Below are 72,089 nucleotides of genomic sequence, written 5' to 3'. Positions count from 1 at the left end.
TACAATTATAAAATGCTATTAATCTTAAAGTAGGCTAGAATTGCAATTATATGCAATTTAGTCTTTTAAGTACCAAATAAATTTGTAAAAATGTACAAAAATTATATTATCTATATTTTGGTATAAATATAGGAATAAAATAAATTATTCACCAAAATTGATGATTTGGAAATAATTATGGATTTTTTACTGCTAAAATGGATAGTAAATTGATTTTAAAAACTCTTTAAAAGATCGAAAAAATACTAAAACGCTTGGGTATGATTATGTATGCATATATATGCTATAAAAATACATAGGAAAAAATTAGGCATCAACAGCTGCCCCTCTTTACCCGGGAAGGATGAAAGAGTTGTCGGGTAAAGATATGATGACCAATTTTGACAGAATGAAACGATTTGAAGAATTTTGACCGAGCCCTGGCTCCGGAGCTGCCTACGTATCCCTGGTCTTACAAGAATCAGGTCATATGTAGTTCAGGATCCATTGGCGGAATATGCCGATGGAGACTTCGAAAAGAGGACGCGATGTTAGGGTTGAGAAGGATGGTCAGAGTCTGATAGGCTGCGGGAACTGGAGCGAGATTGCCCCTACTGAGATGGTCGTTGCTAGCCGATTTACCTGCAAGTGAGCATACATTGTGCATAAATTTAAACGTGATGCAAGTTCCCATTGGACCATGAATGTTGTCCTCGTACGGTTAGGATGACGTCCTCGGACTATGACGTCCTGGGCCATGAAGCGTATGATAAAGGATTCGTAGGCTATGAAATGATGTTCTCGGGCTATGAGAATGATGCCTCCGAACTATGATGCCTTTGAATGATGATATGCAAGAGATAAAATGAGGTCCTCATGCCATGTCATGGCGTTCTCGGGCTATGCAAATGGTGCCTCCGAACAATGACGCCTTTGGACAATTTGGCGATCTTTCAGCCCATGAAATACAGAAGGTGGTGATATTTCAGCCGATGCAAGACGTAAATAAAAGGTGGCGATATTTTAGCCGATGCAAAAGTGATAAAGTAGCGATATTTTAGCCATGCAGGATGGAGACAGTGCTTAGTCTTGGAAGGCAGAACAGTAGCCTTATGCAATACAGAGCAATGCAGGATGGAGACAATGCTTAGTCTCGGAAGGCAGAAAGGGTAGCCTTATGCAATGCAGGAAATGCAGATGGAGGTAGAACTTAACCTCGGAAGGCATAAAGGTAGCCTTATGCAATGTAGGGAAATGAAGATGGAGACAATGCTTAGTCTCGGAAGGCATAAAGGTAGCCTTATGAAATGCCGGGAAATGCAGATGGAGGTAGAGCTTAACCTCGGAAGGCAGAAAGGTAGCCTTATGCAATGCAGGGAAATGCAGATGGAGACAATGCTTAGTATCGGAAGGCAAAAAGGTAGCCTTATGCAATGTAGGGAAATGCAGATGGAGGTAGAGCTTAACCTCGAAAGGCAGAAAGGTAGCCTTATACAATACAGGAATGCAGAGGGAGATAATGCTTAGTCTCAGAAGGCAGAAAGGGTAGCCTTATGCAATGCAGGGAATGCAGATGGAGGTAGAGCTTAACCTCGGAAGGTAGAAAGGTAGCCTTATGCAATGCAAGAATGCATATGGAGGTAGAGCTTAACCTCGGAAGCATAAAGGTGGCCTTATGAAATGCCGGGAAATGCAGATGGAGGTAGAGCTTAACCTCGGAAGGCAGAAAGGTAGCCTTATGCAATGCAGGGAAATGCAGATGGAGACAATGCTTAGTATTGGAAGGCAGAAAGGTAGCCTTATGCAATGTAGGGAAATGCAGATGGAGGTAGAGCTTAACCTCGGAAGGCAGAAAGGTAGCCTTATACAATACAGGAATGCAAAGGGAGACAATGCTTAGTCTCAGAAGGCAGAAACGGTAGCCTTATGCAATGCAGGGAATGCAGATGGAGGTAGAGCTTAACCTAGGAAGGTAGAAAGGTAGCCTTATGCAATGCAGGAATGCAGATGGAGGTAGAGCTTAACCTCGGAAGGCATAAAGGTAGACTTATGCAATGCAGGAATGTAGATGGAGACAATGCTTAGTCTCGAAAGGCAGAAAGGTAGCCTTATGCAATGCAGGAATGTAGATGGAGACAATGCTTAGTCTCAGAAGGCAGAAAGGTAGCCTTATGCAATGCAGGGAAATGCAGATGGAGATAATGCTTAGTCTCGGAAGGCAGAAAGGTAGCCTTATGCAAAGAGTAAAAAGGCAAAATGATGATAGAATTTTCTTAGCTGATAGCGGATCAAAATATTGTGACTGCTGGGGATACTGTGTCTGCTGGGAGCACTGTGTGCGGATAGCAGCTATGAGTAAGTGCAACGGTCCTGAGAGTTATATCCCTGAGCAATGTGAGTCTCGTGAGTGTATAGTATGTTTGATGATTTTGCAACTCAAGTGCCTGCATTCAAAGAAAAATCGTGAGTTTTGTAAAAGGGGGAGGTTAGTTCGTATTCCGCTGGCTCTACTTGACCTGCTCGGCTCCGCTCCGATGATATTGGGCGTATCATTGGGGTAGCGTTGCTAAACGAAGCAACTTTGGTAACATGCATGCATGATTTAGTAAAGAAATGTGACAGTAAATACATAATTAAGAATAGTTTTCTTAGATAAACTGACGACGGCGATGCGGTCCAAGATACTGCAACTTCTCTCACTCCAGAATTTTGAGGGTCCTCCTCAAAATTCTGCCCCAGTTTACTGGGCTGCTGCTTCTGATGGCTGCTTACGTCAAATGGCTGAAATCACTTCGGAATTTTGAGGGTCCTACTTAAAATTCTGCCCTAGTTTCCAGTAACGGGGGGAAATGAAAATTTTATTGAATTATGACCGAACCCATAGGGCTGCCTACGTATCCCCTCTTAAACAGGAATCAGGTCAGGCGTAGTTCAAATTACATTATATGAGGAAAACATAAAAGTTACACATAGTATCGCTTCACTGCATCTGAATTGATCGGCTTCGGTCAAACTTCACCGTCCATTTCTGCAAGTATGAAGGCTCCTCCGGTGAGGACCCGGTGAACCATGTATGGACCCTGCCAGTTGGGAGAGAACTTTCCTTTGGCCTCCTCTTGATGTGGGAAAATCTTCTTTAATACCAACTGCCCCGGTGTAAACTGTCTCGGCTTGACTCTTTTGTTGAAGGATCTGGCCATTCTGTTCTGATAGAGATGACCGTGATAAACTGCATTCATTCTCTTTTCGTCTATAAGAGCTAGTTGCTCGTAGCGACTCTCTACCCATTCTGCATCGTCAAGTTCGGCTTCCTGTATGATTCTTAAGGAGGGAATTTCTACCTCAATGGAAATGACTGCTTCTGTACCATAAACTAACATATAGGGAGTTGCCCCGGTTGATGTGCGGACTGTGGTGCGGTATCCCAATAAGGCAAATGATAACTTCTCATGCCACTGCTTATGCTTTTCTATCATCTTTCTCAGTATCTTCTTGATATTCTTATTGGCGGCTTCTACAGCTCCGTTCATCTGAGGTCTGTAAGCTGTAGAATTCTTATATTTGATCTTGAAGGTTTCACACATGGCTTTCATCAGGTCGCTGTTGAGATTGGAACCATTATCAGTGATGATTGACTCCGGGATTCCGAACCGACAAACAATACGGTCGCGGACAAAATCTGCTACTATTTTCTTAGTCACTGCTTTGTACGATGCTGCTTCAGCCCATTTGGTGAAATAATCAATTGCCACTAGAATGAACCTGTGCCCGTTTGATGCGGCAGGCTCGATAGGTCCGATAATATCCATTCCCCAAGCGGCGAACGACCATGGCGAGCTTGTTACAGTAAGCTTGTTTGGAGGCACCTTTATCATGTCTGCATGTATCTGAAAACGATGGCATTTTTAGACATACTGGATGCAGTTCATTTCCATAGTCATCCAAAAATAACCAGCTCAGAGTATTTTCTTGGCTAAGACAAAGCTGTTCATATGCGGACCGCAGGTCCCTGCGTGAATTTTCTCCAATAGCCTGGATGCTTCCTTTGCATTGACACACCTTAATAACACCAAATCAGGAGTCCTCCTATACAGGATTCCTCCGCTATGAAAGAAGTTGTTAGATAATCTCTGAAGTGTGCGTTTCTGGGTAGGATTTGCGAGTTCTGCATATTCTCCTTTCGTCAAATATTCCTTGATATCATGAAACCAATGTTTTCCGTCCGCTTCTTCTTCTACATGAGTATAGTAAGCTGGACGATCATAGATCTTTACTGGAATAGGATTAATGAAGTTCTGGTCTGGGTGCTGTATCATGGATGATAGGGTAGCCAATGCAACGGCAAATTCATTCTGAACTCTGGGGACATGTTGGAACTCTGTCTTTGTGAACCTTTTCCTCAATTCCTGTACATGATGCAGATAAGGGAGTATCTTGGAGTTCTTGGTTGCCCATTCTTCTCGGACCTGATGTATAAGTAGGTTTGAATCTCCGATCACTAGCAATTCATGAATGTTCATGTCAATGGCCATCTTGAGCCCTAAGATGCAGGCTTCGTACTCGGCCATGTTGTTGGTGTACAGGAACCTGAGCTTGGCAGACACCGGATAATGTTGGCCGGTCTCTGATACTAGGACCGCTCCTCTGCTATTCCTTTGAAGTTTGTTGCTCCGTCGAAAAACATTCTCCAACCATCATAGGATTCTGCAATATCTTCCCCTATGAAAGATACCTCTTTATCGGGAAAATACGTCTTTAGAGGCTCGTATTCTCCATCCACGGGATTTTCAGCAAGATGATCTGCCAGTGCTTGTCCTTTGATTGCCTTCTGAGTCACGTAAACAATGTCGAATTCACTCGGCTGGATTTGCCACTTGGCTAGCTTGCCAATGGGCATGGGCTTCTGAAAGATATACTTCAAAGGATTCATTCTTGATATGAGATAAGTAGTATAGGCACAGAAATAGTGCCTCAACTTCTGAGCTACCCAAGTCAGGGCACAACAGGTGCGTTCCAATAGAGAATACCGAGCCTCGTATGGGGTGAACTTCTTGCTGAGATAATAGATGGCCTGCTCCTTTATTCCCGTTTCATCATGCTGCCCCAGAACACAACCGAAAGCTCCATCCAATACTGCAAGGTAGAGTAATAGAGGTCTATCCGGCTCGGGCGGGACCAAACCTGGCGGCGTTAACAGGTATTCCTTGATTCTATCAAAGGCTTTTTGACAATCATCGGTCCATTTGGTAGCGGCGTCCTTCTTCAACATATTAAAGATTGGCTCACAAATGACAGTTGATTGAGCTATGAACCGGCTGATGTAGTTAAGTCTTCCTAAGAAACTTATAACCTCTTTCTTGTTCTTCGGTGGTGGCAATTCTTGGATAGATTTGACCTTTGACGGATCCAGTTCTATTCCTCGACGACTCACAATGAACCCAAGTAGTTTTCCGGCAGGAACCCTGAATGCACATTTGGTGGGATTCAGCTTCAAGTTGTACCTTCTTAGTCTGTTGAAGAACTTCCTCAGATCTTCCATGTGGTCATTGGCTCTCTTGGATTTGATGATGACGTCGTCTACATATACCTCGATCTCTTTGTGTATCATGTAGTGGAAAATAGCAGTCATGGCCCTCATGTAGGTAGCCCTAGCATTCTTTAACCCGAACGACATCATCTTGTAACAACACATCCCCCACGGCGTAATGAAAGCCGTTTTCTCTGCGTCTTCTTCATCCATCCATATCTGATGATACCCAACAAAATAATCAACGAACGACTGCAGTTCATGCTTGGAGCAATTGTCAATTAGAATGTGTATGTTCGGCAAGGGGAAGTCATCTTTCGGACTGGCCCGGTTGAGATCCCGGTAGTCGACACAGACTCTAACCTTCCTATCCTTCTTCGGCACTGGAACAATATTGGCTAACCATGTTGTATACTCTACTACCTTGAGAACCTCGGCTTTGACTTGCTTTGTGACTTCTTCCTTGATTTTCAAACTCATGTCAGGTTTGAACTTCCTGAGCTTCTATTTTACTGGTGGACATGTCGGATCGGTTGGCAGTTTGTGAGCTACAATAGATGTACTGAGACCAGTCATGTCATCATAAGACCAGGCGAATATGTCCTCATATTCCCTTAGAAATTTTATGTACTCTTTCTTTTCTGATGGTGATAGATGAACGCTGATTCGTGTTTCTTTGACATTTTTTGTGTCCCCCAGGTTGACAATCTCAGTTTCATCCAGGTTAGACTTAGGTCTGTTCTCAAAATCCTCAACCTCTTTAACAACCTCTTCTAGTATATCATCTTCTTCTGAGTCCATATCCATTTGTTGCATTGCCTCGTCGCACGTCACAATCGTCGGTTCATCAAGATAAGTAATAGTAATGCTGTGTGAATAAAGTAAACGATAAAAAGTAATAAGAGCAAGATTTATAAGAAACTGAAATGCTTTGATAAGTTTTTATAACTGTTTTGAACATTGGAGCTCTTATTTCAATATTAAAAATGCGGAAAGAAAGACAATTAGCGAAAAAATAAAGATAATGCATGGTGCTTTGTTCAGCCTTGCTACCCAGAAGCTTTCCGGGCCCTGGTGGTTCTGATGGACCAATTGTTGAGGCGTGCTCCTCGGCTCACATCTTGTATAGAAGGGCTTTCCTCCCCCTCCTCCTCGAAAATGACACAATAGTCCATATCATTATCTTCCAAAAAAAAAATTCCTCATCGCCGCCAGTGCTTCCTCTTCTCCCGACCCATATATGACATTGGCGGGCTGGAAAGTCTGTTCCAAGCGAGGTATTGGATGCTCCAGTGGGTAGTAGGGACTGCGCCATGGTGGCGACCAGTGGTTAAATTCCTCCCAAGTGTATTCATATCCTAAATCGAAAGTGGTACCATGTTTCTTCAACTTGATAGGCTTAGCGATTCCTTGGAGATTCTTGCCAAGTCCCTTGCCAGGATCGTATCCACACCAATTCAGTATACTTTCAATTTTGCTATCCCACCATTTGTCCTTGTCCACGGCGTTGACTCGCTCAATGTGATGGTAGGTTTCTCCGCCTATCTTCCTTCTTCCTCCGATTGCTGGGATGGTCTGGCGACTGTATATGGGATTGCTACCATCACGTGAATAATTACCTCTTGGTGATTCCACTCGAATTTTACTGCTTGATGCAGGGTTGATGCCACAGCCCCATCGGCATGGATCCAGGGCCGTCTCAATAGCAAGTTGTAAGATGTCGGGACGTCTATCACTTGAAAATCAACGTCGAACCAAGTCGGTCCCATTTGCAAACATAAACTGATTTCCCCAATAGTGGACCTTTGGGATCTATCGAAAGCTTTGACATTGATGGCTCCATCCTTGATCTCATGCAGGCTCTTTCCCAATGTTCTGAGAGTCACCAATGGGCAAATATTGAGGATGGACCCTCCGTCAATCAGGACTCTGGTGATGAAATGATCTTCGCACTGCAAAGTGATGTGCAGGGCCTTGTTGTGGCTTAGCCTTTTAGGTGGTAGCTCTTCTTCGTGGAAAGTGATCTGGTGACTCTCCAATACTTGCCCCACCATGTTTGCCATTTCTCCTCTAGTTATGTTGCTGGGTACATATGCCTCTCGCAGCACTTTCAATAAGGCATTCTTATGTGCGTCAGAGCTTTGTAGCAGAGCCAAGATAGAGATCTGGGCTGGCGTTTTGTTCAACTGATCAATGACCGAATACTCTTTCGCTTGTATCTTCCTCCAGAGATCATCAGGCCCAGTTTCAGTGATAGTTGGTCGTCCAGAGGCCTGCTTACTAGACTTGGCTAGGTGTTCTGGGGTATAAACCCTACCGGTTCTTGTCATACCCTATGCTGCAATTGCTTCTCCAGATTTGGTTTTCCCTTTCCTTCTCGCCTCGGCGGTGTAATCTCATGGTATGGCCTTTGGGTGGAACGGTGGAACGGCTGTCATAACCACCGGGATAGGTACCTTTGCCTTGGATGGTAACACAGCCACTTCGAAGGGTACAAGTGTCTTTAGAGACCCAAACTCGACCTCAATAGGTCCTGGAGTCTTTGCAGAAGAAGGTGCTTCGAATTCAAGTGGTATGGACATGTCTACTTCAACGTTTTCAGAAGGCTGGATCTGGACCACAATCGGATTGAGTTCGACCGTTGGTTCCTTTGGCTTGTCACCTTCAGCGATCAATCCTATCGACCTTTTGGGGTCCTAGTCGTCCTATATCTCAATCATATGAATGCCCCCACCCTTGTGGTCAGGCAGAGGGTTGTTGCGGACATTCATAGCTAGCTCCTTTTCTATGATGATCCTGTTGTCAATCAAAGCTTGGATCTTATCCTTCAGAGAGCGGCACTCATCAATGGTATGCCCATTCATGCCAGAATGGTATACATAAGCTTTGTTTGGGTTGACCCATTGGGAGGGGTTTTCGGGGTTTATGGCAGGGATGCAGGTGATGTAACCAACAGCTTTGAGCCTTTCATACAGCTGGTCGATAGATTCAGCAATGGCGGTATACTGTTTGGGGGGTCTGCGGTCGAAGTTTGGTCGGGGTCTAGGAAAGTTTTGGCGGGTGGGAGGTGGTTGATAGTGAAAGGGTTGAGTATTGTAGGCCTGATAGACATGTGTGGGTTGGGAATATCTGGGCGAAGTGGGTTGATATATGGGAGGTAGAGGTGATTGGTAAGTAGGTGGTGGAGTTTGGTAAGAGGACGAGGGTGCTTGGTAATTTGGGGTAGGTTGATATGTGAGTGGAGGTATTGGGTAGGTTTGGTATTCAATTGGGGATTTTGTTCTTTGTGCAACCATCACGGCGCTCACGTCCCTTTTCTTGGACGTGCCACCAGACTGTAAAGCCTTGTTGTTGGCCTGCAAAGCTTCAAAGTTAGTGACCATACCACTTTTGATACCTTCCTCGATCCTTTCCCCTAGCTTGATGATGTCGGAAAATTTCTGGCTTTCAATCAGCATTAACCTTTCATAGTACTGTGGGTCTTGAGCTCGGACAAAAAACTTGTTCATTTGTTCTTCTTCTAAAGCCAATCTGACCTTAGCAGCTTCTAATCTCCAATGAGTAGCATACTCGCGGAATGTCTCCGAGGGTTTCTTCTTTAAGTTCTGGATGTAGAACACGTTTGGTGCATTTTCCGCGTTGAACCTGAACCTGTCCATGAAATCGGATGCCATACTTACCCAATTTGACCACTTCTTAGGGTATTGGTTGATTTACCAAGACAAAACATCTCCTTTCAGACTTCTCATAAAGAGTTTCATGCGAATCTTTTCATCCCTTCCTACTCCAACCAACTTTTCGCAGTACGTCCTCAAATGGACTCTGGGATCCCCTGTGCCATCAAACATCTCGAACTTGGGAGGTTTGTACCCCTCAGGAAGTTCTACATCTGGCTAAATGCAAAGGTCCTCGTAATTCAGTCCCTCAATCCCCTTGTTTCCTTCGACACCCTGAACTCCGCTAGTCAGCTTCTTGAGTTCCACGGCCAGATTCCTGATAAGAGAGTCAGACTCCGATGTGCTTGAAATAGGTTGAGTATAGTATGGTGTGGTTTCCACATAGATGGGGGTGTTGTGGGGATGATCATTTGTGGAGTTTAGTGGTTCAGGAATGAGCAGTGGGGTGATGTCTGAAGTGTGGCATTTGTTGCAGTGGTGATGGGGAGCGGGTTGGTTTTGTGGTTTCGGGATGCTTTGTGGAGGTGTGGGGTTTTGAGTGTTGGCAAAGTTGACATTTGGAGTAGTAAGGGAAAATGACAAATTTGCCAAGTTTCGAACTTGGTCCAGTTCTTCCTGAAACTTCAATAACTTCTGTTCGAGCTGGGAGGCACTTTCCTTGGAAACCTGAATACCCTGAGGAACCTCTACCCTTTCAAATGGGTTCTCCTTTCTGATGTTGCTCAAATCTTCCATCTTTCCCTTGTTCTTGTTTCTGATAGGACTCGGGGGAGGAGGAGGTGGAGGGCTCTTAAATCTTGTGGAGTATGATGACGATGCCAGAGTTCATGAACTAACCTTTGGGAGGGTAATAAACAAAGGTAAAAACAAAAAGGTAGCAAGTTAGTGCAGATTATGAGAAGAAAATATTGCAATATTTAAACACATAGTGCAAGAATATAAATCGTGTCCTAATTTGGGAGCCTCGTTGTGCCCAAGGTAGGCCTAGCAACAAGTTGATTTGGAGAACTTATAATGCTAAATGCCTCATTTTATTGATAAAAATAAGGCGAATCCCAAAACGACACTAATAGCGGAAAATAAAATGTTACTAATGGCCGTTGGCCTTATTACATTTTTAAAGTAAAAGAGAAGACTCCTAACTACTCGGTCCCAGAAGGACCTTCCCCAGACTCGACATCTTTAGCTCCATCGAACAGCTTCACTAGCTCATGCAGTCCCAGCAGCAAATAGGCTCTAGCCAAGTGTCCTCCTTCGTTTTCCCCAGCGTTCTGGTAGTTTTCAATCCTCTGGATGAACTTCCTCTCCAACTCTACTAAACCCTGCTCCAAATACCCAGTTGTTTGTTGGCGCTGACAACCATATCCTTTCATTTTTTGATCAACTTTTGATGGGCTTCTTGAATCTCCCGGTGCTCACTTTCGCATTCCCGTATCCTCTTGCGCAATTGGTTGTACTTTACCTATGTTTCAGCCTTTTCATCGATGATCCTGTGACCTCGAACAAACCCAGGTTGGCCCAAACCATTGTGATTATCCTCCAGCCATCCTGAATAGTATGGGGTGCAGCTAACATGGTATCTATCTGGCTCGATAGTATCTCTTCCCATAATGATCTTGCAATGCCACATATGCTGAGCTTGGCACTTATAAGGACTGTCATCATCTTGGAAATCAGCCCAGAAGTGACTCATCTTGTCGACCCTTGGTATAACCTACTTCCTACCAGCCTGTCTCATGACTCGGAGGGGGACATAAGGGTAGGTTCCTCTTAAACCGATCAGTATCATAAACGGTGCATCCCTGGATCGGGCGATGAACTCGTCAGTAGGGAACCATTCGAACATCCATTGTATTTGATCCTCAGTCAGATTTTCAAACAGCTCCACCCATCCTTTGGCATCTTCTGGCTGAGCAAACATGTCGGGCATGTAGTTCATTCGCCTTGGTTGATGGAAGGCTATATGATTGTCCCAGTCTCTCCGCTGAATCTCTTGCCGATATTCACCACTTTGGAGATGCTCTATGATCCAGAGCTGGAGTACCAAGTTGTAGCCTTCGAAGTGTGGGGCTCCTTGTTGACACTTTTCCAAGGCTCGGTACATTTCTGCAACGATCATGGGTACTATGCTAAAGGGTTGACCACCAATTCCGTCCATTAAGGTTTTAGTGACCATAGCTAGCATGTGTGAATCCTTGCTTTCTTCATAGGAAACACTATCATCCCCAAGAAGCAGAACATAAAGACAAAGACCTTTCTGTGGATATGCCTCAATGAGGTGAGGGCGAATTCATCTGGGTAAGTGCGGTAGGACTTACTATGGCCGTACCTTTCGTACAGATAGTCGAAAGAAATGTAGGAATCCTTCAAACAGGTCAAGTCTGTGTTTTTCTTTAGTCCCATCATTTTGAGAAAACCCCTACCCTTGAGATTTTCCAACATAAGCAAACCCGGAGTCTCCCACGGAATACGAGCTAGTCCTCCTATTTCCTCGAGCAGAGGTGTCATCTCAATCTCCCCGAAGCGAAACACAGACCTATCACAGTCCCAGAACAGAGTAGCAGCTTCTATGATTTTGTTGTTGGGTTGGACCTCCAGGAGAGAAGGCAAATTTCCTAGGTATTTTCGGACAAGAGCCTGATCACTGGAGTGAAGATCCTCCCACCAGCTTAGCAACCTTGGGTGGATGTTGGTGACCATGCCAAATCTGGGGACTTCGTGCCTCATTTCTACAAAACAAAGTGTTAGACCCCTACCCCCCCCCCCGGACTCGACTATTTAAACCAATAATTAGCATAAGTAGCATTTAGTTCTCCAAATAAATGCACAGAATATGGTAACGTCCGTTTGGGTTCCCAGGAAACCCAGTGGACTTTGGACAAGGCTATCTTAAAGAGTCATTATGTGGACAACATAACTGACTCGGCTAGGTTTTGACAGTGATGCATGCACAATTGAACAGAGTAGGGTTTATATAAGGTATTAGACTGGTACCCTTAAGCGGACAACTCAAGAGGGAAAGGCACGGAACCGTCAACTACACCGTTGATCGACTGGTTTTACCGTAAATATGCTTTTGCCAAATTTAGGGGGTAATGATATCGGAAGGGCGCAACCACTCATTATAAGCGTTGCTATGATATTTTGTTTGGCACGAGTGGAATATGATGTTGAATATGTAGTTACAAGAATGAAACAAGTTGTCATGTATTTGCACGTTCATAAAGTAATGATTACAATAATTGCTCATAATTACAACAGTATTAAAGGAAAGCAGTAAAGGAAATCATTAAAGAAAAGAAACAAGGAGCCAAGTCAGTTTCATAATAGAAGAGAAATAAAGACATTAAATAAAGGCAATAAAGAAGCAGTAAAGTCACAAATAACATGAAATGGTAAAAGCCTAAAAGAAATATCCCCAGCGGAGTCGCCACGCTGTCGCGCCCCCTTTTTCTGGCGAAATTGGGCTTGTGACATTTGGGAGGACAACTCGTTCCCTCTTGGGAATTGGGGTTTGGAATTTGAAGAGTCGCCACCTAATGATTAATTGCATTAGGACTCTAATAAGGGTTTGAGTTTGAAGAACCAGAGTTTGGGTAAGGGCTAGAAATTATTTCGAGGGGAAGGTATTAGGCACCCCTCAAGATCCACTAGTGTGGTTCCCGACCATGTTACAATTGTGATTTCACATAATCAAATAAGCAATCAAGGGCCTCAAATAGAAGGGAATTTTCACATATTATTGCAAGCAAATTGAAAGTTTGGAGATAATAAGGAAAGCAGAAATAGTTCGGACAATAAAACAAGTTAAAAGGAAAGGGGGTCCTAGGTTTACAAATAATATGGATCACATCAATGCAATACCCGGCAATCGCTCCTCAAAAGAGGGGTTACACGTGGTATTAGTGCACCTGTCATCATATCCATATCTACCCTTTCCCACCCCGTTAAGGTATTAAGCATAGAATAGTATCGTTACTTATTGCATGCTAGTACCCGACCCAATCCTATCAGTCCCGGAGGCATTTGGGACTACTAGTCCTAAAGGGAAGGGAGATTTGGTTTTCAGAGTTTTAAAAGGACAAAATTCTAGGGCGACAATCAAAACATATAAGGCAGGTATGGGGAGAACACATAGCAGTTTAAAAGGCTCAATCAGGCCTCCTCATTTAAAGAGACAAATTGGCTAGCATGACTTACAAGTACTAATTATGGTCTGAAATCAAATTAAAGCGTAGGATAGGCTGATTCATCACATATTTCTCAGATAAGGAGTACGAATTAGCTTTCCCTGGTTGTAATTTATCAAAGGCTGATGCAGTTAATCAATTATCTATTGGTTTGCCAAAGTGAGACCTATAGGCATGATATCTAACAGTGCTTACTCCGATTTTAAAGAAGGCTTACTGATTGTAGAAAACACATAAGTTCTGCAGACGTTAAATGACATTACCACTGATTTTAGACTTGTAGATGAAATAACGAATCAGATTCAACTGGTTACTCCTATAGGCATGACTTCTAGGCATTGTTGATTTTAAGACGATTATAAAAGTGCAGGAGTCCTATAGACATGGTATCTAGAATGAAACTTATTATTACTTAACCTATAACTGTTTGCCTAATGATAGATGTAAAATGCAGAAATGCAGAAACTATAGCTAGGATTTCTATATGACGTGCATGAATGCAGAAAACTTATAGGCAAGATTTCTATATGACGTGCATGAATGCAGAAAACTTATAGGTAGGATTTCTAATGAAATGCGGAAGTGCAGAAATTGTAAATGGTAACACCTATGAGCATGTTGTCTACCCTTTGCAAATATGAGTGACCCTCCTCTTTCACTAGAACCCCATAAGTTATTACAACATATTACAGACCAGAATGAATTAAGAAAAGTAAAATTCCATCAGAAATTAAGCTACAACCAAGGAGCCTAATTCAGACTCAAAGTCCAACAATATGAGGTGAACCAACTTCTAGGATTAGGTTTCCAAATCCTTCTCTTATTTGGGATGTGTCAAAGTTCCTCAAGAGCCTCAAATGGACTCCGGGCAGTGCTTACAACCCAAATGTATTGCAGAATTAAGAGCATAGTGCAGTGTGGAAATGCCAGCCCTCAGATGTCCAAGTTCAGAGGGAACTCAAGGTCCCAAAGCAAGGCTCATAAGAGGGGGGCAGAACTTAGAATCCAAGAGTAAGTGTAAGTGCATAGAGGGGGAATTAGGGAGAGCCATGGCAGGATGGTGGTCATGCCCAGCAATCAGGAGTGCTGGCATACCCCTAACTAGCCTATTAGCCATATTTTGAGAGTTGGGATCCATTGAGGATCAGGTTCAGACCTAAGCAACAATTTGGATACTGTCAGGCCATGAACCATAACTCAAACACATAAAAGGGGGTGGGGGTATGGGGATTCCATAACAAACACCAGATGCAAAGAGAGAGTAGCATTCTCAATACAGAACATGAACAGCAAAGTAGACAGGAGTGTAGCAACTGTAAAATAAACACATAAGATGGTGCTGAAATCAAAATTAAGGCATACCAGTTTCAGGGAAACAAATAAGTGAAAGCTGAAGTCTTGTAGACCAAATTGCAAGCAAACAGTACAAAAGATCTCAGAAGAGAGTAGAGTATTGAAAGAGTATTGTAATTGAAAGGTGTGTGTGTAAAGTGTTGAATTCGAAGTGTTGAACTGAAGGTTCAAGGTCTCTAAGTGCAGAAGGGTCGTGCCCCTTTTATAGTGCAGAAAACAAGTAAGAAAAGGTAAGGGAATAGTTTGCAATCAATCACACAGAATCTCCTTTCAGTTAAGGGATTCTGATTTCAAACGGGTAGAAGACAATTAAGGAAAGAATTGATTAAAATCTTTTCCGAAGTAGTATAAGAAGGGTAAATACACAGGGTTTATTTAAGGCAAAAGTCCAATGGTACACGATCTCTGAAAAATAAGGAAAGGGAATCAATCAAACAGCCAGGAAAATCAAAATTACAAGTTCAATTCGAATGAACCAAGTCAGAAAAAGGTAAAGGAGGTTCAATCAAAGAAAATCAGTAACAATCAATCAAACCCCCATTAGAGGATTTCAGAATCAATCATTAGTTGGTAAAAACCTTTTGAAAGCAGAGTTTCTCATATATAAAGCACACAAATATGTGAATCAAGAAGGAACTATCATGTTACTTAGAAAAGAGTCTAACATAGAAAGGTTCAGAATTATAAGCAAAGGGGTACGAGTTCAGTTTGTAGACTCATAATGAGTCTGAGGGTCCAGGGTCCCAAAGTAGAACCCTAGTCCAAGATAAAACTTGCCAAAACCCAAAGCCTAGGGTTTTCAACTTTAATTAGAAGCAGAGACGAAAGGACAGATAACAGGCTCAGAGGACTCTTTCAGAGACTCATGATAAACAAACAGACATGATACATAATCAAGAGCATAGAGAACACGTTTTGAGAAAAACTCAGAACTTAAACAAGTTCAGAAGAAAAAGTGATACAAACTTAAGAAGCGGTAGATGAAACACATTTAGCAAGAACACGAGCAGAGTCCAGTAAAGCAAACAAAATTGAAGAACTTAATAGTAAACATATATAGTAAAAGAGTAATGAAAACATAACAAGGATAATCATGTGAGCATATGAGTAACATGTATAAAAGAAAAGTAGAAGGACCGTACATGTGTAGTAAAAAGAAGTCACACGGGCATGATATATACAAACACATATAAAGAAAAGAAGAAGAAGAATCAGAAAGATGTTTTTTTAAAAAACCTTTTAGAAACCCTAAATCGAAGACAAACGATTTTGAAAAGAAAATTTGGGAAAAACACTTTAAATGTCAAGTAAAGCATAGATACATCACAAATCTAAGCAAACAAATAGAGAAAGAACCTCGAATAGCTTAGGGTTTCGGAGAAACCCTAGAAATGAGAAAGGCTTGGAAGAAGGTCCGATCTTGAGTCGGATGAGTTACAATCAGGCTCATAATGCTTGAATATGCCGGAGAAGCCATAGAACTACAGATCTGAGAAGGATCTGAAGAGAGCTATCAGAGTCAGGCCTCGAAGCTTCGAACAAACATAGTTTGATGGTGAGAGAGGGTGAGTACAGGCCATCCATGGCCTGAAACGCCATGGATTCCGGTAGAAACATGGTAGAATAAGGTGGGAGATGGTTAGGGTTTCGGAGAGCTTGAGAGTGTTCTAAGAGACGAAGGGTTTCAAGGCGGCGGGTCAGGTGAGAATGAGGGAGATTAGGGCAGTCATTTAGGTTTAATTAGGAAAGGGCTATTTTTGGCCGTTGATCTTGAGTGATCAACTGTCCAGATTTAAGTGGTAGGTGGGGAACGAGTTGGGTTATTTAAAATCGGGTCGTGGGTTGGGTAAAAATTGGAATTGGGCAGGTCCGATTGGGGTTAGGATTGGGGTCAAATTGAGGTTAAAATTGAAATGAAATGGGGTTATAATTGAAATGAAATTGGGCTAAATGTTAAATAGCCAGTTTTTCCTTTTATTTTATAAAAAATAGTAAAAATGATTTTAAAAGCAAATTAAAAGTACTGAGCCAATTAATAATATATAAATATCAATTCAAAAATACTGGAACCAATTTTACAATTATAAAATGCTATTAATCTTAAAGTACGCTAGAATTGCAATTATATGCAATTTAGTCTTTTAAGTACCAAATAAATTTGTAAAAATGTTCAAAATTATCTTAAATATATTTTGGTATAAATATGGGAATAAAATAAATTATTCACCAAAATTGATGATTTTGGGAATAATTATGGATTTTGTACTGCTAAAATGGATAGTATATTGATTTTAAATACTCTTCAAAAGATCAGAAAAATACTAAAACACTTGGGTATGCTTATGTATGCATATATATGCTATAAAAATACATAGGAAAAATTTGTGCACCACCAACATATACCTAAAAGAATCCAAATATTATAGGTATAGAAAATATACACTAGAATATTCTCTTTTAGTGCCTTAATCTAAAACTAGCCGTTATTTACTCTGTCTACGATGAGTGCTCGACCTCGACCTTGATCTTTGATGACTCCTCGACCTTGATCTTCAATAACTTCATTGGCTCCGCCCTTGACCTTTTAAGAGACCACTTCGACCTTGGGAAGGCCTCTATCGAAGTCGTACTGGTGACATGTGGCAGTCCATGAGGGCCTTCTTAATGCTAATATGATTTAATTATATCAAAAATAATTTTTGGCCCATACAGTTTACTGTTATTCTGTTTGTTGCAAGGTTCATTCGAATATCTTCCAAGCCAATCCACCCAACATTCGAGAGAGAGAGTAGGCTTTTGCAGATGCAAAGAAGGCAAGAATGCAATACAAGCTAGTCTACGATTAAATCAAAAACTTTTCAATCAAAGTAACATCCTTATACTAATGAAAGCTTTATCCTAACTCTTGCATATGAAATATGTGGCACTTAGGTCCTTCTTTACTTGCTTGGCCCTTTGATTTAAGCAAAGAGGAAATCATGTAATCACATGAAGCAGAACTTATTAAAATAGAAAATAGTGTAGCTCAATCAGTATAAGAATAATGTCTTGCATATTGTGGTTTCTTCATCACTGGATTGTCCCTTAATAATTATAATAATTTTATTTACTTCATAAAAGATTTATGGGGTCATTCCCCCCCCCCCAGTTGTGATGTCATTTTATTCTATTCAAATTGTAATCAATTATTAGAGATTATTTCATCTGCCCTCGTCCCTCAAAAGAAAAAATGGAAAAAAAGAAGAAGAGAACCGAGAAAAGCTCATCTGACGATTAAAATAACTGAAATTAGAACTCATAACATTATGATTCATATTGTTGTTTGTTGGTCACTAAATTGTTCCTTTATAGTAAAGTTCGCATTTGCAATTTGTATTGATTGTAACATTTGGATTCCAGTATCCCTGAGATGTCCCTAAGAGCTATTTTTATGGTATTTACATGAACCACAATTCACTGTTCTCTTATCTATTATGCACTTTGCATTTTGCAATGGTCCCTAAAGGAAAAGGGAACCAACAAGAAAAAGAGAAGTCAACATCTGCAACAACTAATGAGAACCATTTATTTCACAATTCTAAGCAAGTTTTGTTATTACATATCTCTCAAGGGAATGTGCAATCAATAGTGTACCAATTGTGAGATTTTGTGATCCTTTCTTTTGGTGTTCAGCCCAATTTGTACACATTCTCTATGACATGCGGAGCCTAAATTTGAAGTTTATGGATTAGAAAATTATTATTGCGCCCATAACTCGTATTAGTTATTGGGACTCTTAAATATTTATACATACTTAATAAAAAAATTAATATAAATATAAGATCTAAACAAAAGTTATTGGGTTCATGCCAATTAGTAGTTAATACTCTCTCTTCGCTCCTGATTTTCTCAGATATCTATTGTCACACCTCCTTTTTACATCCCGAGAGGTATATAAAGGAGTTTTTCCACTCTAAATGACATTATTCGAAATGGGATTATTTTATTTAATTAGAGTCGCCACTTGGGATAGTTTATTTGGTGTCCCAAATCACCGGTTTATTTTTAAATCCCAAATCGAGGAAATTCGACTTTCAATTTTGAAGTCTGCGAACCAGAAATTCTGAATAAGGAATTCTGTTAACCAGGGGGAAGGTGTTAGGCATACCCAGATTCCGTGGTTCTAGCACAGTCACTTAAACTATTATAATTGGCCCGTTATCTGATTTATTACATGTTTTAACCTATTGTACATTTTAGCTTATTAACCGCTTTTAGGAAGATTCAACATTATTTAAAACATGCCTTGAACCGCGCCACATGAAATGCACCCGTGATTAGTGATAAATTCTATTTAACGTTGTTGAGATTTGGATTTGGGTCACATGAAATGCACACCCGAGTTTAGGAAAGTAATTTTTAAAAATAGCGCGCCTAAAGCAACTACGCACTTTCAACTTTGCGAGGGCCATGGAAAATTCAACTAAATGGTGCACCTCGATTTCTAAGGATTAATTAAGTGAGGGATGTGCATTTTGAGATTTTTTATTTGGCAATGTGCACCTCGATTCCAGTTCTAAAAGGAACTTGAACTAAAGTTTGGAGTGCCATAAACTATGTCTTGCCTAATATAGCACGCTTCCAATCTACTTGTCTAAAAATCAATCGAAATATTGAGGGCCATAAACTAATTGTTTTATCTACTACATCTCCCCTCAACTATTAACAAAATCTAATTAATAACACTAGGTGAATTGAGATTTTACCTCTTTTGCTTTTCAAGTCCAACATTAATACTAGTTTAAAGAAAAACTTGCATCGAAGAAAGGAGACAAGTTTGGTTGTCTAAAGAAGAATGGCTCGTGCCATCTTCAGCAGCAAAACAAAATTGAAACGGACGAGCCCGACATGAGAGGCCTGCATTTCAACTTTATGCAGCCTCATGAACCGAGGCCCAAAGAGTAGCCCAGCTCTTTTAAAAACTAAAGCCTGAAGAGGGGAAGACCTGAGTTCGAGTCTCCAGGCCTGTAAATGGCGTACCAGATCCGGAATATTACCATGAACTTAGCAAGGGTTTTAATAACAAACAAATCAATTGATAATCATGCTTGAATCAGTCCAATGAGTTTCAAAAGACACTTATGAGATTTCCACTTGACTTAAACCTTCTGTTCAATATATTCAATTAACGAAACGAGATCTTATGGGATTATTTAATAAACAGACATGAATCTATCTCCAAACTAAGCATGTTTAACACATTACAAGCAAATCAGCACATAGCTTGACCCCTAGGCTATTTCCTTTCCTTTTGAACGTGACTTTATACTAATCAACACCTAAGAAGTAATCAGTTACCCATTGTATGAACAAAGCATTATATTATAACATCCACTTGAATTGCATAGTAGGAGAGATCTGATACAGCATACCCTACTTAAATAGGAATGAACACAAAGTCCAACTACTGACTTGATTAACAGGATTTCATCAAGCTTTTGTGACAGTTCGAAATTAGGTACAAAAATAAAGTTCAATTATCACAAACCAACACCTAACTATAAGATATTTGATAAAAATGGCTTCCTCCCAGATACAAATCAAGTACATCTCCTAAAAGAGTCTTACAAACAACCAGCAAGATACAGTACATCGAATAAACTCAAAATCATGTAATTCAAGAGAAATGAAGCTAAACTAATGAATCAGAACATGTTGAAGACATGCTTTAAACTTCCAGGTTTCATTTCATACTTCAAACCAAAGTTTCACATGAGGTAGAATTCAGAAAACATGTACCTGGGAATAAAGGGAAAGCAAAAAAAAAGTAAGGAATCAGTACACAAGCAGCAACTGAAGTCAATTCAGATCTCAGCAATGCAACAGTAACCCCAACAGCACAGCTCAAAAACCGAACTTTAAAGAACCCGAACTCAAGCCATTATAACCAAGGTGCAAGACTTTGACATTTTCAGAAGCTTTAACTAACCAAACGAAATTAGAAGACTCAAAATAAGCAGAATTTGAGCAGTTTTCAAACAAATGGTGCAAGGAATTCAGAACTTTTCTCAAAGAATTTAGTCGTTTCAGCTTTTCAGTGTTTTTAATCCCTCAAATCTGCCTTGAGCCTGAAGAAAAGGTGCCTTTATAGGCAAGCTTTTAGGGGAGCAGAATAAATTTAGTTATTGCACTTTAAACCTTTTGATATTTCCATTTTTGCTCAAATACCCTTAGCTTAAAAAATCAGTTTTCAAAATAGTCCCAACCCCCACCTTCTAGGCAGCTTCCCATTCAGTTATTAAAGATTCCCTCACCTAGAATTTCTAGACTACCCCTTGAACCCCTGCTTTTTACTTCAGGGACCCAAATGGGTCAAATTGACCCAACAGCTTAAACCAAAAATGAACGGGCTGCCTTTCTCTTTGCAAATGGGTCAGAAACGACCTAAAGCCCAAACAAGAAGCTAATCCAACTACATTCTGTAAGCAACAAAAAAACACAAACACTGAAATGATTTTAACAATTAAAATCTGAATCAACTGACTGATTAATGAACACAAATGGGCATAGAATAAACCAGGTTATTAAATCAAAATAAACTTAATTAAACTAAACTAATGAGACTAAAATCAAAGGGGAAAATCAGAGGTTTAAACGTGCCACTAATAACACTAAGCAAACTAGGAATCAGAGAAAGCTTTAAAGATGTGAAAAGGAAACACGTGGAACAAACGAACACAAATCAATCTAGGCCCAGAAACTTGGTCGAGTTTCAATTAAAGTGAAGATTTAAACAAAAGAAAAGGAGAAGAAGAGAAGAGGAATAATAGGTAAAACAAAAACAGACAGAAAGATGAAGAGAACTCACCTACTAAACTCGACACCAACACCGGACTTCCAATTTATCCCAAAATAATGTTGATAGCTTGTTCTTTGTCAAGAACCAGCGACCTTCATTGTTTCGTGATAGATTGGCCTTGAATAACCAGAAAAATCGAGGAAATATCCCTTGCATGCACAGAATTCACTTTTAGGTTTTCAAGGTTTCAATCTTCGATTCAAGATTCGAAGGGGATTAGGGTGATTCGAGGGAAAACAATGACGGAACTGGTATAAGGGGATAAGGGTGGTTATGTGGTATCATTCTGGTGGGGTTTGGAGGTGGCGCCGCCACCGGAAAAAATTGGGCGATGCTAGGGTTCCGCTTCTTTGATCTGAAATTCGAAGAGTTTCAAAGGGATTTGAGTTGAATGGATCAGGGATTTGGGATAAGGAGGTGGAGGAGATTAAAGGGTGTAATTTTGGTGGCATTTGGCCGCCAGCCGCTGCCGTGGGCGATTTCCGGCTGGCGGCGGACGGTGGTTTGGGCGGCGTTACTCTGGGGTCTCTGAGGTGATGAGAGATGATGAGAGGGGGGAGGAGTGGTCGGACATATATATGGTAGAAGACAGAGCAGTTCTGAGCCGTTGGATGATAGAAATCCAACGGTTGTGATCAACGGGCATAAAACGAGGTCGTTTGGTATTTAACATGGGTGGACCGGGTAGGAGACATGGATCTGGGCCGGGATTTGGTCGGGTTTCAAGGTGTAATTGTTTGGGCTTGAGAAAAATTAAATAAAAAGGGCCCAAAAATCTGATTTTCTTTATTTCCCTTCTTTTCTTTTCAATTTCGAATTTCTTTTCTTCTTCAAATTAAAACAAAACCCTACATTAATAATTAAACTAAAATATCCTACCAAATTAACCTAATTACTCAAAATAATAACTACCACAACTAATTAAATATCAAATTAAAGGAAAAACTACCCAAAATTCAAAAAATAAGTTATTTTTTTTTTGTGATTTTTTCATTTTTGTAAAACATTAAATTACTAATTAACCTAAGAAATATAAAATCAAATCCTAAATGCAAATGCAATATATTTTTGTATTTTTTTGTGAATTAAACAAAATTAAACTTTCACACAAAGTGCAAACAATCAGAAAAATTCTATAACAATTCCTAAAATAACAAGTAATTAAAAAGAAAAATCTATTTTTGGAATTCTGTAGGAGTGATTCATGCGAGGCAAAAATCACGTGCCCATATCTATTACTACCTTTTACTATGTATCGAGTAATTCTCTTAACCAAAGTTTAGGTGAATGATAAAAGATCACCTAACTACTTTGTAACCTTGATTTTTCACAGGTTTCATCCTACTTTATTGATAATAACTATATTCTGTTTGTGTTAACCTTAAGTTAGACATTCAAAATCAACATCAACATCATTATATATGATGCCTTCTATTATTGATAAACGATCTCCTCTACAGGTATTTGAAACGGAAATGGCCCCAATTTACGTTTTTTCTTCCAGAGTTTGGCGTCACTGCCTTCAATAATTGGAGTTTTTTCTTCACGAGTAATAGATTTAACTATTTGAGGTTTATTAGGCTTTTTCCACTTTGTTATATTGAGTAAAAAAATTGACATATAACTAAGTCACCTTTCAAGAATTTGACCTTTATTCATTTTATTTACTATTGAAACCTTGTCACCTTTGTTGTGGGGGAAGTTGGGGTTGGTGGGGGGGGGGATGTTTCCCAAGTTCTAAGCCCCCGTCTGGCCATAAAATTTGGGAGGTCTTTTTTTTTTTTCAAATATCTTTATTTATAAATTTTAATCATTTTTTGTCAAATTTTGAAAACAAAATCTTTAAATCCCCAAAACAGCTCTAGAGTAGTTTTCTATAATTTTCTACTCACAAAACTTCAAATTCTTTTCAAGTAAAATGCATGTCCAAACACATTTTCAACTTTCAAAAATCATTTCTCATCTCACCTTTAAAAACTTATTTTTTTTCAAGTTTCAACTAAATTTATGTCCAAACAGTGTCTAAATGGTTAGAGCCGAATGGGTCTAAAACACATTTGATACACAAGTGAAAACCAAAAGAGGTAAATGAAATAATAAAAACTTTGCCAATATTTGAAAATGTCAAAAGAGGAATTAGACTTGTAATCTAATTTTCGCAATTTCATATAACATCACCTATATAAGATTTTTAATCTTACCAAATGCTCTCTTCTTTTTTCAGCTGTTACTATTGACAAGTCCACCCTAATCTAAGAAATTAAAAGAGAGGACCAGCAAAAAGTATTTAATAACCAAAAAGAAAAAATAAATATGTACTTAACAGATTAAAAAATTCTTGAAAGTCAGAAATTAATTAAAAACCCAATAAAGGAAAACAACTTCTAACCTTTTCCCAAAACTTTTGAACTAGATCATCAATGTCTGACAAAAGTTAAACAAAGTCAAATAATGATACAAGGAAGAGTAGTATTAAATAGTACTACTACAAAATAATGGATTAGTTTATTCAAATTCTTGTCTTTATTCAAACGTTGAAGAAACAGGTTACAGAAAAAAGCCTTATCTTAAATGATAGGAGAAATAAAAAAACTGATTGAATCTGGTATAAGGGTGACCTTATACAAACCAAAAACCAATTTCCTCCACTCAACACACACACCCCTATCTACTATGGAAAAGCCAATAAACTTTCCGTATCCACTCAATCTTGTTACCTTTATAATTAAGACTTCCCTCAAAAAAAATTCTTGTTACTCACCATCTTCATATTCTCTCTCTTCAACACTATTTTTCCAGCATAGCATTACCAACTTAGGTATGTAACTTATATCCTCTAATAACAATGTCTGTATTTTTAAGCATTGATGACTAAAAGAAACTCTTTTTTGTTAGAGTTGGTTAGTGGGGTTGTTAGTTTCTTGGGGTATTTTTGCTCATAAAACAATGTGTGGATCATCAATGAGTTTTTCTTGCTATTCTATCACTATGCCTTGTTTTTTTCCTTTCAAGATTTGATCTTTAGGACCCAAATTGAACTTCAAGTTACTATCTTTTTTTGCTTCCTTCTGGTGTTGTGACTTTTGCATTATTTGCATAAACTGCTAGTGAGCTAGTGCTGTTAGATCATCATGTTATCCTATTTTAGAAGTAAAGCACAACCAAGTTTCTGTCTGTAGTCTTTGTTTGTTGTTTCCTTTAGTATCTGCGCTTTGAATAAGCTAGATGTGAATGGCATCTGGTTAATGTAAGCAAAACATACCAGATTGTACAATGGAGAATATCTCTAGAGGTGGCTAAAGTATTTGATTTTATGGAAAAACAACATTTTTTTTCAAACAGAAAAATTAACAGACTTGTTTTTCTTTTTTCAAAACAAGACTGCATCCTTAAGTTAGATGCACAGTGCAGTATGATCACTTTATTTTGCTTATTATTTCTTGTTTCTCAACAAGTATCGGCATATACATTAATCATTGCTTCGTTGAAATTTATTTGTATTTTGTTCTAGAAGAGAAAAATCCATATAGGTGATACCTACTGGTTGGGATTTGGGAATGGGTTTTTAGACTTGGTAGAGAACTTCCAATATTATTATTACTTTTTTTTTTCTTCTTACTTTCACTTTTATTTTATTTTGGTAATGATGATGATATAAGTTGAGCTTACATAAAGACATGGGGATTTATATCGCCAACTCCAACTTGTTTAGGACTGAGGCGTAGTTGTTGTATCCATTACTGGCATGAAAATATGATGGTTTTAAAGTAGAATCCTGATATTTAGTTTGTATGATTTTCATCTGAATTGAATAGGATTTTAGACCCCTACTTTGGTGCTAAAGTTCCTTGTCTTGTTATTACATTTCAGTTGGTTAGGTGAAGATGGCTCAGATCTTGGCTCCATCTGCACAATGGCAGATGAGAATGACAAAGAGCTCAACAGATGCTAATCCCTTGACTTCAAAGATGTGGAGTTCTGTGGTGTTGAAGCAGAATAAAAGACTTGCTGTTAAAAGCTCTGCCAAATTTAGAGTCTTTGCTCTCCAATCTGATAGTGGCACTGTGAACAGAGTGGAACAGCTGCTAAACTTGGACGTAACTCCATACACTGACAAGATCATTGCTGAATATATTTGGTATTTGATTCTTTCCTATACACACATCTTACTGTTTATTCAACATTTCACTCGAAAGGTTTATAAATTTGAATTATTCAGATAAAACTTTCAAACTAAAATAGTAGGGAATTAAGGGTTGTGACCATTATCATTATCTTTTCACTTTCACTGCCTTTTTACAGCTAGTTCTTTGTGGCCAGACTGACCCTATTTCGTTTCCTTAAAAACAGGATCGGAGGATCTGGAATTGACATGCGCAGTAAATCAAGGGTACATAATGCTGCTTCTTTACTTAATCAATGAAAGTTTGAGAAACTGAATTTATATTTTGTCATGAATCGTCTCTTAATTTCTTGCATTTAAATTTTCAGACTATTTCAAAGCCAGTCAAGCATGCTTCTGAGCTCCCAAAGTGGAACTACGATGGATCAAGTACTGGACAAGCACCTGGAGAAGACAGTGAAGTCATTCTATAGTAAGATCAGCAAATGAATTTTTTCTTCTTTTTGAAGATTTTTCCTTTCTTACACTCTTCCTTTTTGTTTTTTTGTTTTTCTTTCAAAAGCTAACCTCATATCATTTTACATCAGCCCTCAGGCAATATTTAAAGACCCTTTCCGTGGTGGTAACAACATCTTGGTGAGTTTGTTAGTTAACAATACTCATTCATGATGTTCTACTGAATATTTGATCTCATTGGTTTTGAAGTTTGGCGTTATTGTTTATGTAAATTGAAACAGGTTATCTGTGATGCCTACACACCAGCTGGAGAGCCAATTCCATCAAACAAACGCCATAAAGCTGCTCAGATTTTTAGCGACTCAAAAGTTGTATCTGAAGTTCCATGGTAACTTTAAATTCATCTGCCTCACTTCACTAGTTTTATGTACTGTTTAATTTTTTTTCTTCTGCATTATTTTTTCTGTGTCCCTAGAATAAGAGAATACCAACTATTCCCTTTGAACAAAACAACAAAATTAATATTGCTTATCCTTCACTAATTGAGTAAAACCACATTCACAAACTTCCTCGAAAATGACTTTACTAAGACATTGTGTTTTCTTGTGCATAAATGCTAAGCAATATTCAATATCTGCTTCTTAACTCTTTTAACTGTTTCGAAAAGAAAACTCTTTTAACTGATGGATGATGAAAACGAAACAATCATTTCTTGATGTTAATGCAAATCATTTTTTCTCTCACTGAAAATGGGATCAAAAGAGTATATGTTGTTGTATCGTGTCATGTTTTCTTCTTCCTCCCTGTTTTTGAATTTTAATATCATATTGCTAATATTGTCTAGCAATTGGTGTTGACTAGGTTCGGAATAGAACAAGAGTACACCTTACTCCAACAAAATGTGAAGTGGCCTTTAGGTTGGCCTGTTGGAGGCTACCCCGGACCTCAGGTAATAGTTGTTTTGCACAATAGAATGATCGGCAGCTCAAAAATCATCCACCACAAGTGCAACCTTTATCAGTCCCATAACTATTTTATCATCATGGAAACTTTAGGGTCCTTACTACTGTGGTGCTGGAGCGGATAAGTCATTTGGCCGTGATATATCAGATGCTCACTACAAGGCTTGTCTGTATGCTGGAATTAACATTAGTGGTACTAACGGAGAGGTTATGCCAGGACAGGTACCATTTTCTTCACATCTTTTGTCTATCACAATAACATCACTGTCAGTTATAGGCCTCTAATTGGAGAATTAACTTTAATGTTTTTGTGGCAGTGGGAATTTCAAGTAGGTCCTAGTGTGGGAATTGAAGCTGGAGATCACATCTGGTGCGCCAGATACATCCTTGAGGTAATTTTCTTCCTTTGACTGTTGCAATGGTTTGTCTCCTACCGTTATTAACTGGACTGAAAAATCAGATTTACTCATTCTGTTTTTTGTTCCTTGATCTAACAGAGAATTACTGAACAAGCAGGAGTTGTTCTCTCACTTGATCCAAAACCAATTGAGGTGATCTAAAATTTTTGATAAATCTTTTCTTTTTTTCAAATTAAGTTTAGTTATGAAACTCCATTTGTTCTTTTCTGGTTATGGTATTTACAGGGCGACTGGAATGGTGCCGGATGCCACACTAACTACAGGTAGTTCCTTTTTTCAAGAGAGAAACTGGCAATCTTAAAAATAAAATCTGGGATATGAATCTTTTAAATACTGAAATGGGAATGACATAAGTCACTTTCTCAACATGTAGTTAGTCGCTACAGCTACAAATTAGTCCCAAGTGACTTTTACGACACTCATCATTTTATTTCATGATTTTTCTTTCCACAAGTTCCTGTTTTCTGTTTAACAATCCCCCCTCCTCGCTTTTCATTTTTCCAATTTAGCAACTTCTTCTGAAAATCAATGTATGGTTTTCATCTAAGTTGCTCGGATTCTTCACTTCTGGTGCAGCACCCGTGTCGACACGACGTGGGTGTGGGTGTGGGTGTGGAATCCATTCCGGATCTGGTCAACCGATTTTGGGTACTCTGACCAAAATCGATAGAGAAATTCAGGACAGATCCAATGATTTCTGAAGTCAAAACAAAAGCTAAGGTGAAACTGAAGAAAAATAAGTTACCTTATATATACAAATTTCTATCTCAGTCCTTTTCCTTTTATCTCCTTCTTGATTCTCCTCTTGATCAATCCTTTATCCTTCTCGAAATACCTTGTAAATTTTTCACATAATGTCTCATAATTTAGACATTTTTATAACTCTATTTTTAGATATTTGAATTATTTTTAGCTGAATCTCCACAGACGTATCCACACCGGTATCCGTAACCCCGAATCTTAAGATTTAGATCATGAAGGATCCGAGCAACTTAGGTTTTCATAGGTTTTCATAGTAAAGCTCCTTTGAAAGATTCACTTAATAAGTATTCATGGTTGGTCGTTTGCAGTACACTAAGTATGAGAGAAGAGGGAGGATTTGAAGTAATAAAGAAAGCAATTCTGAATCTCTCCCTTCGCCACAAGGAGCATATAAGTGCTTATGGAGAAGGAAATGAGAGAAGGTTGACTGGAAAGCATGAAACTGCAAGCATTGACAAATTTTCATGGGTATGCCTGCTGCTGGTCTTTCCTTCAAGCTGCTGATCTTTCCTTCACTTAGACATAAATAGGCTGTACCAATTGTCCTCATTCCTGTGTGATTTTCTAAATTTGCAGGGAGTTGCTAACCGTGGTGCCTCAATCCGTGTGGGGCGTGACACTGAGAAGCAAGGCAAAGGTAAGTTTCTGCTTTATTAGAGGAGTAACATTAATATATTCCTTTTGTTTTCTGTGCGAAGAATGGAAAATTAGATTATTTTTGTGGACCACTTTTATCAACATACATCTATCATACAAAGAAAGGTAAAATACTGGATCTGAAAATAAAAAAAAGATGATTTACTCTATTCTGAACAGTTATGCCCGAGCCATGTATCCATGTTTCTTAGTGCCTTTTAATCAACTGTAAACTATTTAGCTATACGCTTACTTAGGCTGGTATTGATGGTCTTTCTGATGCTGGTTGTTTCTCTTTTTTGTTTATGGGATTGGTGGATGCAGGTTATTTGGAAGACCGCCGTCCAGCTTCAAACATGGACCCCTATGTTGTGACTGGATTACTTGCCGAAACTACTATTCTGTGGGAGCCAACCCTTGAGGCTGAAGCTCTTGCTGCTCAAAAGCTCGCATTGAATGTTTAGATTATTTAAGGGCAGATTGATCCATAATAATCTTCTTAGAGTTCATGATCTGCTAAGTGAAGAAACTTGTACCTTGTTTAGATTCCCTTTTAGGGAAAATCTTGTAAAGGAACCACAATTTATCAGTTATTCCTATAAAAGAGGTTCCTTAAGACAATGAGACTGTAATTGTTGGACTACTTTGAACATATTTATCTTTCTTTTCTCCAGATGAATCGATTACTTCTGCCATTCTGATCTCGCGAAATTGACCTTTGAACACAATAATCAGATAGTTGAACATATTTATAGTAGTCATAAACAACGGACACTCTTTTCCCTTGGTCTATCTATAACTGGAGGGCAGAATTAGGAAACCTTGTTCTAATTAATCAATCATGTACATTTCAGTTACAGACTAGTTCAATCAGTTATCTGAATTATCTAATATCCTCTGTATCTGTTATGGCTCTTATGAGAATTCATCATAGTAGATTATTGCAATGTTGGTCATCTATCTATCACAACTCTCCTCCTTTATCTGGATTTAAATATGTTACATCGCTCGGATATCTGTGTCCAGCAGGCCATTTTCCAGAACTTTGTGTTTTCTAAATGCATGTTTATGTTGAACTAGGAATTGTTTGCATGTTTTCATCATATGGTCATATCTAGTTCATGCTCATTTTACAGGTGTGCAAAGTAAATGAAGAGTCCAGTTGAGAAAAAGATGCATAACTGCATTTACAAGTTTGTATTTTCTTGAGAATATAATAAAGTACCTTTTACATCTGTGTGAAGCCAAAGTGATTCCTTTCCTCTACTAGGATGCAACTGAAAATTAGTTCAAGATATTCTCGTCATTTCTTTGGCTTTAAGACAATTTTTTAAAGAAAAAAAAGGAACAAAGCAACAACCGGTCACCGTTATTAAGATAAAGAATGGAACAATCATGGCTATATAAATATGCATTCTGTATTTGAAATCACAAAAGTGAGTGATTCAATAAAATTTCCCTTCTTTGCTTCTGTCAAAGCTAAACTTGTCAGGCCATGGCTTCAGGGGCAGGAAAATCAGCAGCATTTATGCTTTTGATACTTAATGTCTTGCTTTACTTCATTGTTATTATAATTGCTTCTTGGGCTGTTAATCATGCCATAGTAAGATCCAAAGAAACAGGTAATTCGTATCGTCCATCTCTTTTTCTTTCCTGTCAAGGCAAAAGTTGTCCTCCATTAGTTCCAACATATTTAATAAATATTTTTTTCTTGATTTTAACGTGTCACAAAAAATATTTGCAGCATCAACTCTGCCAATTCCAGCTAAGATCTTTCCTATATTCTTTCCTTTTGGAAACATGGCAACTGGTTTTCTCATCATATTTTCACTTATTGCTGGAGTGGTGGGCTTCATTACCTCACTTACTGGAATTCAGAATGTGATACAATGGAATGCTCCCAATTTACATGCAGCTGCTTTCTCTTCTCTCACTACTTGGTTACTCACATTACTCGCCATGGGGTAAATAATACTACCACTAAAGTTTATATGTTTGTGGTGCGCGTTACATTTATAATTTTTTGATAATCATATATGGTATAAGTATTTCATAGTAAGAAAAGAGAAAAGGAAATGTTGTAGTCTGCCACTTTTGAGGGTGTTGATCTTTTTTCCTTTTCTTTTTTTTTTGTGTGTGTGTGGCTGCAGGTTGGCTTGTAAGGAGATTGATATGGGGTGGACTGACTCAAACTTGGTAAGTTTCCGCATATTGAGTCAGAAAAAACAGAGGCAGATTCAACATTTTAGTAGCAAGTGCGACCACACACTGACCAACAATATATATATACACACCATCACCACCACCAACAAAAACCCAGTGCAATCTCACGCGTGGGGTCTGGGGAGGGTAATGTGTATGCAGATCTTATTCCTACCTTACGAAGGAATAGAGGCTATTTCCAATACACCAAAAGAACTTAAAACATATAAATAATAAATCAAATCTATTTTGTACCTATTGATTCTACATTATGGATTCAACTTTGATGGTGAATTGGAAATATAGTAGCAATATAAAATTATAATTTTTAATTGCAATTTTTGCAGAGGACCTTGGAGGTAATATTGATAATATTGAGCGGGACACAAATGTTCTGCACTGGTGCAATTCATGCTGGAATTGGAGATGTTGCTACTCGAGACCTTTAAGCAGAGGAAGAGTTTGAAAAGATTCCCAATTTGTTTATACAGAAGAACCTATTATTTTTTCTTTCCCTCTCATTTTACGCATCTTTAAGTTTTAATGTGTGTGTAATATGTATTGATTTTGTTGTCTTGTCCTTTTCTTAATGGACTTTGTAAAGATGTGTTACATGGTGTTCTTTGTCTTGAGCAGATTGAAGAAAGAGTTGTTTGATTTGTTTCTTGGTCTTTTATATTGATTTATAAAAGTGAATTGAATATAAAAATAATTTTTTTTTTTTTTGCAGCCGATTCTAGCGTTCACTTTGAGGTTTTATTGAATATGTCGAAAAGTTTCACATTAAACTATGTGATTTTGTTTACTCTTGCAAGTAACACTAAAGCTATGTGATTATTTGATTAATATTACATGTCCCGCGATAAATAAGGAAGAAATTAAAAAATAGTCAGAGTTACAACTGATCGTTCAAAAATAGCTCAATTTTAAAAGTAATAAAAATTTAGTTGCTTTTCATGTAAAGATAAATCTAAGCGAAAACACTGTTCAAACCCGGAAAATACGCCAGTATATTATACTGGAGTCCCAGCATAAGTATGCTTGAACTCCAGCATATTATACTGGAACTCCAGCATAATATGATGGAGTTCCAGCATAAGTACACTAGAACTCCAGCATAATATACTGGAGTTCCAGCAAGTATAATTGTCCAGTATAATATACTGGAGTTTGGAGCACCGGTGCTCTAGTCTCCAGTATATTATACTGGAGTCAGCAAAGTATACCGGTCCAGCATAATATGCTGGAGTTCATACACATGTGCACTGAACTCTAGTATATTATGCTGGACCGGTCTCTGTTGCAGCAAAATAGTGGTTATTTTTCATTGATTTCGCAAACGCTGACTATTTTTGAATGACCAATTCGAAAACTGATTATACCGTGCTATTTTTAACGATAAATAAGGTAACTTAGTGTACCATCATTTGCCACCCCCAACCCAAAGAGATAGAAAAAAAGAAGAGAAATGTCAGGAATGTGCCATTTGAAAATGCTAAAAAGATGGATGACCAAAAAACCAAGTAGTAATTTCAATATTAGGGAACTAGAATAGCGTGTAATTTTTTTGTTTTTTTGTTTTTTTTATTTGCGGGGGGGGGGGGGGGATGACTCATGATTAATTATTCAATTAACATGAATTGTCAAATAATAAAATATTATAATATTTAGGCCAAGCTGAGGATCTACTGGAAACAACCTCTCTATTCTTACAAGGTAGGGGTAAGGTCTGCATATACACTACCCTCCCCAAACTCCACGGTGTGGGATAATACTAGGTATGTTGTTGTTGTTGTTGTTGTTGTTGTAATATTTAGGCCAACAATATCGATAACAAGTTACCACACGCTAGTAGATGATTTGAACATCAAAGCAAATACTTTAATAACCTAAATATTTAATGATGAGATCATACAATATTTTAAATTAAAACCTATATATTCGGCAATGAGATTCGTTTAGTGATACATTATGCGAGTCTGATGTTGATGATTTGTCAAACTTCATGAAAGAACCAGATAGGAACCTGATACAATCAGGTTCCTTGTGCTCACTGAAACATACCTTGTTGTCTCGCTTTATACTCAAAAAAGACAGACAAGGGAACTACACAGCGAAAGTTAGGATCAGGTCCCCAAGTCGTCGCACAAATTAACTCTACAACTATTAAAGCTGGTGCACTGTACTTGCAATAGTACCGCAATACATCTGCAGTTTGCTAGAGACCGAAAATGTTCTTGTAACTACTCTCATGATCTCCCATATATATACAACATGTTACAAGGCTTTAACCTAATACATGCAATTACAAAGCATACATTCTCTCAAGTGTGCAGCCGCTGCTATTTCCCTCAGGTGCATTGAAGAATAAAGCAGCTACAAAATAAAGGACCAGATCCCAGAAGTGAATATGTCTTGCGCCCTTTAGTATTGTTGTGTCTTTGTTTTATATTATTTAATTGTAAATCTTAGACAGCTTTTTAGAAGCATTTAGTTGGACATCATTTAAACCATAATTGCTTTTGGTTGTTTGACTAGAGTTAGTCAAGTGTGTAGCTTTGTAATAGAGTTATTACAAAGGGCTTACAATATGTTATGTAAGAGGTGAGGGATTAAGAGTTTAATTCCTAGATTGCAATAGCTTTTAATCTAAAATTTGCTCAATTAGTGAAGTTGAAATCCTAATAGGGTAGGTCGACGTGTGCTGGGAGTTTTTCACATAAATATTGTGTGTGTTTTATTTACTAATATTTACTATGGAAACTGATAGAGAACCTGATTCTCTATATTGTTTGATGGACCCTTAACCTAGAAAGGATCTTCATGGCTGCTCCACCAAACTTCGAGAAAGGACAATCAACCTACAGACCACCAATATCCAATGGTCAATACTATGGTTGGTGGAAAACAAGATTGCATGACTTTATCATGGATGAGGACTCGGATCTGTGGGATGTGGTCTGTGATGGCCCTTTTGTTCCCATGAAAAATAATGGTGAGGGAATATCTGCAGTCCCAATAACAAGAATGGAGTATAAAAATGCTGATAAAAAGGCCATCGAGAAGAACTTTAGGGCAAAGAAGATTCTTCTTTGTAGCATTGGACCAGACAAATACAATCGCATATCTACGTGTCAATCTGCTAAAGAGACTGGGAAGCTCTCCAAACTGTCCATCAGGAAACTACTCAAGTTAAGCAGTCCAAAACTAATATGCTTACTACCGAGTATGAGCTTTTCAAGATGAAAGAGGATGAGTCCATTTAAGACATGCATACACGTTTCAGCTCTATTATCAATGAGCTTCACTCCCTTGGAGAAGTCATCCTAAGAAACAAGCTGGTCTGCAAAATACTCAGTGTTCTACCAGTTTCTTGGGAAAGTAGAGTGAATTCTATCACTAAAGCTAAGGATCTGCAAAAGCTGACTATTGATGAACTCATTGGAAATCTCAAAACTTATGAGATGAAGAAGAAGAAAGATCTTGAAAGGAGAGAACTCAAAAATGAGAAGAACCTGGTTCGTAAGGCTAACAACAGTGACTTAGGTTGTGATGAGACAAACATGGTCTATCTTACTCGAAGATTCCATAAAACTGTTTGAAGAAATGGAGGAATTCCCAAGAGAGGAAGTACTAGCAGGACAACAAAAAAAATTATTGTTGTCAGAAGTGCAGAAAGCCAGGACATTTGATCAAAGAGTGTCCTCTTCACAAGCAGGACCACTACAAACACAAAGCAGAGAAAGTGATCAAGAGGAAACAAGTTCCAGACAGAAGATTCAAGAGAAGAGATGTCGCTGACAATATTGTGAAGCAGGCTCTGGCTGCCTGGGGAGATTCCCCAGTGAATCTGAGGGTGAGGATGACCAAAGAGACACCTCCATGATGGTTGTAGAAAGTGGATCTACAGAATATGATTCTATCTTTGCACTCATGGCCAAATATGATGATGATGAGGGCAACGAGGAAGATGAGGTAAATTTTCTTGACGTTCAAAGAAACTTGAAAACTTACTCTCAAAAGAAACTGATATCTTTAGCAAACATTTTGATTTATGCTTATCTCAACCTCATTAATGATAAAAATGCTTTAACTGAGGAAATTGGAGAGGTAGAACAAGAGAGAGATGATTTGGTGGTTGTAGTGATAGATCTGAAGGAACAAATAGAAGAAATAACAAGAGAAAATACCTTGTTAAAATATCAAATAGAAAAATAGATGAACACCCCTAAAGGAAAAGAAGTGGCTTGATAGACTCAACTTAAGCTTGAAAGTGAGCTCAAAGAGGTCAAACTAAGTCTCACTACTAAGCTTGAAAAGAATAGACAACTTCAGAAGGACTTAAAAAGGGCTAAAAATGATTTAGATAAGTCCCTTACATGGACCTGGTCCTCTGATGCAATCACGTTTATGTATAAAAGTACTTGTGGAAACAGACAAAGGAATCGGGTTCCATAAGGCTAAATTCCCTTATAATCCCTATATCAAAATGTTATTTTGACTGATAATTGGCTCTGCAAGGTCAAACTGGTTACTACAAGGACTATTGTAAAGCTAAATTTTAATCTCAGCAGTAAAACAAAGTCTTTGTTGAAAAGCAACCTACTGTTAAGGAACTTGGTACTCAGAATAAGAAATATATGATGCTTGCATGGACAAAAAGAATTTTGATTCACCCATTCTATAATTACAAGGGACCCAAATTGATTTGGGTTCCTAGATCTAACCAGTGATTTTATGTGCATGCAAAAGTGAAAGGAAGCAGCCAAAAATTGTACATGGACAATGGCTGCTATAAACATATGACTGGAAGGATGGATGATTTTCTCTTACTCAAGGCCTTGCAAGGTCGGAGTGTATCCTTTGGAAATGGCAAGAAGGGATATATTATTGGCGTTGGAAAGATTGTCAAAACACTTTTCCACTCAATTGAAAATAGGTATTATGTTAATGGCTTGAAATACAGCTTGTTGAGGTGGAGGTGGAACAGGAACGTTGTCTTGAGGCGGACGGCCTCGTCTAATTGCTCGAGGTTCAAAAGGAACTTCATCAACTTGGTCATCATACCTGTCATCCCCCAATGGCATGTTTCCAAGAAGATCATTGTTATTGAGAGACATTGTATCACCTACAATTGTTTCACAAAAAGATTAGTAACCCAGAAGTAAAGGAAGACAAATCATACACAAAACCAAATATATAGCTAAATCTGTTTTTAGCTCCCCGGCAACGGCACAAAAAAGTGATGTCATCCAAGTTCACACCTCAAATTAGGGTTGTGAAGCGGTCGATGCAATTATAATAACCCAACTAGGAGTCGGGATCAAATCCACATGGAACGTAGATGGGATTAGGAATATACTTGGACTAAGCGTATAATGTGTCCAAAATGCACTTCCACACACTTTGTTGTTTTTGTCCACTTCTAAATTAAGCTATTGTTTGCAAATATAAGACTAGAGAATGATATTTTTGGTGTTGTTTTTTAAGTTATAAAAGATCTATGGTTGTGACTTTCACCTAGGTAGTTGCCTAACGGGTTGTGGGCTTTAGAACAAGTTTCGTTGGTCGGGACACAATATAGCAATCAACATGCAATTACCCACTCAATACCTCTCGGTAATAGAGTGGTTTTGCCTAAGTTGGCTTTATCAAGTCCAAATGGGTAATTCACAAAACAATTGATAGATGCTCAATTAGGGTCTTACTATCTCTAGATTCAATCCTTTAACTGGGACTATCAATTTCTTGAGTTCATCCCAATTTCTTGTTAGCTAAGTTTTCCTGGACTCAATCTCTCTTTCTCAAGTAGAGACAAAGCCAAATAGGCTTGAATCAATGTTTGCAACTATTAATTCTATAATTAAAGCAAGAACTAGGCTAAATATTATACACCCAACCATAAACAAGCCCTAAATCAAATACCTATTAGGTACCCACACTAGAGTTGGGTCACAACCCTAACTAGAAAATTAGCTACTCATAGATGAAAATGAAGAATAAAGAAGAAATGATAATTAAACTCATATTGTAAAATTAAAAGGCAAAAATCTAATGTTTAATCACTAAAGTAAGCTAAAGATACTAAAACCAGTAAAAAAATGGCTACAAACTTTCTGAAGTTCCAACTTGACCTAATTTTGACAAAAAGACTATTTATACACAACTGAAATTATCTGACAAAATTGCCCATGCGGAGGTTTTGCGGCCGCACAATTCTGTGTGCGGTCTGCACTTTGAAGCTGGCTTGACAGGATGGACTTCTGCGGCCGCACTTCTTCAGATTTTGCGGACCGCACATTTCTGAGTGCGGTCGCACTCTTGAACTTGAGCTTAACATGAGACACTTCTGCGGGCCGCACATTTCTGAGTGCGGTCGCACTTTTGAATTCTGTGCTGCACAATAATGGTGCGGTCCACACTTCTTCATGGACCCAGAATCACATCTCTCTGAACCTCATCTTCTGCAACGGCACAATAATTGTGTGTTCCGCACATTGCAAGGAAATCTGTAAGAGGTTTCTTCATGGTCTTCGGTCGCACTCAATATTGTGCGATCCGTATTTTGCTCTTTTTGCTTTGTTTTATTCCTTGTCCCAAAATTACTCCTTCTTCAGTTGATTTTCATCTCTTTGACTCATATTCCAACACTCCTGCAAGTAAGCACATTTCATCAGTTTTCAGGAATTGATAGAATATAAGGGTCCACCAAACTTTATAGAAAACGAGGTTCTCTATCAGGTCTAATAGTACACACACATATACACAACAGTAATTAGATGACAAAAGGAATTTTACATGAAAAATTCACAGCTCAATGGGATTAAAAACCACGACCTACCCTTGTAGGATTTCAACTTCACTACTGAGCAAATTTTGGATTACAACTTATGCAACCTAGGAATTAAACTCTTAAACCCTCACTAACTTGTAACACACCTATTACAAGCCACTTTGAAATAACTCTATTACAAAGACTTTGAAACTTGACTAACTCTAGCCAAGACTTAAACACACAAGTTTAAGGTTTACAAGGGTTTCCTACAGAATGCTTCTTAAACAAGCGAGATAGGAATTTTAGTTTAAGACTATTACAAAGTTACAACTCAAATAAGGATATATAATAACTCTATGTGAGAACTGGTTCGTAGTTGCTTTATTCTTTATTCTTGAAGCACTTGAAATTTTCTTGTTGAATGGTCACGTGAATGAGCTTCTCAAAATGTTCAAGTGATTTGTTTTACTTCCCTTGAATGAATATATACATGTGTGACATCACTTATAATGATGTTATCAAGGTACGTAAAAAGTCTTCCCTAAAAAGTTAACTGCAGCACTGTTCCTGTACTGTAGTATGTGCAGGCAACAACTTTCCATCTGGAAAGTTGACTTCGTACAGTTTCCTCAGGAACAGGTAGGGACCTGTTCCTTCAGCTGGTCCTTCCACTCTGAAGAATTGAATCATATTCCACGCTAAATCCCAACTTGGAACATTGTGATCTTGAGGTCTTGTAAATGTGTAACAGGTTCCTTATCTGGTTCTGGATAGTAAGTTTGTTAGACCATCAAAATATAAAGTAAAGTACTTATAACCAAAGTACTTGTAACCTATCAATTTTCCCTTTTTTATTATGACAAACTTATAATTGAAAATCCTAGAAAGAGCCACTAAGGACCAGATTGTGAACCAGAAAGACCTTAAGTCCCCCCCCCCTTTTGAAGCTCTGCATCCCACCATAATCAGTACCTGAACTTTTGTGAGTACCTGACCTTTTGTGTGTTCCCCCTGAATCTGTAATTTTTTGGATTATTATTCATTCATGCTCTCATCTCATTCATTCATGCATGAATTCATACTTGTTATTATTCAATTAAAACTTCCCCCTTTTGGCATCATAAAAAGCACATAACAGGTTATTGGCATAAAGAAGTCTAGCATAGCTAACTCATGCCACTTATGTGCTTACAACATGATAGAAAATAGAAATAAAAGAGTAGCATCATAGATAGCAAAAAGGAAATCACTTTCATTAACCAGATTTGGGCTTTTACAGGCGGGAGTAGAATCATTGTTTTCATCCACAGTCTAAAACAAACAAAAAAACAATTGCCAGAAACAACAAAACATCACCAAAAGCAACTTAAGAAGATAGACACTGAAAACTGGACACTAAGGGAACATCCTTTAAGGGACACTGGATGAAGGGGGCTTGGAAGAGGAAGCAAGAGTTTGGAGGACAAGATCCATGCAAGTTGTCACGACCCAAACTGAAGGGCCATGACTAGCACCCGACCACACTTGCCGAGCACCAACGTACATTTCATCTAACCTTCATTATTATCTTTTAAGGATGACGAGATAAATATAAATGGTAGACCTAGATCATGGACAACCAGCAATAAAATATGATGGCATGAACATACATAGCAGGGGATGACCAGACAATCAAGAAACTACGTATAAGGTATGAGCTACCACTCTACTATGAAAGACTATACAACAAAAACTAGCCGACAAGGCATACCAAACTATACATGAGCCGACACCTGTCTATGAGCCTCTAAAAGAACATAAGTGTTGCAACATAGCCGGAACAGGGCCCCGACATACCCATAATGTCTATAACAAAAATTGCATACCAAGACCAAGGCAAGTCCGGAGAAGGGATCTCGCCAATCACCGCTGAACTGGACAGTCTACTGTGGTGGGGGAGCTGCACCTACCTGTCTATCAGGACCTGCAGCACGACATGCAGCGTCCACAAATAAAAGGACGTCAGTACGAATAAAGTACTGAGTATGTAAGGCAAGGAACCATAAATACGATCAGTAATGTAAGCAAGGATAAAGAATATACAACCTGTAACATCTTAGTACCTCTGAGGGCTACTTACATGAAATGCATGATACATATGTATAAATACATAAACCTTTAAAGCATTCGCCTCTGTGGGCATCATCATCATCATATCGTACCCGACCATAATAGGCTCGGTAGAATCGTACCCGGCCACGTGGAGCTCGGTAAAACCCAACTGATCAGTGGTTGCACAATAGGTGCCGTACCCGGCCAACTATAGCGTGGCTCGGTAGAGTAAAATAGATACATATATATAATGCATGCTCGACTCATGGAATCACATTCTAAACCTTTCGGAGTGACGTAAGGTCGGTATCCTCTGTACACGTTATTAGGACTAACTCTTCACTATGAACCTTATAAGAATCAGGAAGTACCAACAACATTGATAACATAAGACTAAGAGAAGCAACATTAACATCAATCGTTCCATAAGAGGGAAAACAATGTAAGTACTGCTAGCTTCTAAGAGTAGAGTATCTTGGAAGCTCGTTCATTACATTATGTACAATCGGAGTCGTGCAAAAGAAGGAAAGGGATAGCCTCACATACCTTGTATATACTTCCCCAATCTCAAGCTATGCAATTGTCAAAACTCCTTAGTCTACAATAAGAGAAACGATACTATCGTTATCATTTAAGCGTCATAACTATTATGTATCGACCACAACCTATTTTACGATGAAACGGACAGCACCTCCCCTATATATATGACCTCACACCATTCAAAACAGTCACCAAACAGCCCAAACAACATCAATAATAAACATATTGAGCCTCCCAAAATAGTCCACACATAGCCTAATCACTCCATACATACGACGACCACCGTAGTCGTGTCAAACAACCTGGAAATGTTACGAATAACTATCAGCCCATAACCCTACATATATATGGTGTTTCTCCACACCCTTCCTCCTCCAAAACTCCACAAGATAGTAGTAAAATACGCAGCCCAACAATAACGCAAAACAGTCCACAAAACAATAACATTACTACCAAGCCTTTCGATATATATCTCACAAGTTCTAGCTTCAATGGCTTAGCCGCAACTTGGATAATCTTAAATACATATAGAGTAAGAGGTTCCTTACCTTTATACAGAAAGAACAACTCCAATTTGACCTTAAATTTCCATGAAATATCCCTCCAATGCTGCCACAACAACAAAAAAGCGAAACTAGCGATCAATTAGTGTTTTTCGGCACTAGAATCACTTTAGAAGGCTTGAAATCACCTAGGATTGATATTAAGAACATGAGGGAGTATTTACAGAACATAAACCCTTTAAAACAACCTCCCACACGAGCTGAAACGACACAAAAATGAGCAACAACAAGAAGAACAAGAGACTTACTAGCGCCACGGAATTCCCGACACTTGATTTGTGTTGTTTGCCCTTTTTTTGGGTCTTGAATCTTGAGAGAACCTTGAGAGGATGTTCCTAGGGTTCTAAGGTCTGAAAATAGTGAAAATAAATGACTTAAAACGGGTTGGAGGCATCCTATATAGGTCCAAATATCTTAAACCGACTTAGTGGGCCCCATAGAGAGGTGCTTGGCGCAGTCTCGCGAAAACGCGAATATCTCTCTACTCCGAGATCGTATCGATGAACGGTTTAATGCGTTGGAAACTAGACTCATAGATATTTAATTTGGTTGGTAGATCACCCCGTAATTCCTTGTAAATTATGAGAAAAGATTAGAAACATTTGACCTAATGTTTAAGTAAAATTATGAACCTAAGTTGCGACAACTTTTGTCGACTTTTGTTTCATAACTCGTTTGACTTCAAGACTTATGATACGGATATTATATGATTAAAATACCTTCATAAATGACCTCTTGAGTGTATTAAGCACCGCTAGATTACCTGAAAATTCGAGTTACAACATCCTTGATTCGTTTAACTTCTAATACTGGTTAATCACCCTTATACACTCTTGTATCACTTAAGACCAATAGGATTGACTTCTTATCATCTCAAAGATAATTCCTTCTTGGATTTATGTTAACTAATATATGGCATGAACTAACACATGTGGATATGGGTTGTAACACCCTCCCCCCTTAGGAACATTCGTCCTCGAATGTAAGGGTTTATGGGGAGTTTAAATCATCGTGGATTCCAATGGAAATTTCCGATCAATTTTCCCCTATAAAATGGTCACTAGCAAAACTTGCAAGTAATTAATCCCAACATATGGCTTCACAAGGCTACACAAAGCATTATGCGTATTTACATTATCTACATATCACCATTTTGTATTAAGGAGGAGTATTCTCAAATTATTGCTTACCTCATAGAGCCGTTTCACCTTCCAATGTATTCTGTCTTCCACCAGCATCCTTGTTATCTTTATTCTGGAATAAGTAAGGGTATTTAGACTTCATCTCCTCTTCTGCTTCCCATGTCATTTCTTCCATATTTTTGTTCCTCCACAATACTTTGACGGAAGCTACATCTTTTGTTCTCAGCTTGCGGACTTGCCGATCTAATATCGCCACTGGCACTTCTTCATATGATAGGTCCTCTGTAACTTGTACATCTTTGATAGGGATGACTCGAGAAGGGTCTCCAATACATTTTCTCAACATAGATACATGGAATACCGGGTGAACAAATTCCAATTCGGATGGCAATTCTAACTCATAAGCAACCTGTCCAATCCGTCGAAGAATTTTATACGGCCCGATATACCTTGGACTCAGCTTACCTTTCTTCCCAAAACGCATAATACCCTTCATTGGTGAGATCCTCAGGAAAACCCAATCACCAACCTCAAACTCTAGATCACGACGTCGGACATCAGAATAAGATTTTTGCCTGCTTTGTGCCGTCCTCAATCGCTCCTGTATCACTTTCACCTTCTCAATAGCTTGGTGAATCAAATCTGGCCCATATAATTCTGTTTCACCGACTTCGAACCATCCAACTGGTGATCTACATCTCCTCCCGTATAGTGCCTCATATGGGGCCATTTTAATACTGGAATGGTAGCTATTGTTATAGGCGAATTCTATGAGTGGAAGATGATCATCCCAATTCCCCTTAAAATCTAGAACACATGCTCGTAGCATATCTTCCAGTGTCTGAATGGTACGTTCAGCCTGTCCGTCAGTCTGCGGATGAAATGCAGTGCTGAGATTTACCTGTGTGCCTAAACCCTTCTGGAAAGACCTCCAAAAGTTAGCCGTAAATTGAGCTCCTCGGTCTGATATAATAGATATGGGCACACCATGAAGCCTAACAATCTCCTTGATATACAACTTCGCATAATCTTCAGCCGTGTAAGTTGTCTTCACTGGCAGAAAATGGGCACATTTTGTAAGTCGATCAATTATCACCCAGATGGAGTCAAACTTATGATAAGAGCGAGGTAATCCAATAATGAAGTCCATATTAATCACCTCCCACTTCCAGGTCGGAATCTCTATATTTTGAAGCAATCCACCGGGTTTCTGATGTTCTATCTTTACTTGTTGACAATTGGGACACTGGGCTACAAATTCTGCAATAGACTTCTTCATATTATCCCACCAATACTGCTCCTTGACATCATGATACATCTTTGTCGAGCCGGGATGGATGGAATATCGGGATTGATGAATCTCATTCATAATCTTCTCTCGCAACCCTGCCACATTAGGCACACACAATCGGCTCTGGTATCTCAGTGCCCCATCTTTTCCGATCCCAAAAGCCATACTTTTACACTGTTGAATGCTTTCTCTTAATCGTACTAAGATAGGATCTTCATATTGTCGTGCTTTTACCTCGGCTACCAAAGATGATTCTGATGTATTCTGTACAGTAACACCTCCATCATCAGAGTCTAACAATCTGATTCTCATATTGGCTAGCTGATGAAGCTCTTTAATCAACCCCCATCTACCTGCCTCAATATGTACTAAGCTTCCCATTGATTTACGGCTGAGAGCATCTGCCACAACATTGGCTTTACCGGGATGATACAATATCTCGACGTCGTAGTCTTTCAATAATTCAAGCCACCTACGCTGCCTCAAATTCAACTCTTTCTGCTTGAAGATGTATTGTAAACTCTTGTGATCTGTGTAGATGTCAACATGGACGCCGTATAAGTAGTGCCGCCATATCTTCAAAGCATATATTACTGCAGCCAATTCCAAATCATGGGTTGGATAATTCTTTTCATGCTTCTTCAATTGTCTTGATGCATAAGCAATCACATTCCCACGCTGCATCAATACGCACCCCAAACCTATACCTGAGGCATCACAATATACCACATAACCTTCTGTTCCTTCAGGAAGAGTGAGCACTGGTGCAGATGTCAATCGATTCTTCAACTCCTGAAAACTACGTTCACAAGTGTCAGACCACTGGAATTTGGTAGCTTTTTGTGTTAACTTAGTCAATGGTGATGATATAGAGGAAAATCCTTCTACAAACCGCCTATAATATCCTGCTAGCCCTAGGAAGCTGCGGACTTCTGATGGTGTTGTAGGTCTCGGCCAATTCTTTACTGCATCGATCTTCTGAGTGTCGACACTAATACCCTCATCAGATATCACATGGCCAAGGAATGCTACTGAGTTCAGCCAGAATTCACATTTGGAGAGCTTAGCATATAACTTACGATCCTGAAGCGTCTGTAATACTATCCGCAAGTGGCCCGCGTGTTCCGCCTCCGAACGAGAATACACTAGAATGTCATCAATGAATACAATCACGAACACATCAAGATAGGGCCTGAATATAGTATTCATGAGATCCATAAAAGCTGCTGGGGCATTTGTTAGCCCGAACGACATCACCAAGAACTCAAAGTGCCCATATCTTGTCCGGAAGGCCGTCTTTGGAATATCTTTCTCCCTAACCCTTACCTGATGATACCCTGAACGTAAATCAATCTTGGAGAAATACTTGGCACCCTGGAGTTGGTCAAACAGGTCATCAATTCTTGGAAGTGGATACTTGTTCTTTATAGTAGACTTATTCAACTGTCGATAGTCGATACACATCCGTAACGACCCGTCTTTCTTCCGCACGAATAGGACTGGTGCACCCCAAGGTGAAGTGCTAGGCCTAATAAAGCCCTTATCTAGCAAGTCCTTCAACTGCACCTTCAACTCTTGCAACTCTGCCGGGGCCATTCTGTATGGAGGAATAGAGATCGGTTGAGTGTCAGGCAACACATCAATGCTAAACTCAATCTCCCTTTCAGGAGGAAGGCCTGGGAGTTCATCTGGGAAAACATCTGGGAATTCGTTGACCACAGGGATTGATTGTAAAGTAGGCGGTTTCGCCTCCGCATCCCTAACGCGAACGAGATGATAAATGTAACCTTTTGAGATCATTTTCCTTGCCTTAAGATAGGAAATAAACCTACCTTTCGGTGTAGCAATGTTCCCTTTCCATTCAATGACGGGTTCACCCGGAAATTGGAACCTAACCATCTTCGTACGACAGTCAACATTTGCATAGCATGAGGCCAACCAGTCCATTCCTATTATCACATCAAAATCAACCATTTCTAACTCAAATAAATTTGCCGAGGTTTGACGACTACAAATCATCACAGTGCAACCTCTATATACCCTTCTAGCAATCACAGAATCTCCTATCGGAGTAGATACCGCGAGGGGTTTACTTATCAATTCAGGTTCAATGCCAAACTTATTAGCCACAAAGGGTGTAACATATGATAATGTAGATCCCGGATCAATCAGCGCATATACATCATAAGAAAACACAGATATAATACCTGTAACAACATCTGGAGATGACTCGAGATCCTGTCGACCTACTAGAGCATAGGTTCGATTTTGAGCACCACTCGAACTCGGCACTGCACCTCTACCCCTACCACGACCTGTCGACTGCTGAAAACCCCGTGCTGGAGGTCGAACTGATGAGGAAGAACCAGACACAGATCCAGTCGGCTGAGCCATACCATCACCTCCTCTATTAGGACAATCCCGCATCATATGGCCAGGCTGCCCGCACGAATAGCATGCATCAGAACCTCGACGACACAGTCCAAAGTGGGCCTTGCCGCACTGATCACAATGTGGTGTTGGGGGTCTCATCTGACTAGTATCCCTGTGATGTTGCGAGCCAGATGCCCGCGAACTCTGACCTGGACCAGAATAGGATCGATCATATCGAGGCCTCTGAAACTGTGGAGGAGCACTAGCTACAGGTGGCGCCGAACTCCTCGAAAACTGTGGCCTGATGCGGCCTCTGAAGTCATCAGAATACCCTGCAAATCTCGCCCTCTTATGCTGGCCTCTATCCTGCTCCCTAACTGCCCTCTGCTGGCGCTTACGATCCTCTAGGGTCTGGGCATAAGCTTGAATACGGGAAATATCCATGCCCTCCACCAAGGAGGCTGTCGTACACTCATTTATCAGATGTGGTCCCAACCCATTCACGAACATATGCACCCTATCACTCATCTCGGCCACCATATGGGGAGCATACCTTGCCAAAGAATCAAACTGCATACTGTACTCTCGCACACTCATATTACCTTGTCTAAGGTTCAAGAACTTATCAGCTCTAGCTCGTCGTATCTCAACTGGCAAGTAGTGACGAAGAAAGGCCTCAGAAAATTCCTTCCACACAGCTGGAGGAGGGTTCGGACCCCTGGATCTCTCCCAACTATCATACCAGAGAACCGCTAAATCCCGTAGCCGATAAGAAGCCAACTCTACTGCCTCTGTATCACTAACATGCATAACCCGAAGTGTACGATGAACCTGGTCAATAAAAGTCTGTGGGTCCTCCTTGGGGTCTGATCCGGTAAACACTGGAGGGTCTAAATTAATAAAATCACGAACTCTTGTACTAACTGGTTTCTCAGCAGCACCTGTATTCTGCCTCTGAGCCTGAGCAGCTACCAAGCTAGTCAATAACTGCAAAGCACTCTGCATATCCTGGTCTGGAGTGCCAGACGGAGGAACTGGAGGCGCTGGGTGCCTTCTAATATCCTCTGGAGGAGATGGAGTAGATAAGGTATGAGAGGGCATCTCACTTTGAGCCTCACTTTGTCCTGCTCTGACTTGGGGCACCTGACTGGTACCCTCTCCCGCTGCTGTATCAAGCCGTCTACTAATCGTTTGCTTCCTAGTCGAAGGCATCACTGAAAAAAACAAGGTGAATATTAGAGACGAACACTTACGACTCAACTCTACGCACGATCTAGATTCAGGAAGAAGGTAACAACCCTAGATGTCATGTAGCCTCCTGATTATAAATGTGGCGCGCTACACATCCATAATCAAGACTCTACTAGACACGGCTCATAGACAACCCCTAGGACAGACTTGCTCTGATACCAAGTTTGTCACGACCCAAACTGAAGGGCCATGACTAGCACCCGACCACACTTGCCGAGCACCAACGTACATTTCATCTAACCTTCATTATTATCTTTTAAGGCTGACGAGATCAATATAAATGGTAGACCTAGATCATGGACAACCAGCAATAAAATATGACGGCATGAACATACATAGCAGGGGATGACCAGACAATCAAGAAACTACGTATAAGGTATGAGCTACCACGCTACTATGAAAGACTATACAACAAAAACTAGCCGACAAGGCATACCAAACTATACATGAGCCGACACCTGTCTATGAGCCTCTAAAAGAACATAAGTGTTGCAACATAGCCGGAACAGGGCCCCGACATACCCATAATGTCTATAACAAAAATTGCATACCAAGACCAAGGCAAGTCCGGAGAAGGGATCTCGCCAATCACCGCTGAACTGGACAGTCTACTGTGGTGGGGGAGCTGCACCTGTCTGTCTATCAGGACCTGCAGCACGACATGCAGCGTCCACAAATAAAAGGACGTCAGTACGAATAAAGTACTGAGTATGTAAGGCAAGGAACCATAAATACGATCAGTAATGTAAGCAAGGATAAAGAATATACAACCTGTAACATCTTAGTACCTCTGAGGGCTACTTACATGAAATGCATGATACATATGTATAAATACATAAACCTTTAAAGCATTCGCCTCTGTGGGCATCATCATCATCATATCGTACCCGGCCATAATAGGCTCGGTAGAATCGTACCCGGCCACGTGGAGCTCGGTAAAACCCAACTGATCAGTGGTTGCACAATAGGTGTCGTACCCGGCCAACTATAGCGTGGCTCGGTAGAGTAAAATAGATACATATATATAATGCATGCTCGACTCATGGAATCACATTCTAAACCTTTCGGAGTGACGTAAGGTCGGTATCCTCTGTACACGTTATTAGGACTAACTCTTCACTATGAACCTTATAAGAATCAGGAAGTACCAACAACATTGATAACATAAGAATAAGAGAAGCAACATTAACATCAATCGTTCCATAAGAGGGAAAACAATGTAAGTACTGCTAGCTTCTAAGAGTAGAGTATCTTGGAAGCTCGTTCATTACATTATGTACAATCGGAGTCGTGCAAAAGAAGGAAAGGGATAGCCTCACATACCTTGTATATACTGCCCCAATCTCAAGCTATGCAATTGTCAAAACTCCTTAGTCTACAATAAGAGAAACGATACTATCGTTATCATTTAAGCGTCATAACTATTATGTATCGACCACAACCTATTTTACGATGAAACGGACAGCACCTCCCCTATATATATGACCTCACACCATTCAAAACAGTCACCAAACAGCCCAAACAACATCAATAATAAACATATTGAGCCTCCCAAAATAGTCCACACATAGCCTAATCACTCCATACATACGACGACCACCGTAGTCGTGTCAAACAACCTGGAAATGTTACGAATAACTATCAGCCCATAACCCTACATATATATGGTGTTTCTCCACACCCTTCCTCCTCCAAAACTCCACAAGATAGTAGTAAAATACGCAGCCCAACAACAACGCAAAACAGTCCACAAAACAATAACATTACTACCAAGCCTTTCGATATATATCTCACAAGTTCTAGCTTCAATGGCTTAGCCGCAACTTGGATAATCTTAAATACATATAGAGTAAGAGGTTACTTACCTTTATACAGAAAGAACAACTCCAATTTGACCTTAAATTTCCATGAAATATCCCTCCAATGCTGCCACAACAACAAAAAAGCGAAACTAGCGATCAATTAGTGTTTTTCGGCACTAGAATCACTTTAGAAGGCTTGAAATCACCTAGGATTGATATTAAGAACATGAGGGAGTATTTACAGAACATAAACCCTTTAAAACAACCTCCCACACGAGCTGAAACGACACAAAAATGAGCAACAACAAGAAGAACAAGAGACTTACTAGCGCCACGGAATTCCCGACACTTGATTTGTGTTGTTTGCCCTTTTTTTGGGTCTTGAATCTTGAGAGAACCTTGAGAGGATGTTCCTAGGGTTATAAGGTCTGAAAATAGTGAAAAGAAATGACTTAAAACGGGTTGGAGGCATCCTATATAGGTCCAAATATCTTAAACCGACTTAGTGGGCCCCATAGAGAGGTGCTTGGCGCAGTCTCGCGAAAACGCGAATATCTCTCTACTCCGAGATCGTATCGATGAACGGTTTAATGAGTTGGAAACTAGACTCATAGATATTTAATTTTGTTGGTAGATCACCCCGTAATTCCTTGTAAATTATGAGAAAAGATTAGAAACATTTGACCTAATGTTTAAGTAAAATTATGAACCTAAGTTGCGACAACTTTTGTCGACTTTTGTTTCATAACTCGTTTGACTTCAAGACTTATGATACGGATATTATATGATTAAAATACCTTCATAAATGACCTCTTGAGTGTATTAAGCACCGCTAGATTACCTGAAAATTCGAGTTACAACATCCTTGATTCGTTTAACTTCTAATACTGGTTAATCACCCTTATACACTCTTGTATCACTTAAGACCAATAGGATTGACTTCTTATCATCTCAAAGATAATTCCTTCTTGGATTTATGTTAACTAATATATGGCATGAACTAACACATGTGGATATGGGTTGTAACACAAGCATTCACGGACATTTACTCATTGAGCAGTCTTTCTTTCAGGTCCTCCACCTGTTTCCTGAGTTCAACATTCTCCTTTGTTAGGCGTGCAACCTCTGCGCTGTGAGAACTACTAGAATCATGTGCCTCTTGGAACTTACTGAGCTGAATCTCAAGAATCGCGTTCCTAGCCTCAACTTTCAGATCTCCTCTGTGCACTATTCTGAGCATTTATCAGTTGAGAGATTGTGGAAGTGCTTCCAATTCCTCCGACTTTGTCAATACACTCACACTCCTCCAGAGTAGTTTTTGAAAATGATTTCTTTTTGGTAACCACTTTGGCCTGTCCCAGAGGTACTTTGAAAAACTCAAAGACCTTTGTGAGAAGGAACCCATAAGGGCCGTCTAGGATTCCCATCTCTAAGGTTTTCCACCTTCTGCATATGCTCAATTATTATGGAAGGCAAATTGATGGAGGAAACATTATCCAAGGCTTCCATAAGGAATAGGTTAGCTTTGGATGCAACAGATCTTCTTTAAGCGCAGGAAAGCAACACTTTGTTAACCATCTCAGAAAGTAACTAATATACTGGAAGGAGTGCCTTCTTATGCACCTGTTCCCCATGATGTACTACCTTGTCCTTGACAATGGCATTTCTAAAGTTTGGTCTGCAGGCACCCTGAACAGATGACAATCTTTCGGTAGGAACACCCAGAATTGACCCTAATAAGGCAGATTCCATCACTATGTCCACCCCATTAACCAACACACAGATTTGATCACCATCTATTGTGAAGAGGCTGGTGTAGAAACTTCGTACCTCCTCCTCATACACTATAGGAGCCATACTTGTAAATAGATTGGTCCACTGTTGAGAAACACAAATGTCCACTAATTGTCTTATCCTAGCACTCTCTAGAATGTCAGAGGCAAATGTGCGGCCTCACAGTTCTTTCTGATTCCCCAACTTCCTTTTCTCAGACCTCAGAGACCCACTCATTTTTCCTTTCTTGATGGAACCAGGTTCCTTATCATCATCATCATCCTTTTTTCTTTTCACTGACTTGATAATAAACTTTTCCTTCTCCACTAACTTGTTCTGTATATGTTCACCAAATATTTCACTTCGTCCTCATCAGACTTGTCACCATGCTCCTTCACTATCTTTTTACCAGAATTTCTTACCAACTTTTTACTGGAACAAGCAACAACACTCTTGGAAGAACTCTCAGCACCCTTAGATGTGTGCCTTGAGGATTGAGAGAGAAAGAGTGCTTCTTCCTTGAAGACTTGCGGGTCAGAGAACTAGGTTCCTCTTTGGTTTCCTTATCCATATCAACTACAGGGACATCCTTTGATTTTACAATTTTTCCATCTTTGACCAACCTCTCCTTCTCCGACTCCTTTGCTCTTCTTGAGAGTAGACTCTAGAGCCTCTTTTTGCTGCAACCGTGTAGTAGGTTGCTTAAGAGGTGGCTCTGAAGTTACCACTGTCTTAGTCCTAGCTTTGATAAAACTAGCATAAACCAAATCATCTGCATCTTCTTCACTATCAGGATTCGTCTCAGGCACCACCATATTCAAAGGCTCAGCATAGAAGTGGGGAGAGAGATCAGGATCAATACTGTTTTGTGGAGATGACTCCTGACCTGGATCCTCCACTGAGGGATCAGGTTCATCATTTGGACCCTAGTAGCATTATCTTGTGCAGGTTGTTTAAATGGCACAATTGCTCCCTTTTCTTCTGATGGCTGAGGCTCTTCCCTCTAAGGTTCAAACCCTCCTACACATTCCTCTACAATGATCCCTTCTGACGCAATGGAAAACGTATTCTCCATTCCCTCATTTTCTTGTGGTTCCATGGTGATTTCAATAGACGAAGGAGTAATACCTATAGAGTCACAACTTGTCATGGTGGTCTCAGTCTCTTCATGACTAATCACCAGATCTTCACTCAAGTGACCAACCATGGATAGAGTTGAAGGTTCCTGAACGAGGTCCCCTTGTTTACCCTGTTCATCCGTTTGACTCTGTTTGACCAGTGAGACTGGAGGAGGACAAACATTCTCAAACTTGCTCAGATAAGGAGTAGACTCGGAGTGAGTAGGAGAGGGAGTGGAGTGTGGATGATACTCTGCTTTAGGGTTTGGACTAGTGATTGTGTTGGGAGAGGAGTTCACCGCTAAGATACTGACTGGTGAGGACTTAATCACAGTGTTGTAAGGCACATTGAAGGTTGCTTGATTTTTAGACATGATGAGATTATTCTTGAAAGACTGTGGATTTAAGAAGAGAGAAGACAAAGAGGAAATTTTGAATTTGGAAGAGAAAGGGTTGTGATGTTGATTTAATTATTGATGAGGGATCGGTTGTAAAATAGCGGCAACCTTTTGCTTGGTAGATGTATCGCTTGGAAAAGGAGTGACATTTGGGTTGTGACGTATTGGCTAAAGAGACACGACTTTAAAGAGAGTGTCACGTTGATGATGATGTGGCATTGTTTTTGTCCATTTTAATTTGTGTATGAAAGAACAAAGAAGCTACTAACCTGCATCAGAAAACTAGGTTCCCTGATAGGTCTGGAAAGTGAGTTTTAACCCCTTATGCATCATGCACTGCATCATCTGCTTCTGTAGTCATCATGTGTGTCTACCTATAACGGTATAAAAGTGAGTTAGATTTAGCCAGAAAACACTTTAGCTAGCTTTTACCTGACTATAAATTTCATAACCAATAATGAGGAACCAGGTTCTCAGTTGGGTTTTATCATCCCCCAGTGCAAGGCGATTTTTCTTAGAGTGATTTCTTCCTAGATCTTTTGGTGAGGATGTCTGCAACTTGATCTTTAGCAGTCACTGTATTTGGCCCTCTTGAGTTGGACTCAAGTTCTTCCAATTTGTTACTTGGTCCACAACACTTGACCACAACAGGATGTTGATGATACATATTCTGCTTCATCGGTTGAGAGTGCCATTGAATTTTGCTTTCTTGAGCCTCATGAGACAAGACAGGAACTCAAAGAATGTCCCATTTCAGGCGAGCTTTTCCTATCCATTACTTGGAGGACAGTAGAGAACCATGTCATGTGTTCCTCTAAGACATCTCAAAATTTTTACACCAGCCTTTTGATGAGAATCCTTTGGATTTGAATGAAACCTTGCACAGAACCCAACTATGAGCATGATGTCTGGTCTACTTGTAGTGAAATACAGGAGTGATTCAGTGATGTCTCTATGCATGGTCTGATTTAGAGAAGAACCAGGTTCATCTATGTCTGGGCGTGTAGCTGTGGCAATGGGAGTGTTGATGACCTGTGATGCTTCTATACCAAAACCTTTTTCAACAACTCATTTTTCAACTTCTGTTGTTATAGACGCGGGACCAGTTTCCTTACTGCAATCAATGAGCGTTCTCTACCTTGATCAGTATATTTGTTCTCTCTTGAGATGAGTACATCAGGAGGATTCCTCCATCTCTTTCACCACCAGATTTTCAAGGCTGATCCTTCCCATTGTTGAGAACATAACAATTGTACCCAAATATACTCAATTTTGTCATCAACTTTGGTCAAGATGTTTGCAATCCCTCCATCAAATAATATTGACCGTACGAAATCATCAAGAGTCCCTTTCTTCCTTTTTACAAATACATTTGTTGTGGTGTTCTTAGAGCTAAGCAGTTGAGTAATTCTTCTTTGAATACATCATTCATCCACTATGGCATTATCCAAACCTGTTCCATGATCTGATTTGATGCAAGCCACGTTTGATCTTCTTGACAAGAGCCACAATTACTTGAAAGATCTCATCTTAGGTTCTGAAGAGCAGAGTCCAAGTGGTCTTGAGGTGCTGACTACCCCCTTTATCGGCTTAGATGGAGATCTGACATATTTTTCTTTTGCACAGGCATTGCACACTTTGTGTTCTTGATACTCAACTTGGTTAGATCATGAACTAGGTCCTTCAGGTCCAGTTTGTTTAGTGATAGATAACTTGTAATGCTCCAGTTTTTTGTCCCATAGTTCAGCATTATCTTTAATAGCTTTCAACCAACTTATATCTGCACTCTGTAGAAGCTCAATCACTGCAACATAAGTACTCTTGTGTCTTTTGGTTACAACATCACCTCACCAGTCATAGGATTTGAGATTGTACATATCCTGGACAAGAATTCCACCTTATTTCCTTTGACAAAAATCTTCCAACTCCTAGAGCATACCCCATTTTTGCTATTTTCAAAAGGGTAAGTTCTCTCCTTGCAGGGCTTTTAGTGAAGGAAAATTGATTGTATTTCCAGTCCTGTCCTTTAAGTAGCCGTTAATCATATGTCATTATTGGTTGCTCCCCTTCACTGCTCCCTACACATGGAAATTAAGGGTTAGATTTAGGAACCCAAACGAGTTTGGGTCCCTTGTTAGGAGAAAAAAGATGAATGAGTGCTCTCTTAGTCTAAGCAGGCAAAATGCATTTCCTATTTGATGGTTTCCTATTTGATGGACCAGGTCCTCTTGCAGTAGTTACTCTCTCAGCAAAGACTCTATTTTTCTGATGAGACTGAACATTGGCCATGCAGTTTTCCTTGAGGTGTCCATTGTTACCACAATGGGTGCATAGCCAATTGTCAGATACAGTAACATACTTGCTATGAGGGTTGTAGAGAATCTTTTCCCTTTGAAACCCAATCCCCTGCCTATTTTCCCCATATTTGGTGTACATGGCAGTGATATCATCAGAGACTAGGTCCACTTAAGCGATTTTTCAAGATCACTCTTCACTTTCCCAAGTTCTTCCTGAAGCTGTTTTGTTTTTCTCAAGTTCAGCACACAAACTAGTCTTTACCAAATTTAACTCATTTTCAAGCTTAATGTGTGCTTCACTTGCAACTTCCTTCCCCTTTTCAGAGTTTCCAGGTCTACAACAACAACAACAACAACAACGACCCAGTATAATCCCACAAGTGGGGTCTGGGGAGGGTAATATGTACGCAGACCTTACCCCTACCCCGAAGGGTAGAGAGACTGTTTCTAGGAGACCCTCGGCTCAAAAAAGCAACAGGAGCTGATATATTAGTACCATAAAAATACATAATAAAATAACAGCAATATAAGAGATATGAAATTCAAAATACGAAATACGAAATAGATGGCTGGTATAGTAAAACTAGTAGGTAAAGCCCTGCATCAATAGACGACTAATGTCATTCTTAGTCTAACTCCTAACTGGCTAGTCTCACTCTATTGTGCTGTAGAAATATTCACAAGTTTCCCCTAACCTACAACTTTAATGCTCGACCTCCATAATTCCCTATCAAGGGTTATGTCCTTATTAATCCTAAGTCGCGCCATGTCCTGTCTGATCACCTCTCCCCAATACTTCTTAGGTCGCCCTCTACCTCTCCGCGTGCACACTACAGCCAGTCGCTCACACCTCCTCACCGATGCAACAGTGCTCCTCCTCTGAATATGCCTGAACCATCTGAGTCTTACTTTCCGCATCTTGTCCTCCATGGGGGCCACGCCCACCTTCTCTCGGATATCTTCATTCCTAATATTATCCATCCTTGTATGCCCGCACATCCACCTCAACATCCTCATCTCTGCTACTTTCATCTTCTGGATGTGTGAGTTCTTTACCGGCCAACATTCAGTTCCATATAACATGGCAGGCCTAACCACTGCTTTATAAAACTTACTTATTTCTTTCAAGTCTACTACCACCACTACTAGGTTATCTCTTTCTTGCTCAATGATAACAATTCTCTCAATCAAAGTTTCCTTTTCTTCACTTGCACACTCAATGGTTTCTCTTAAGTCCACCACAACAACCATTAGATCATCTCTTTCATGTTCTATACTAGCAATATTCTCTTCTAAGGCATTTTTTTCTTTTTTCAGGTTCTCTATTGTTTCTTTCAAATCTACTACAACGACTACTAGGTCATCTCTAGTTTGCTCAGCTTCCCCTAGTTCTATAGTTAATGCATCATTATCATTGATAAGACTATGGTATGCATCAATTAGCACATTTGCTAATGACATGAGTTTTTTAGGAGAGTTAAGATTTCAGATTTCCTTGAACATCCAGAAAGTTTACCTCATCACCACCGTCGTCTTCATCGTCATCAGATTGAGCTATTAACGCAAAGATTGAATCATACTTAGTTGTTTCATTTTCCACTGCCATCATTGAACTACCATCATGGTCATTTTCTTCTTCAGATTCGTTGAAGGAGTCTCTCCATGCAGCAAGAGCTTGCTTTACAATATTGTCAGCATCATTCTTCCTCTTGAAACATTTGTTAGGAACCCGGTTCCTCTTAGTAGCTTTATCAAAGTTGTTATTATATTGATCTTGCTGTAGGAGGGGGCAATCTTTGATGAAGTATCCCGGCTTGCCATATTTATGACAGAGGTCATAATTTCTTGGCTTGCTAGAACTTCCCCTTTTTGGAATGCCTCCATTCCTACGAACCATCTTCTGAAATCTTTTTGTCAAGTATGCCATGTCCCCATCTTCACCACTCGAGTCATTGTTGTCCGTCTTGAGGACCAGGTTCTTCTCCCTCTTGGGCTCTATTCTTTCATTGTCCTTATTCTTCTTCGTTTCATAGGTTTTCAAGTTTCCAACAAGATCATCCATGGTTAGTTTCTACAAGTCCTTAGCCTTTGTAATGGCATTAACTTTTTTTTCCCAAGAACTGGGCAGTACACTAAGGATCTTTCTGACAAGCTTATTTCTTGGAACACTTTCACCAAGAGAGTGAAGCTCATTGATGATGGAGGTGAATCGAGTGTGCATATCTTGGACGGATTCATCATCTTTCATTATGAAAAGTTCATATTCAGTTGTGAGCATATCAATTTTGGATTACTTCACCTAAGTTGTTCCCTCGTGAGATGTCTGAAGAGCCTCCCAGATCTCTTTTGCTGATTGACAAGCTGATATCCTGTTATATTCATCAGGGCCAATGCCACACACAAGAATTTTCTTTGCACGAAAATTCTTTTCTATAGCCTTTCTATCAGCGTCATTGAATTCCTTCCTCGTCTTGGGAATAGATACAGCTGGGTTGCCAAGGTTCTTTGTAGGGACAAAGGGTCCGTCATATATGACATCCTATAACTCAGAATCTTCAGCCATGATGAAGTTGTGCATCCTAGTTTTCCACCATCTATAGTATTGACCGTTGAACCTTGGAGGTCTATTTGATGTTTGGAGGAGCATCCATGAGGATCCTTTCTAGGTGTTAACCTAATAGAAAAAACCTGCTCTAATACCAATTGATAGAATATAAGGGTCCACCGAACTATATAAAGAACTAGATTCTCTATCAGATCCAACAGTACACACACACAACAGTAATTGAATGACAAGAGGAATTTTAGGTGGAAAATTCCCAGCTCAACAGGATTAAAAACCACGACCTACCCTTGTAGGATTTCAACATCACTATTGAGCAACTTTTAGATTACAACCTATGCAACTTAGGAATTAAACTCTTAATCCCTCAATAACTTGTAACACACCTATTACAAGCCACTTTGCAATAACTCTATTACAAAGACTTTGAAACTTGACTAACTCTATCCAAGACTTAAACACACATATTTAAGGTTTATAAGGGTTTCCTACATAATGCTTCTTAAACAAGCGAGATAGGAATTTCAGTTTAAGACTATTACAAATTTACAACTCAACTAAGGACATATAATAACTATGTGGGAACTGGTCCGTAGTTGCTTTGTTTTTTTGTTCTTGAAGCACTTGAAACTTGCTTGCTGAATGGTCACATGAATGAGCTTCTCAAAATGTTCAAGTGATTTGTTTGACCTCCCTTGAATGCATATATACATGTGTGACATCACTTACAATGATGTAATCAAGGTAGGTAAAAAGTCTTCCCTGAAAAGTTGACTGCAGCACTGTTCTTGTACTGTAGCGTGTGCAGGCAACAACTTTCTAACTGGAAAGTTGACTTCATACAGTCTCCTCGGGAACTGGTAGGGACATGTTCCCTCAGCTGGTCCTTCCACTCTGAAGAGTTGAATCATATTCCACGCTGAATCCCAACCTGGAACATTGTGATCTTGAGGTCTTGTAAATGTGTAACAGGTTCTTTATCTGGTTCTGGATAGTAAGTTTGTTAGATCATCAAAACATAAACTAAAGTACTTATAACCAAAGTTCTTCTAACCTATCAGGAATACCTTTAAGCAATTTTGAACTAAAATGAAAGTAAAAGAGTGCAAATAAGTAGTCAAAATCCCTACTTATTAACTCCCTCAAACTTAAGCTTTTACTTGTCCTCAAGCCAATAAGGTAATTCCCACATCCACAAGAGAAGAGCTATTTCAACTAGACTAAGGTGAATCAAACACACATCAATTGGGACCAACAATTACCCACAACACTTATGAGGCAATGATTTGACTTTTCAAGTACAATAGTTCAAATGTGACACTAAAGCTTCAAGAGTTGACTTTATTCATCAAGGAAGCTCGCTCTTTCATGTAGGTCATTGTGGATCCCAAACTCCTCCTTCTCTACTCTACGTTAGCATATCTCACTTAAGAATTTAGCACTCAATTCAAGGATTTGTGAAAAGTTTGCTCATCTCTCTCAAAAGAATGTCACAAGTACGGCTCTAGGTGCCATATGCTTGCCCCTCATGTAAATAATCACTAATATAAGTTTGCTCAGCTTGAAATCACGTAGGACTTTTTTGGAATGTAGTGAAGGCTTATTAGACAGTGGTAGGGAATGTTGGAATAGGAACAAGTTCATATTTCCTTAAGCACTCTATTTTTCTCTTTTTAGCTCATGTTTTGCCGACTCTTTGAGTCATTATCTTTTTCCTCAGGGGAACTAGAGAGACTTAACATCACTCTTTCTCAGCCATGACAGTCATTTTCTCCTTCTTTATTTTCTCCATGATTTGCATCATTGCTTTTCTTTGAATCCCTTCAACTCTTCACTTTATTCACTTTCTTTTTACATTTTTCTTTTGTTCATTCTTTATTTTTCTTTGCCTTTCCTTTTCTTCATTTCTTCTCTTTTTGTGCCTTCATACCACTTTCAAACTCCTCGTCTCTCCCCCAAAACTTATGTTTTAGTCAATTATTTCTCAAGAGTGATAAAGAAAGCTAGGGTGCCAAGAGAGGGTCACTACAAAACGGGTAAATGCTTGTAACGTGGCTATTTAATAAGAGAGGTCTTAGGTTCAAATGGGTTGAATAGGGATAGCAACATTGGTGGGACATGGAAAATTTCAAGCGGCTAAAGGAGAGCCTATAATCACTTCTCAAGCCAAGCAAAACCTAGAAGTTTGCCTAGAAACACATTCGAGGCAAGTTCTAGACCATTCACACGGGTACTTGGACTTGCAACAAAATCTCACTTCTCACACAATTGGATTGTTAAAGAGGATAGAGTCGAGGACCCACAACAATTATATTCAAGATTGAAAATCACTAATGGTTCAACTAAACCACTCGACGATTACTCAAGTCAACACAAGAGTCTAAAGGTCACTAATTAGAGCTATTTCTTGCCGAGAACTTGTTAGTTTGTATGAGTCCACCAATCAGTAGAGTACTGGTCCTCTATGAGGTTATGCTGAGAATCTAATAAAACTATAAGTAAATGAGACACAGGATTTTTACATGGAAAAATCCCAACTCAAGAGGACAAAAACCACTGCCTACACCTGTAGGCTTTCAACTTCACTAACTTGTAAACACCTATTACAAGCCACTTGTAATGACTCCATTACAAAGAATTCAACTCAACTAACTTGTGGTACTCTCACCACAAGCCACTTTGTCACTCTCTAGTTACAAAGACTTTAACTAACTTGTGATACTCAAATCACAAGCCACTTTGTCACTCTCTAATTACAAAGACTTTAACTTATGACTAAACCTAGTCACAATATAAACTCAGAGAGTTTACGAATTTTACAAGAGGATTCCTAATCAACACTTCTGGGTAAGCAGTTTAGGAGATACAATATGAACAATCACAAAGTTACAACTCAACTAAGGACAACAAAATACTAACTTTAGGAACTGGTCTGTAGTAGTGTTTAATTTTGTTCTTCAAGCTCGTGAGAATTAATTTCTCTATTGTGCAAAAGCTTGAATGAGAAGAAGAAATGTTCAAGTGATGTTTTGATATAAACTCATTGTTGATACACCTTGATGAAATCACTTGAAATGATGTAAGTACTTTAGTTGGTCAAGGAATAAGTGGGCACTGGAAATAGTGCAGTGCAGGCAAAAACAGTGCAGACAGTTATGTCGCTTCCAGCTGTTTCCAATTGACTTTGTACTGCTATAAGGGGACCACAAGGGTATCGGGTCCTTATTTGGTTTCCTATCTCCTAAAGCTATAGCAATTCACATTTAGCTGGAATCCGTTAACTTGTAGTATAGTCCAAGTGTGTCAGATTTCCTATCTGGTCCTTGACAGTAAGTTTGTTAGATCATCAAAACATAAGGCAAAGACATTGAAAACCTATCAATTTCCCCCTTTTTGATGATGACAAACTTAACATTGATAACGTAGATTTAGAGCAAGGAGAACCAGATTAAGTAACATGAGAACACAAGTTCCACAAGTTCCCCCTGACTTTATGCCTTCCTTATTTCTCATTATATCTACACTTATTTATTTACCCTTTTGGCATCATTAAAAAGACACAAACAGATAAACAACATAAAGAAGTCTAGCCGAGCTAACTCATGCCAGATATGTGCACACAACATGATAGAGAAGAGAAACATATAATTTAAGCAATGAGATAATAAAAGAGGATAGATTTTATATTAATAAAATTTAATATGTGTTTGCTTAAAAAGCAAAGGCAACATTGGACTATTAAGACGGGAGCAGTACTGTTTCATCCCAACCACATCAAAAAAAAGAAAACAAAACATCTGCAAAAAAAAAACTTAAAGGACATTTCCAGAAACTGGTCACTGAAGGGGTACTTAGGGGGCACTAGGAGTAGAGGGCTTGGAAGCTGCAACAAGTGTTTGGAGAACAAGGTCTATTCGGCCATTGGTCGACTTTTGCTCATTGAGCAGTTTTGCTTTCAGGTTCTCTACGTGCACCCTGAGATCAACATTCTCTTTTGTCAAATGAGCTACTTCATCATTTGACGTTGGAGCCCCTTGGGCCTACTGACCTTCCAGGATAGCATTCCTAGCCTTCAACCGATGAATCTCCTTAGTTGCACTATTCTGAGCATTAATGAGCTATGAGACGGTTGATGTACTTCCTACCCCCCCCCCCCATTCTTTTCTATGCACTCGCATTCTTCCAATGTTATTTATGAGAAAGTCTACTTCTTAGTTCCCACCTTGCCTTGCCCCAGTGGCACCTCAAAGAACTTAAACACTTACGTAAGCAAAAACCCGTAAGCAAGGCCATGATTACCATCTTTGAAGGTGGCTACCTTTTGCATGTGTTCAATCATAATAGCAGGCAGGCTTACAGGAGTAAAGCTATCCAGTTGCTCCATCAAGAACATGTCAGACTTATAAGCCAAGGACCTCCTCTTAGCTCGAGGCAATAGAACTTTGTATACCAATTCGAAAAGTAGCTGATAGACAGAGAGTAACGCCTTCTTATGGATCTGGTCCCCCTTTTGGTTTGCATTGTCTTTTAACACGGCATTTCTGAAGTTAAACTGACACACATCCTTTACACTGGACACACCAACTGTAGGAACTTTAAGAATTTCTCCAAGCAACTTTACATCGAACACGATATCTACTCCGTTCACCAAAGCACAAATGTGGTCAGTCTCAACGGGAAAGAGGCTAGTAAAGAAGCTTTGTACCTCATACTCATATGCCTTAGGTGAATCTATTTGGAATAGATGCCCCCATCATTGAAACTCAACCATTTGAAGAATTTGTCGCATACCAGCCATCTCAGAGATTACTAGGTCAAATGTACGACCCAACAGAACCTTTTGGTGCCTCAGGCGTTCTGAACCAAGGCTGACTTCATTTCTCATCCTCTTCACAGAACCAGGTTCTTGAACAATTTCAAACTTTCGTTTGTCGGACTTTCCACCATTTGATTTCTTTTTTCCCTTGGATTTGACTAACACATCCCCATCAGACATTGAAAACTCACTCACAACATCCTTCAACTTGGAGCTAGAGGTTGAAACCTTCTCAACTGAAGCAAGCTGCTTCTTTTCTAAGACTGTCTAACTAGTGAACCAGGTTCATCTGGTGTTTCCTCTTCCACCTCTACCATAGGGATCGCCTTATCACTTACGGGCACATTATCTTTCACCAGCTTCCTCCTTTGCTTCTTACTACTTTTTTTGCTCTTTTGAAGGGCAGAGTCGGAGGCTACCTTAGCTTGCAACCTGGTATTAGGTCGTTTGGTGGAAGACTCAGGAGTGGACACAACCCTCTGCTTAACTATGAACGCATCGAGAGCCAGGTTATCTAGATCCTCCTTATCACTGGACCTCATCTCAGGAGCTTGAATGTCCAGAGTCGCAAAATCAAATGCAGGAGCAGAACTGTCTTGGGAATGAGAACCCTGACCTGGGTCCTACGGAGAGGGATCAGGTTCCTCATGTGAGAGCCTAGTAGTTTCTGCTAGTGTAGCGTCTTCAACTAGCACTATAGCTCCTTTTTCCCCCATACCATGCACCACATTTTTCTGAGTAATTATCTCCTATAGGACACCGTCAGCAGATACCACAAAGATGGTTACAACATTGTCTTTCTCAATCGGCACTACTGCTACCACGGAATCTGCAGCAACAATGGTGGAACCCTCTGCGACCTTATGCCTTTGACTTTGTTCTCCACTTGTTCTTTGATTAGTGGGTATCTCAGAAGATAGAGAGGACAGATCGGTAATTTTAGGGGTTTCTGAAATGGAAAGAGACTGAGAATTTAGGTGAGGTGTGATTTCAACAGAGAGAGTATGAGTGGTTATAAAAGACTCAGAAGGGACGGAGGACTCCATAGGTTTTTCAGTAACATGTATGACTGAGGCAGGGAGGTCGGAGTTTGTATCAGCCATGGAAAGATGGAGTGAAGGAACTTTGGGAAGTTCTAATGGAGGACTTATGATTTGTGGAGAACAGAGGTTTTTTTATTAAAAATGGATAATTATGAAGAGAAAGATAGGGACCGGTTCTAAAATAGTGGTTGGGCGTGGAGAAGTGCAGCATTTCAGAGGGAGATGGAACGATTTGAAGTGAAGAGACGTGACAGCAAAGTCTGAAAAGTTGGATGAAATGTCAGTTGTGTTTTGTACCTTTTTAAGACGTGTATTACAGAATGCACAGAACTACTAACCTTTGGTACAAGAACCAGGTTCTTGACCTGTTATTTGAAAGTATCAATCCTCTTTTATCATCCATGCACTGCATCTACAGCTTCTATACTCATCATGCATATTTACCTGCAACGGTATTGAAGTGAGTTAGATATGGCCAGAAAACACTTTTAGCTAGTTTTTCCTGAAGGTGATTTTCATAGCCAAATAATAAGGAATCAAGTTCTCAATTGGGCTTAAAAGCCCCAACTTCACTCTGTTTCTTTCAAAAATGTTCCCTACTTAATGCCTTGGTGAAGATGTCTGCAATTTGGTCTTCTGTGCTACAGAACTTCATACATATCAACCCTTTCTCCACATTGTCCCTCAGAAAGTGATGCCTCACATCAATATACTTGGTCCTTTTGTGTTGAGCCGGATTCTTGGCCATGTTGAGTACACTGGTGTTATCACATAGAAGGGGCATACTCTCAGTGAGTACCCCAAAGTCCTCCAGTTGCTACTTAATCCATAAAAGTTGTGCACAACAGGATGTTGCGGCTACATATTCTGCTTCAACTATTGAAAAGCCACTGATTTTTGCTTCCTTGTGCCCCAAAAGATGAGACATAAACCTAGGAAGTGAGCCATTCCAGAAGTGCTTTTCCTGTCCACAAGATAACCTGCATAGTCTACATCAACATATCCAATGAGATTAAAACTGTCACCTGAGGGATAATAAAGAACCAGGTCCTGTGTTCCTTTAAGATATCTCAGAATTCTTTTGGCTGCCTTCAAATGAGATTCCTTGGGATTTGATTGAAACCTTGCACATAGCCCCACATTGAAGACAATATTATGTCTACTGGGAGTAAGATAGATAAGAGACCTAATAATGCCTCTATACATGGTTTGACTCACAGGAGGCCCAGTTTCATCCATGTCCAGTCGAGTGGCCGTAGCAATGGGAGTGTCTATCACCTTTGGTGCTTCCATGTCAAACCTCTTCAAGAGCTCCCTGATGTATTTTTGCTGACAAATGAATGTACCCTTTGGGGACTATTTTACTTGAAGACCCAAGAAGAAGTTCAGTTCCCCCATCATACTTATTTCAAACTCACTTCCCATGAGTTTTGCAAATTCTTCACACAAAGAATCAGTTGTTGCCCCAAAAATGATAACATCATCGTTTCTTTAGGAATAGGGTGTTGTCAATTTTCCCTCTTTTAAAGCCATTTTCCAAGAGGAACTTTGACAGCCTTTCATACCAAGCTCGAGGAGCCTGCTTCAGCCCATACAGTGCTTTGTCCAGTTCAAACACATATTCAAGGTGTTCCTGATATTAAAACCCTGGAGGTTGCTTCACATAGACTTATTCCTTAAGAAGTCCATTCAGAAATACACTTTTGACATCCATTTGGAACAAGGTGAATTCCATATGAGATGCAAAAGCGATTAGAATTCTAATACATTCCATGCGAGCGACCGGGGCAAACGTTTCATCATAGTCAATCCCTTCCTCCTGATTATAGCCTTGAACCACTAGCTTGGCGTTGTTCCTTGTGGTATTTCCATGTTCATCAAGCTTGTTCCTGAATACCCACCCGATTCCTATAATGGTTCGATCCGAGGGTCTGGGTACCAGGTGCCAGACATTGTTCCTTTCAAATTGATGTAACTCGTCTTGCATGGTTGTAATTCAATCTGCATCTTTCAAGGCTTCCTTGATATTCTTGGGTTCTATTTGGGAGAGAAAGGCTGAGAAGGCAAGTGAATTTCTGGATTTTAACCTGGTTTGTACCCTGGAATCTAGAGGGGTAATTATGTTGTCAAAAGGATAAGAGAATTTGTGTCTCCAGTTAGATGTCTGAGGTTCATTTAGAGAGAATGTGGGTACATTTGACTAGTTTTCCTATGTTTTTCTCTCAAGTTCTAGTGGAGTACCCTGAACTGCATCAACCACTTTTTCTTCAGCTTCAGTGGTTGTAGTTAAAGTACCTGGTTCCATTGAAGATGAGGCAGTATTGTCTTCACTCAGCTCTTTTACTTGGCTCATCATATCTGCCTTTCTATTTATCATGTCAATGACTTCACTAGGGACTAGTAAGGGTTCTCCATCTTGATATTCTTCAGCACTCTTCTCACAGGATGGATAAGACTCATAAAAAATAACATAAACAGTTTCCTCATCACATTGAGTCCACTTATTATATATCTTGTACGCTTTGCTTTGAGAAGAGTAACCCAGAAATATCCTTCATCACTCTTGGCAACGAATTTACCAAGCTGATCCTTTCTATTATTAAGAACATAGCATTTGCACCCAAATGTTCTTAGGTGAGTCAGCTTGGGTTTCCTTCCATTCAGCAACTCATATGGGGTTTTGTTCGGGAAGGATCTGATTATGCACCTGTTCACCAAGTAGCAGGCAATGTTGACCGCTTCAGCCCAGAAGTTCTTTGCAATTCCACTGTCGATTAGCATTGTTCTTGCCATCTCTTCCAGAGTTTTGTTCTTCCTTTCCACTACTCCATTTTGCTGGGGAGTTCTGGGAGCTAAGAAGTTGTGGGTGATGCCATTTCATTGTAGAACTCATCAAATTTGGCATTGTCAAATTCTGTTCCATGATCTGACCTAATGCATGTGACTCTAGACTCCATCTTCATCTGGATTTGCTTCACAAAGGCCACAAACACCTCAAAGATTTCATCTTTAGTTCTACGAAACAGAGTCCATATGAATATAGAGTAGTCATCCACTATCACAAAAATGTATTTTTTTCCTCCTCTACTTTGCACTCTTATAGGACCACATAGGTCCATATGTAAAAGCTCTAGTGGCTTTGAGGTGCTCACATCCCTTTTAGACTTAAAAGAGGACTTCACATGTTTTCCTCTAGCATAGGCATCACAAATTTTTTGCACCTTGAACTTTGACATGGGCAGACCATGGACCAGGTCCTTCTGAATTAGTTTGTTCAGAAGAGAAAAGCTTGTGTGCCCCTTCTGTGCCACAGTGCAGCATCATCATCAACAGCTTTCAGACAACTCAGATCACCACTTTGTAAGGACTCGAAATCAGCAACATAGATGTTCCCGTATCTCTTGGCCACAAGTACCACTTCACCAGTTACCAGATCAGTAACTGTACATATCTTGGGCAAGAATTCCACCTTGTTTCCTTTATCACAGATCTGAGAGACACTCAAGAGACTGTACTTAAGGCCATTGACATAGTACACATTTTCAATAGAATGAGTGAGTGACTTCCCAACTTTTTCAACTCCAAGAATATACCCCTTTTTCCCATTGCCAAAGGATACACTCCCTCCTTACAGGGCTTTTAGTGAAAGAAAGTCCATGGTGTTCCCAGTCATGTGCTTTGAACACCCACTATCCATGAACCATTATTGACCGCTTCCTTTCACTATTCCCTATACAAGAAGATCAAGAGTTAGTTTTAGGAAACCAAGTAAGTTTGGGTCCCTTGTAATAGACAAGAGGATGAATAAGAGCTCTCTTAGTCCATGCAGATAATGTGCGCTTTTTGTGAGTGGAACCTGGTTCCTCTTTTGTAGTCACTTTTTTAGCAAACACTTTGTTTTTCTGAACAGATTGAACCCTGGCCTAACAATTTTCTTTGAAGTGCCCATTGTTCCCATAGTGGGTACAAAGCTAATTATCAGAAATAGTGAAGTACTTGTTGTGAGGGTTGTAAGGAGTTTTCTTCCTTTGGAACCCTATTCCCTGCCTGTTTCCACCATTATTAGTGTACATGGCAGTGATAGCTTCTGAGGACCATGTCCACCTTAGGAACTTTTCAAGATCATTTTTTACTCTTTCCAGATCAGTTTGGAGGTTCTTGTTTTTCTCAATTTCAACACACATCCTAGTTCTCACAGCTTTCAACTCATTTTCAAGACTAATGTGTTCCTCACTAGCTATCTCTTTTCCTTTTCCAGAATTTCCAGGTTTTGACTTAGTCCCTGGTCTCTCTATTGTTTCCCTTAGGTCTGTAATTACTGGCAAGAGATCATTTCTTTCTTCTTTGAAGTTTTCAATGGTTTTCTTATGGTCAATAACTACAGCTACTAAGTCATCTCTAGTTTGTTCAGCTTCTCCTAATTCTAAGTTCAAGGAATTCCTATCCTCTACAAGACTATGATAGGCATCAATTGATACACTAGCTAAAGATATGAGTTTCTTAGGAGAGTAAGATTTCAGATTTCTCTGAACATCCCTGAAATTTACCTCTTTGTTGTCATTGTCTCCATTATCATCTGATTGGGCCATCTGTCATGCCTCAAAAACCGTAGGATGCCACCGGTGCTCAACCGAGTAAACCCAACTGAGCAAGCCTGTTAGGTTTCATTCTACCCAAGCCAACTCGTGATTAAATAGGAGATGAACTCCATTGTTCAGAATTAGTAAGTATTTCATTAACAACTTCCCATTTCATTTTCATTAGCAACTTAAGTCATAATTATCAAAGTATTACAAGTTTTATAAATCTTTGCCAAACATCAATATTTCAATTTTAAATCCAATACCCAGCACTACCCATAACCTGTCTACGGAGCCTCTAAACATAACTGAAGAGTAATGTAATATGGAAATGCCGATAACAAGGCTCCGGCTATACCTCAAAATATATTGAGAAATTTAACAAAAGATATACAACATGACCCCGGGATGGAGTGGGGCTCACCAAGACTGCTGGGAAGAGGGTACTGCTATCACTGGCCGATGCTGCTCGCTGTAGAATTACCTGTATCATAAAACGATACAACGCCCCCGGAAAAAGGGACGTTAGTGCCGTTGAATAGCACTAGTATGTATAACTAATCACCATCTAATTAAAAAGAACTATCAACAAGAATAAAGGAATCATAAAGGTAGTTCAAAAGCTTTAACAATCACCACATCATCAAATCAAACGAACCATGTAATCTTTCACATAATTTCCATGACATTAGTTCGGGCCACTTGATATTGTTCATCATCATTCATAATACCACCGCTTTCTTGAGCGGAGTCCGATCACGACCCGATCGTCTAGGTCGCCTCATTTGAGACATGTACCTCAATCACAATCTCATTCTCAATTTTCGGAGTTCAATATCAGCACAATACCACCATGTGTGCGGCATGGTGTCCGATCATGGCCCGATCGGCTAGTCCGTCTTACCAAGACATTGTTCCTTTCTCATTAATCATCTCATTTCAATCTTTATTTCACATATATCAATTCATAGGCACCTGGGGCCACAATTATCACATCATACTTGGCACTATGCCACATTTCACAACTCAATCTCTTCTCTCCCACATTTCACATTATTTCCACATATTTCACATCAATATAAATTTCAACAACAAGCCATTCAATTCAAGATGTCAAGTACACATAATAGGAATCATGAATCATGGGCATATACAATATTTCAGAAATCATACACCTCAAGTTTATTAACATTGGAACTTTAAACACAACAGATTCTTCCAAAAAGGAGGGGACACAGCATACCGCAATAAAACACACATCAAAGTCATAAGCAAACAATTACACCAATTGTTCTTGAATTACTCTTTTCCAATCATGACAATATACAATTTCAACATCGAAGTATGTAACAACCCGGATCACATTAGATGTACTCATAAGGCAAAACATTATCTCGGACAACCACTTATGGCATAAATTATGTACAAAGCCTTTAGGACACTTTATTATTGGAGTCATTTATGGAAAGCAAAATCGAGGCTCATTTCATAATCTGTTTCATATTTTCTCATGTCATAGGCATCACCAGGTACAATTATAATTCAAGTTCTCGGTACATTGGCCACACTCTATTTCCCAAATTCGTTTGATTACTTCAAACATCTTCATACATAGAGGATTTCACATAGTATTGGCATAACATTTTCAATTTAAACTAGACTTTAAATCTAGGCATTTTAACACATAGTTCACAATCTTCACATATCCTCATTTACCAAGAATAACACATTAAACATATGAATAAGTACCTACCACATACATTTTCACAACATTAATTCGCTAAACATAACCAAAAGCAAGTACTGCATCAATCACGTTTTGAACTTACAATATTTACGCCGGCACCATGAAAGCTCAATTTCTAAAAGACGGGGTTTTAGCCATACATACCTCGTTTAAGCTTTCCTTAAATTATTACGACGTTCCGAAAATTCTAGCAGTCCCAATCTACTTGAGACATAACAAAATTGAACACAAATTAGGAAGGTATTCATGGTTTCAGCTCATTTGAGCATTCTATCAAACACTAGTTGAGCATCTTGATTTCAAATCACTTTTATAAGATTTCTTCATTCCCCAACCCAATCTTTACTTATTTATGATCAACAATCTTCCCACAAACCTAATTTGTACATGCATGTATACATAATACTATTACACCCAAGAATCATACCCCAATAACCCATCTCACAATCTCTACAACACCAACACAACCTAGGTTAGGCACCTATAGCTTCCAATCACCACCCCATGAGTTACCACACTTAATTCATACTCATATTTCCATAATAACTCCATATATGTAAGACTAAGGGTAAAAGATTACCTCTTGTAGACCAAATCTTGAAAGACAACTTTGGGGTGTTCTTGAGATTTTGAAGAAATCCTATGAAATCCTATCAAAATCATGTTGTAACTAGTTATTGAGAAGTGAAATCACCATGAAAACACACTTAAAAACTCACCTTAGGTGTGCAATTGGATGCCTTGGTCGAGTTGGGGTGTAGAGGAAGCCCTAAGCTTGAGAAATGTCTCAAATTCTCTTATTTCCGGTCCTTAGGTGTATTTAAAAACCTTCCACTAGCACGATCGTGCACCCGGTCGTGCTAAAGTAGCGCGACGAAGGTAGAAAGCTTCGCAATATGCGCGTCCACTAGCGCGATCGGGCACCTGGGCGTGCTAGTGACACAGGCTCAGTAAAATGGTCATAACTTTCTGTATACACCTCCAAATGACGAACAATTTGTTGAGTTGGAAACTAGACTCAATGGGATTTAATATGATAGGTTGTGCATCACACAATTCCTTATATAACTGGAGATATGATTGTTCAAAGTGAGGTCTTGTGCGCACTCATTTACAACTTTCGTCTAATATGAAATTTTCCAACTTGGCTTAGACTTAGGCCTCTCCTTAGACCCCAATTCACCTCTAATATGACTTATATGATTATTAACATATCCAATTGATACCCATTATATCATGAATCCTCATTTGCACACAAAATAAAATAATTAGCCTACCTTGGCACGACGAAATCTCAAGTTATTTGGAAAAACTTTTCGGGGCCTTACACCATCAAAGAAAAAGTTGAGTCATATTCATTTTCCTCGCCTTCAACTACCATCATGGAACTATCACCAGCATTAGTTTCATCTTCAGACTCAATAGAGGAATCTCCCCATGCTGCAAGAGCCTATTTCACCACATTGTCAATAGATCTCTTTCTTTTGAAGTCCTTGAAAGAAACTGGGTTCCTATTGGCTACTTTTTCAGGGTTGTTCTTGGAGAATTCTTGCTTCAAGAGAGGACAGTCTTTGATGAAGTGTCCAGGCTTTTTACACTTATGATAGAGATCATAGTTGTTTGGTTTGCTAGAGCTGCCCCTTTTTAGCATTTCTCCATTTCTTCTGACCATCTTCTGAAATATTTTGGTTAAGTAAGCCATGTCACTGTCTTCCTCACTTGAGTCATTACTATCAGCTTTGAGTACCAGGTTCTTTTCTTTCTTCGGTTCTCTTCTTTTACTGTCTATCTTCCTCTTCATCTTGTAGGTCTTCAGATTTTCAACCGGCTCTTCTATGGTCAGCTCCTGCAAGTCCTTTGATTCAGTAATAGCATTCACCTTGCTTTCCCAAGGGCTAGGCAGAATACTGAGGATTTTACTCACTATCTTGTTTCTAGGAATGGTTTCACCAAGTGAGTGTAACTTATTTATGATCGGTATGTATATTGACCTTCTTCAAAATTTGGTGGAGCAGCCATAAGGATCATTCCTAGGTATTAGCCTGATAGGAGGAATCTGCTCTGATACCAATTGTTAGTTTGTATGAGTCCACCAATCAGTAGAGTACCTGGTCCTCTATGAGGTTATGCTGAGAATGCTAATAAAGCTGTAAGTAAATGAGACACAGAATTTTTACGTGGAAAAATCCCAACTCAAGGGGAGAAAAACCACAACCCACACCTGTAGGCTTTCAACTTCACTAAATTGTAAACACCTATTACAAGCCACTTTGTAATGACTCCATTACAAAGAATTCAACTCAACTAACTTGTGGTACTCTCACCACAAGCCACTTTGTCACTTTCTAGTTACAAAGACTTTAACTAACTTGTGATACTCTTATCACAAGCCACTTTGTCACTCTCTAGTTACAAAGACTTTAACTTATGACTAAACCTAATCACAACATAAACTCAGAGAGTTTACAGATTTTACAAGAGGGTTCCTAATCAACACTTCTGGCTAAGTAGTTTAGGAGATACAATAAGAACAATCATAAAGTTACAACTCAATTAAGGACAACAAAATACTAACTTTAGGAACTGGTCCGTAGTAGTGTTTATTTTTGTTCTTCAAGCTCGTGAGAATTAATTTCTCTGTTGTACAAAAGGCTTGAATGAGAAACAGAAATGTTCAAGTGATGTTTTGATATAAACTCATTGTTGATAAACCTTGATGACATCAATTGAAATGATGTAAGCACTTTAGTTGGTCAAGGAATAAGTGAGCACTGGAAACAGTGTAGTGTAGGCAGAAATAGT

At 39.4% G+C, this 72,089-nt stretch overlaps 5 protein-coding genes across 5 annotated transcripts; 3 read left to right on the top strand and 2 right to left on the bottom strand.

The window, feature by feature from the left end:
• Window positions 1–24,220: 24,220 nt before the first annotated feature.
• LOC104223804 (glutamine synthetase, chloroplastic) lies at window positions 24,221–29,595 on the top strand. The gene is made up of 14 exons (XM_009775307.2): window positions 24,221–24,382; window positions 25,435–25,702; window positions 25,915–25,954; window positions 26,056–26,159; window positions 26,275–26,323; window positions 26,425–26,531; window positions 27,005–27,092; window positions 27,199–27,327; window positions 27,423–27,497; window positions 27,603–27,656; window positions 27,750–27,787; window positions 28,595–28,754; window positions 28,863–28,923; window positions 29,247–29,595. Exons 2-14 carry the CDS (start codon window positions 25,449–25,451, stop codon window positions 29,384–29,386), a joined length of 1,299 nt encoding a protein of 432 aa, XP_009773609.1. The 5' UTR covers window positions 24,221–24,382; window positions 25,435–25,448; the 3' UTR covers window positions 29,387–29,595.
• Window positions 29,596–30,346: 751 nt separating this feature from the next.
• LOC104223805 (membrane protein PM19L) lies at window positions 30,347–31,853 on the top strand. The gene is made up of 4 exons (XM_009775308.2): window positions 30,347–30,544; window positions 30,667–30,886; window positions 31,073–31,118; window positions 31,472–31,853. The coding sequence occupies exons 1-4, from the start codon at window positions 30,418–30,420 to the stop codon at window positions 31,571–31,573; spliced, it is 495 nt and encodes a 164-aa protein (XP_009773610.1). The 5' UTR covers window positions 30,347–30,417; the 3' UTR covers window positions 31,574–31,853.
• Window positions 31,854–33,947: 2,094 nt separating this feature from the next.
• Window positions 33,948–35,010, top strand: LOC138870156 (uncharacterized). Its single transcript, XM_070147875.1, has 3 exons — window positions 33,948–34,315; window positions 34,411–34,690; window positions 34,792–35,010. The coding sequence occupies exons 1-3, from the start codon at window positions 33,948–33,950 to the stop codon at window positions 35,008–35,010; spliced, it is 867 nt and encodes a 288-aa protein (XP_070003976.1).
• A 21,005-nt stretch (window positions 35,011–56,015) lies between these two features.
• Window positions 56,016–56,600, bottom strand: LOC138870155 (uncharacterized). Its single transcript, XM_070147873.1, has one exon. It carries the CDS (start codon window positions 56,598–56,600, stop codon window positions 56,016–56,018), a length of 585 nt encoding a protein of 194 aa, XP_070003974.1.
• A 7,236-nt stretch (window positions 56,601–63,836) lies between these two features.
• Window positions 63,837–64,253, bottom strand: LOC138870153 (secreted RxLR effector protein 161-like). Its single transcript, XM_070147870.1, has one exon. The coding sequence runs from the start codon at window positions 64,251–64,253 to the stop codon at window positions 63,837–63,839; it is 417 nt and encodes a 138-aa protein (XP_070003971.1).
• Window positions 64,254–72,089: the final 7,836 nt, after the last annotated feature.

Source organism: Nicotiana sylvestris, chromosome 1 (assembly GCF_000393655.2).
Source record: "Nicotiana sylvestris chromosome 1, ASM39365v2, whole genome shotgun sequence".
Taxonomy (NCBI): Eukaryota; Viridiplantae; Streptophyta; class Magnoliopsida; order Solanales; family Solanaceae; genus Nicotiana; species Nicotiana sylvestris.
This window is presented reverse-complemented; position numbering and strand designations above follow the sequence as displayed.

What these genes read in the sequence shown, in the direction of transcription:
- LOC138870155 (XM_070147873.1), bottom strand. Translation starts at nt 56,600, where the DNA reads ATGGATGATCTTGTTGGAAACTTGAAAACCTATGAAACGAAGAAGAAT.
- LOC104223804 (XM_009775307.2), top strand. Translation starts at nt 25,449, where the DNA reads ATGGCTCAGATCTTGGCTCCATCTGCACAATGGCAGATGAGAATGACA. An exon ending in GACAGTGAAGTCATTCTATA is followed by an intron (nt 26,160 to 26,274) that starts GTAAGATCAGCA and finishes ATTTTACATCAG; the next exon opens with CCCTCAGGCAATATTTAAAG. An exon ending in TTGATCCAAAACCAATTGAG is followed by an intron (nt 27,657 to 27,749) that starts GTGATCTAAAAT and finishes TGGTATTTACAG; the next exon opens with GGCGACTGGAATGGTGCCGG.
- LOC104223805 (XM_009775308.2), top strand. Translation starts at nt 30,418, where the DNA reads ATGGCTTCAGGGGCAGGAAAATCAGCAGCATTTATGCTTTTGATACTT. An exon ending in AGTAAGATCCAAAGAAACAG is followed by an intron (nt 30,545 to 30,666) that starts GTAATTCGTATC and finishes AAATATTTGCAG; the next exon opens with CATCAACTCTGCCAATTCCA. An exon ending in GGTGGACTGACTCAAACTTG is followed by an intron (nt 31,119 to 31,471) that starts GTAAGTTTCCGC and finishes CAATTTTTGCAG; the next exon opens with AGGACCTTGGAGGTAATATT.
- LOC138870153 (XM_070147870.1), bottom strand. Translation starts at nt 64,253, where the DNA reads ATGGAAGCACCAAAGGTGATAGACACTCCCATTGCTACGGCCACTCGA.
- LOC138870156 (XM_070147875.1), top strand. Translation starts at nt 33,948, where the DNA reads ATGGCTGCTCCACCAAACTTCGAGAAAGGACAATCAACCTACAGACCA. An exon ending in TCCATCAGGAAACTACTCAA is followed by an intron (nt 34,316 to 34,410) that starts GTTAAGCAGTCC and finishes TACACGTTTCAG; the next exon opens with CTCTATTATCAATGAGCTTC. An exon ending in GTTGTGATGAGACAAACATG is followed by an intron (nt 34,691 to 34,791) that starts GTCTATCTTACT and finishes TATTGTTGTCAG; the next exon opens with AAGTGCAGAAAGCCAGGACA.